Genomic DNA, 72089 nt, shown 5'->3' with positions numbered 1-72089 from the left:
ACTTACTGTCATTTCTCCCATCTGCTATGATGAAGTCTCAACTGCAAACCTTTCTGCTCTCCAAACTTTTGTTTACACACACACACCTTGTGGTGGCATTGTCTTGTGGGGGAAGGCAGCCTTTTACATTCTCCCAAAAATTCACAAAAATGATCAATCACCCCCGGGTAGACCAATTGTGGCGGCCATAAATTCCATCCTCGAACCAATGTCAATCTACTCTGATTGGTTCCTTAGACCCTTTGTACCCAAAATGGCATCAAATGTGAAAGACACCACTAGCATGTTAAAAAGATTGGAGACTATAAAATTGAATCCATCAGATATCTTGGTAACCCTGGATGTGGTCAGTCTCTATACCAGTATCCCTCAAGATGACTGTTTAAACGTGATGGCTAAATACTTGGACAAACGCACCACGACACTCAACCTAGTTCCAACGGCATTCATTTTAGAATACATTAGGTTAGCACTTACAGAAAATTTATTTTTGTATAATGATCACTTCTATAACCAGTTACAAGGTACTAGTATGGGAGCAACATTTGCTCCCGATCTAGCAAACATATATATAGATGACCTTGATCAACAATTCATTTTCAGTTTGACCAATCCATTTTCCACCTTCATCAAAAACTGGCTACGGTATATTGACGATATCTGTTTGATCTGGAGTGGCACCTCTGACCAACTTTCTTTGCTTCACAAGTGGCTTAATCTTCAAAACCCTCATATTCAATTCACAATACACACGTATTTGAACAAAATACCTTTCCTAGACCTCGAAATACATAAAACAGCTAGTGGTAACATTGAAACCATGTTATATAGAAAACCTATGGATAAAAACACTCTTCTCAACTACCATAGTGTTCACCCGTTAAGGTTTAAAGAAGGCCTACCATACGGCCAATTTCTTCGAATTCGCAGAATTTGTACGCAAGTGGAAATGTACAAACAACATGGTAAATACCTTAAATTCAGACTCAAGGATAGAGGGTACCTAGATAACTAGTGTACATAGAGAGTATAAAAGAGCATTACATATGAACAGAGCTACCAGCTTAGAACCTATCCACCGGTGCAATGAGGTGAAAATAACATGCGTTAGCACATACAGCCCCATCAACAATAATCTAAGAAAGATTATTCGCAAACACTGGAAAATGATACAAACAGAGGATCTTAATCCTCCAGTCCCTCTGTTTGCATTCAAGAGACAACAAAATATTAAAGATACCCTAGTACATACATACCCTAACATCAGGCCAAGGAAAACATCGCAAACATCGCTTTGGGGTTCACCCCCCGTAGAAAGTCACCACCGGTGTGGTAAATGTTCAGTTTGTGCACAAACTGCCATGATGAAGAATATCACCCTCTGCAATACGGTAGTCCAACTCAAAGATTTCACAAATTGTCTAACCCAATGGGTGGTATATGCTATCAAATGCCCGTGTAACCTGGTTTACATTGGAAAAACTAAAAGGCAAATACGCCAAAGAATCAGTGAGCACAAGTCCTGTATTCGTAATCAAGTTGAGAATAAACCACTAGTGGCCCATTTCACTATGAAACACATAAATGCACCGACTTGCTATGGTGCGTCATTCAGGTTATCAAACCTTCCCCAAGAAGGGGGAAGAGAGATTTAACCCTCACCAGATGCGATCAAAAATGGATTTATAATCTTAACACAGTGAATATAGCCGTAGAGTGGAGTGCATTTCTCTGATCCACTGAGTGGATTTCCACTGTCACATCCACCCACTGTAAAGATGCTTGGCTTTAATGTGGTATTCAAAATAAAAAATAAAAAATAAAAAACACATCTTCTGTTCCATATTGACTTATGAACACTCTCAGCTTCGCAATGTTAAATAATGGGAAACAGAAAGCACAATCAGCTGTTCAGTACAGTCTTAAACAAACATACGATCAGCATCTTACAGAACATATTGAGCTCCGATACTTTGGAGACAAGGTCACGTGTTTTCTCACGTCAGACACCTGTAATCAGGTGACCTTTAAAAGGGTAAAAGCACCATTAACACTTGGTAGCGCGTATTGAAAACACTACGTCCGCCGAGCCGAACGCAGCTTCAAACAAGCACAAGATTTAAAAAGAGGTAAGCTCTTTTTGCACACGCGAAACTGAAAGCAGATGACTCAAACCTTTTATGTTGTGTAAACACAAGAAGCCGGGGAGCTGCTAAACCTTGAATAGCTAATGTTTTAAACAGGAAACTGATTGTAATCAGGAACCTGGAATAAAGCCGATGGCTAATTCGATTTGGTACATTATAACACAGAGCCCCGTAAAGGGTGTCAATGTTCCTTACTTAGCTGGAACAGAAGTGTTACACAGTTTAAATGGTGTAAGAGATTCTTGCATGTCGATTAGCATTCACTTCATGCAAATATAATAGAATCATGATTGAGACGTGTAAGCCAAAACAAGGCAGCACGTTAATTACTTAATAACTGTTGTGACTTAGTAAAACATGGAAAGTAACAAATATCATAGTTAAAATGACTTTCTATGCCATTTGTCAACAGGCAGCACCACAGCTAGCAACAATGGATTAAGCCACAAATCTTGTCCACCAGGCATTGTAACTTAAATAAAAGTGGTTTTGAAGATACACCTACACAGAAGATACACCGGAGCGAACAAATTACTCATGTTCTTTTGGAAGAATTATTCTTTATTCCTGATTTTTTAGGATTTCCTTCTACTTTTTTAATTAAAAAAAGGAATAAACAAGTTATTGATTAGGTCCTTATCATTTTGTGTTCCCTTTGATGTAGGGTTCCGGACACTGGAGAGTAAATTACATATCCAGAAGTCCCAGCTCAATGGTCCTTACTAAATGGTGCTGATCACAGGTGGGTGCAGTGCACTAGTCTAGAATTAAACAAACTAGCTATCACCTTTCAACAACCAAATTGGGAAAGACTTGTTCATATTGTAATATATGAATAATTTATGTTTTAGATCTGGCATTTTATGTGAAGGGGGAACGGAATTAATTCTCTAAGAAAAAATGAATGTCCTGAAGATGGCCCAACATTTGTTTTACTGACCACCGCGGACAACGGTGGTACTCCATCAAGGGCCGAAACATATGTCGGCCTAAAAGGAAAACCCAATGTGTTTTTTTCCTATGTCATGCATATTGTAAACAATGAATATGCTAGAAGAACATTCAAATTGTAGAACCCCTTGTTTGTAAAACGTATGAGTGGAATGAAAGGTATGACTGGTTCACATAGAAGCCAATAATGTTTTTTAAGATGTTTTTATGAATGTATTTTGCTATATTGCATTCAGTTGTAATGATTTCTTTCCCATAAGGTGTACAGTCTGCATAATAAGTAAGCAGTTTCTTCGCACCCAATCCTGTGTCTCCACAGGACCACTAGAGAGGGGTAGTCAGTCTGTCATGTACTTTTTTTGTACTATTTTCTCGTGGCAAATAATCATACCAAAAGAAATATTTTACAAATAATGTTCTGCCACAGAGTCCTTCAGAAGCTTATAAAACAGGAGAGAATACATGCACAACCCTACCGTAGACAATTTATCCTAGAAGCTCTCATAGACAGTGCAATCGTTCTCAAAAGGAAGTTATTTATTTTAGTTTTAAACAGAATGAAACAACTAACAAACCTAACTACTAAACTATAAAAAAGACTTCTCAATAAACAGAATATCAACAGAAATAGCTTCTTAAACATCTGTGGAGGTGAATGGAGTCACACCGAGACCACAGAACCATATTTTAATGAAGAAGCATATAAACAAAAGCAAACAAACCCAATTGCCATACATAGCAGTGGACGAGGGTATGAAAAACGTAATAACACCATTATGGAACAAGAAACTCTGCTCAGAAAAATATCCCCAGAAAACTCAGTATCACCTCTCTATTCTACTGAACCAATAAGTCCAGTCTACAAATGGCTGTGCACTTCAATGTGTAACATTGCCAAAAAATATTTCAAATCTTTACACCAGTTCCTCAATCAGTATGTAAAAAGCAAAGACAAATTCAAAATTAAACTGCTACAAAATATGGATGTCTGTCCAGTGCGCAAATACACAGGACTACAAGGATATTCATTAGCCTGCATTTCAGGACCTATTTGCAAAAGCACCTTGCATAATATCAAAATTATATCAACACATCATTAAACTATAAGAAATCTGGTCCAAAAACTCTACTATGCTAAAAGTCCTGCTTTAGCATTAGCCAATTTAAATAATTATTTTTTACATGGTACAGCGAAACAACTACTCGAAGAAATAGAGCATATCCAGAGAAAATATTTTGGAAGTGAAAGCCACTTACAAAAGGCAATAGCTTTACAACAAACTAGCAACTACTGTACAAATACAACCTTCTGTTAAACACATACAAAAAAGAAATACTAAAGTTTAAAAGTACCTCTGCTGAAGATCCAAACCATGTGTGTGTGTGTGTGTTGCTGCAAGACATTTTTATAAAAGTAGCACAAAAACTGTAGACATAACGTACAAAATAGAAGACAATGAACATTCCAAAAGGTTCCAATTAGCTTTCTACCTTATAGCAGAAAACAAATACGACACTACTGGCCCCGAAAACACCTTCACGTGCTATCACAAATAACGTGGAATTATTCCCACCACCAAAACCCCTGCAACAAATAAATGTATATGAGAGCATCATAATTCAAACAGTGCACCCATTTCAAGCAATAATATGCCTTCAAACAAAAACAGCTAAATTACCTCCCTCTGAATTAGTGAAAAGCATTTGTGGCAAAGTAGTTTATTTACCATTAGATCTGAAAGAAAATGTGAACACTCTGGGAGTACAACGTCCAATAGAGCAATCTTTAATTGTCTTAGTAAATGGTGTACCTACAAAAGACAAAAACATTTCGCAACAACTCGTAGACTTACATAAAGTTAGACAAGCCTTGCAATATCTAAAAGACAATAATGAATATTACAAAGAAATGAATATTGAAGAAAACTTGAAGTAAACCAGTAAAATAATTCAAGAGTCACTAGAAACTGGTCAATTTGAACTTCTAGATTCTGCTACACTAACCTTTATAGAATTCATCCATTACACTCTAGTGAAACCATAGATGATACACTAGAAACATACCAAATGCAACAAACAAAATGATCATCAATCAGCACATGGGAAAAAGTATAGAAGTGTGCTTTTCCTCTACTCTTTCCTACTGGAAAAGGAGGAAGGTACGATGATAGACACATTCAGATAACAGCATCAGAATACCGCTCATTACGAATGTATTCTGAAGATCCCAGATTTAGACAAAATGTGGAATATATATTCCACCTACTCTTTGAAAGTGAACTAGCAACTCTATGCTACGGAGTTGCACACACATTAAAATCAGGTACCCAATTTCAAAATAGGTCAGCTACGCAATTACTACAAAAAGTGCAAGAAAAAGATGAGTGGCACTAAAGAGTACTGGTTCAGACGTCACGGAGATGTACGTTGTATGATAAGAAACCCTGGCCATCCCACTTGGTTTGTTACATTAAGTTGTGCAGAATATGCATGGGAGGATTTATATGATTTCCTATGCATAGCAAACAAAAACAAAACAAACATAGATATAGTAACACCTGGAGAACTTTGCTCTCTAGATCCTGTTAATGTTTCAAGATATTTCCATCATCGCTTCATTGCTATGCTACCTTTTATTTGTAATAAAACGGTTCCTCCCCTCAGAGAAGTGCAACACTTCTTTTGGAGAAAAGAATACCAAGCCAGAGGAGCACCACATATCCACATGCTTTTATGGATTAAAGATGCTCCTAAATTTGGTCAAAACAGTGATGCCTCTGTTTTACAGTTTATTGAAAAATATGTCACTTGTGAAATTCCATCAGAATCCACAAATAGTGATCTTCATGCACAAATTTTACAATTTCAAAGACATAAATGTGGCAAATATTGTCGTTGCAAATACAAAAACAAAGGGAAATACTACACCAAATGCCGATTTGGTTTCCCTAGACCAGTTACAAATACAGGTCAATTGAACAACCTCATGTCTTCAGTTAGACATAGTGTTAAAGGTAAGTCACATAAAATACATATTACATAAAAAGAAAAGAAGAAGAAAAATATATCAGTGATTATAATGCAATCATTGCCCACTTATGGAATGCAAACATAGATGTGCAGTACATTGCAGACAATTCTACTGCAGTTGCACGATATGTCACAGCATACTTAACCAAAGCAGAAAAGACAGAGCTCCAAGACCTCTGGAATGACCTGTCATCAGATAAAACAGTGTCTCAGAAATTATACAGCTTGGGCATAAAAATGCTCTCCCATAGAGAATATGGATCATATGAAGCAGCTGATTGTTTAACTGGTACTGCATTGTATGTTAAATCTGAAAATATGGTATGGCTAAGTCTTGGTCCTGCTATAATCTAGAAAAAAAGTTCTCAAATCATACAACGGCATAGAAACGATAGCCAAAAATGATCCCAACAGCCAAGACTTTTTTAAAAACAATTTACTAGACACATACTACCCAAACAGGAGTACCACTTTGGAAACCATGTGTCTCTGTCACGTAGACCAAAACTTCACATACAAAAATAATATTTAACCAGATGAAAAGAAAGGTAGATACAGAGTTGTAAATTGTGAAGGCAGCTTAGTGGAACTTACCAAACACAGCTTAATTAATCATATCAAATTGTCATTAAAAACTCCTCAACATAACGAACTGTATTACATGTCCCTGCTACAACTTTTTAATGCATGGAGAAAAGAAGAAGAGTTACCGGATACATATGACTCCTATGAAGATGCTTTCAAAGCAAATGAAAGCACTATAACAGACGTAAACTTTACACAGTACCAACAATGTTTCACAATGAACAGCAACATGAAGAAGAACTGCAGGCCCAACTACAAGTGGACACTCCCGATAGTAGTCAACCTTCTGTAATAGGAAGCCAAGAACCACTTGGACAGCCAATAATAGCAAATGAGGCAGAATTAGCCATGACCGAAGTAGAACGCACCATGTGTCAGTATGAACAAGCTGCAGAACTTCACTCTACTGAAATCACAACTGAACAATGAGCAGAGTCGCATTTTCCAAGAAATAACAAAACAAACTGACCATGGTGTGCAACATGAAAATAAAAACTGTACCTGCCAAGACTAAAAACCTATACTGCTATACATGAGTGGTGAAGCTGGTTCAGGCAAAACAGTCTTAATCAAAATCATCAGCAAGTTCCTTCAACAATTGACAAACAATAAACTGTCAGCTGTTGTAACTGCCCCCACAGGTTTAGCGGCCTACAACATGGGCGGTGTCACTTTACACCAATTACTACTCCTTCCAGTAGAACACCAAAACAAATGAGGCTATTACAAACCTTCCACAGAAGCTGCAATGGAACTATGCAGAGCTTTCAAACAAATGAAAATGCTGCTAATAGATGAGGTGAGCATGGTCTCCAACCTAATGTTGGCTTTGATTCACCTCAGATTACAAGAGGTCCTCAAAACAGACTACGAAGAGCTCTTTGGAGGAAAACACATTATTGTTTTCGGAGATCTTCTTCAGTGAAAGCTGAAACTATTTTTAAAACCTTAGGGCGCAAACTGTGCCATACAACTCTTGACAGCATAGGAAATATCAACCTTTGGTAACATTTCCAATACAGAGAATTAACAGAAAACATGCGCCAATCTGCAGACCTCACATATGCCAACATTTTAAAAAGTATTAGAGTTGGTGTGCTATCTCAAGAAGCACATGCAATATTAAAAACCAGGCACATCCATGCACTCTATGGCCATAACTCATGTGCTACTGATGCCATGGAACAATTTGCACAAAAAAATGTCAATTGTATGCCCGTGATGCCAACTCTTGAAAGCTGTTCAAAATTCAATGAAACAATTTTGAGAAAAGAAATGCAACCAATAATTGAAATTTGCTCCACAGATAAACTGGACGTACATGGTATGACACTACCCATGTGTCATACCATGTACAGCCACAACAAGACTAAATACCTTAGAAAACTCGATCTCCAACACAGCTGGTTTGGAGAAAATATTAAAGTTATATTTAAACTGAAGAGTAATGCTTAAACGTAACCTTGATGTGGAGCAAGGACTAGTTAATGGAGCACTTGGTACAGTGGTTGGCTTTCAAACATACCCACATGACAACAACATTCAATTTGTCAATATTCTCTTCGACAAACTATCAGAAGTTATAAGGATAGGAATCTCAACAGCACGCTTCCTTCTTTTCAAAGACATGTATGTACGCAGAGAACAATTTTCACTAACTCTAGCATACGCAGTTATCATTCACAAATCACAAGGTCTTACCCTAGATAAAGCATTAATAGATATTGGTAGTAAAGTCTTTAAAGAAGGCATGAGCTATGTTGCACTATCACACTTACGTACACTTGACGGGCTATTTCTAATCAACTTCGATGCAAGTAAAGTAAATGCAGATATTTCTTGCATTCTATAATACAATAGGCTGCGTTCACTCAACGCCCCCATCTAAAAATCTATCTTGTTCTACAAAAAGCAAAACGTTGTAAAATAAAACTACTTCAAACTGAAATGATATAGGATATCGCTGCAATTCCTCCAAAGAAAAAATACTTCATCAAGTACCACAACCAAAGTTGAATCTACTGGTCAAAGTAACTCAACTACTTCTTCAAAGAAGCAACACAAACTCTGTACAAATGACTTCGACACAGAACTTTGAGGTCCATTAAAATATTCAAATGCAACTGGTGTAAATTGCTAAGCAAATGTAGCACTAAATATTCTATTCCAATTGCCACCAATTATTGAGAAAATTTACTTACAGACCAATTGTGTTTGCAAATGTTAGTACTTCATAGAAATGCAACCAACAATCCTGACAACGGAATAAGACAAGAATTGGACTACTGTGCTGGAATGGTAAAATTCACTATAAACTCACAAGAAGATCCACAAGAATTTCTAATGTACCTACTACAAGTAATGGAAAACAAAAACATACCTATGAATGAAATCTTCTAGATTTCATACATGTGGAAACATACAGGCACTCTCTGCAGCTATGTGGCACAGGAACAAGTCCATAATGAATGCTTTGTGTATGTATCCATACCTAACTGTGAATCCATTCCATTTCAGCAACTTGTACAAAATGCAAACCATGGCAGATTATGTACTACCTGGATTTCAGATAATCACTCCACTTACAAATGCAGACACATAGTAAATATGTAATAGTAATGCTTTTACGTTACAATGCAGATGGTACCAAAAACAACTGTAAACTGACTGATTTCACACATGGTCAAGTATCACTTAGTAAGAAAACCTTCACAACAATAGGTATAATCTACCACGCAGGAGCCACAACAAATGCAAGTCACTACACTGCATATATAAAAAAAGAATTGTGGATGGTTTGAATGCAATGATAGTACCATTATTCTAAAGCAGAGATTACCAGCAAATCTTGTAAACGCTTACTTAATATTCTTAAAACCAAAATTTACTATGTAATCTGTGTATGAACACAAGCAAAATTTCAACTTCAAAAACGGTGCACAGTTAGAATACACCAATATGTATCTAACTGCCCCAAGATTCTGCAACAAGCAAACAGATAAATAAATACCACTAAAATGTAACAAGAAATACACAGCTAGAATATGCCAATAGGTATCTAACTGCCCCAATATTCTGTAATAAGCAAACAGATAAATAAATACCACTAAAATCAAACAAGAAATATACAGTTAGAATACACAAACAGGTATCTAATTGCTCCAAAAATCTGCAACAAGCCAACAGATAGAAGATTAGCAAGAAACAAGAAATAAACAGTAAAACAATGAAAGAAATATATTGTACCACAACATAGAAGTTTTTTTTTTTAATCCAGCATGGATTTATTTTTCCCACAAACCCAATGATTTAGAAAGCAAACACAGAAACTGAGCAAATTGCGCAGTACACTGGTTTGAACTATAGTACTTGTAAAGTATTAAATATGAGGGTCAGAAAAATACAGGAATGTCTATTATGCAATGCAATAACTCATTATGAACTACCTACTCTAACATATGATCTTTTCGTTTATCACAGAGATCGAAAAAGTATGTCTGGTCCAGTTACCCATGTCATGAAAAAACTGCATACAACCACAAAAAACTAAGCCAGTAAGTATAACAAAAATGGACTCCAAAACAACGCTGCATAACACACCCATTCAAGCAAACATCGAACCATACACCACAATCCAAAATGTTTACTTCCAAGGGTATCTTATGATGCAGACCTTGTTACAATCTCTACCATCTTAACTGCATAGCCTAGCCAAAACTTCACATACAAACTCTACAAACAAAGCAGTACATAAACTTTTGGGTTGTGGATATTTGATGGGTGTTTGATTCTATGGGTGTCTTATGCTACAGTGGTTGTGGCCAGGGCCTAGAATCTTGGGTGCATGGCCGAAGGCCTATTGTTGAATCAGAAAATACAATATTAAGGCTTTTACACCATGCAAAGAGAAATACACCAACACAGGCTTGTAAAGATTCCCAGAATCTTTATTGCAACACTGAACAGTTTACAAAACAAAGTACACAAATAGCTATTTGGCCATCAGTACACCACAGAGAACACCAGCAGGTTCAATGTGAGCAGTGAACAGGAATTGCTAGCTGGACATCAGCATATTTATACAGTTTCTTCGTAAAGATGTCCAGCCTCCTACAAGTTAATCATGTACTGGACTAGGGTTCGCGCCAGGTTCATTCCTAATTTACATATCTCGTGCAAGTGGTTTACTTCTTAATACATTTACTTAACAAATACTATTATTCTCTGGGTTTAACTTTACACTCTTTACACATTTGCTTCAATGAAGATCAAACAGATGTTTTGCACGTCATGTTTAAATAGCATTATTGTTCTTGTATACTTGTAGGTTAACATTGCCGATTCAAATAATCCCCTGATCCCGAGGTCAACAAAGGACAAGGTCTACATGACCCTAACATGTAGCCTGCAGGCAGATTGGACATTAACTCGCCTACAGAGGTTGAAGAGGTTAAAGTAAGAACAAGAGAACACAGGTCGGCCATTTTAGGCCACAGGGTGACTTTGCATGACAAGCCAAAGTGGCGGCTTTAACCTAAAATGGAGGCTTGATTAACTTAAGGTCACAAACTTGCGATGCAGATTTCCTAGCAAAGCGACTGGGCATAGGCCAACATATACAATGAGGACGAAACAATATTATATCAGTTTTGACAAACCCTCCTTTTGGCCTATGCCAAGCGCTAAACTACTTCTAATCACTTTACGACTAACTCCACATTTCAATGTCTATACACCCCGAATCATTATGAGACATATCTATTAGGTCAGACACTAGAGTTTCTTTCGACACGTACTCCTTGGAAACCTTTCTGGGGCGTATATTTTATGCCCTAATACACTTGTTGCTTGTGCGCAACATCCCCCTAATACCGAACATATACCAGGAAGACATGGTATACAACAACAAAGGAACACTAAACTATGCAAGATGATCAGCGAGGCCGAAAGCAACTTCCATCCCACGACCGTAGGAGATCCCAAAACCATGCACTAAGTTCCCAGTTTCCCTCAGGAACTTGCACTTCCGAACTAAGAACATATAGATTTTGGATTCCTTAAAGATCGTTGGAGAGGAGTCTGGTACGTAAAGGCAGCAAGCGGACCCCACTAATTTACATACACCTCCACGCTCAGCCAGAATGACATCTAATGCCATCCGGTTCTGAAGAGCTACTAATCGAATCGCTTTCTGTTCTAACGTCATATTATAGAGTATGTCAGTGGTCCGGTTGATGGTTCTCTCCAGTACTCTCGCTAGTCCCCTGATATCTTCTGAATTCATAATTTGCCCAAAAAATGGCACAAAGGATTTCCTTATGTCTCCTAGAGTTTGCGCTGAAGTATCCCCCTTCACATCTCGTCGTGGACGAGTCTTCGAAATTTCTGCAGTACTGGCAATAAATACCCCAGGTAATAGAATCTCTAAATAGCAAGTTCCTTGCCAATCCCTGGGCAACCATAGAAATGCCACATTACTGCAAACAAAATAGACAGGTTCACCTACATACAGAGGTCTGTTCTCACTAGTCAAATTCGCAACTTTGGCGCAACTTCTAAAATCACCCATTGACCGTGTTCCATTCCTCTGTACGCAGAAGGAAACTGAATCAGGGCTATAGTTAACAGAATAAGATGGAGCAGTGGCATCCTTATTGCCTACAGGAGCCATTTTGAAAGAGATCAAAGGCTGAAAAGGACGAGACAATCTATCAGAGGGCCTAACAGAAGGAACGTTTGGCTTACTCCTATTTGCAAAAAGCGAGCATCCCAGGGGCATCAAAACACGTTTTTCAAAACTATTCAAATTTGTACCAACAAAGTTCCCTGAGATGCTGTCATTCCAACGGCCAAAGGATAGTGCTCTAAGAGAAGCATAACAAGCATTTGTCAAAGGTAAAGGAGGAATGTATCAACCTAGCCCCTTATCCCCATGTTGCGGTAAATGCGAGCAGATCCAGCAGTTGGTCCTATTAAAAATTGCATGCGTGACATTCATTATTAACAAAAGAGTATCATTCTGATAGTTCCGTCTTTGCAAAAAATCTCTAGGAGACAAGGTATGCAATTGCACGGAAGGAGTGGGTATAACAGATACATTTTCAACAGGTAAAAAGTCCTTTAGCGGATATGCTTTGTCCAGGTACCATAACCCAAAACCAGTATTCACTAAAAACCCAGTTATTATTACAAAAAGGCAACAATACGAGCGGTAGCGGTTGCAGGCATCGTAGTCTTCAATTGAAAAAACACCAATTGTTCATTTGCTGGCGACTCCAGTCGCACGTGACCTTAATGTCTTTCCCACAACCCTTAGCCAACAGAATCCTTTCGTATAGCCAAAAGGCAAGCCCTCAAATGATTTCTCCAATCGCACAGTCAAACCGTGCCATACGTCTATCTTCTAGGATGTAAATTATATTTCACAATTTCCGGTGCTGAAGGATCAGAAAGCAGTGTGTCGTCACTTTCCACTGGAGGTGGCGAGTGAACAGAAATGGGATCAGAAAATAGATGATCCGGAAGTACCACTGTTGGAGAGTGCAGAGACAAGATGGGCGTTTTGTCTGGCCTTACGAATTCTGGAATGGTCTCCGATACTCAGTTGTCGGTTATTGCTGTTTCGGGCACGTTGGTTACAGCATTGGAAAGGGATTCTGTGTCTTCTGTATCGTATGGCACGGGCTGCGGTATCTGTTTGGTGTGCGTTGCGTTATCCAGTTCTTCCGCCCTGCTACCCGCACCACAGTCTGGGTGACTAGCAGGACCTGGTAGGGACCCCTCCAGCGAGGTGCAAGGCAAGACGACATTTCGAAAACTTTCGTGAGGATCCAGTCCCCCGGTCGTAGACTGTGACCAGGACCCTCGTACCGTACAGGTAATGCCTCTCGCACCTGGTGATAAATCGAAAATAGATTTTTAGTCAACTGGTTACAGTAATCTGAAAGAAGCACATTCTCTACATCCCGCAATGAGCGACTCTTTGGCATACCCCAAATGTTAGCAGGCCTCCCCATCACCACCTCGAAGGGAGAGAGACCAGTCCTAGTTTGAGGGGTTGTTCTCATCGACAGCAACACGATCGGTAAGGCGTCCGGCCATTTTAACTTGGCACACGTCTTAGCGAGCTTGTTCGTTATAATGCCGTTATGCCTTTCCACTAATCCGGCACTTTGGGCATGTGTGGCCGAACGGAACCTTTTATCAATCTGCAATCTTTCACATATGTGTAGGATTACAGCAGCGATAAAGTGTGGCCCATTATCCGACCAGATGACTCTCGGCAGCCCTAACCTAGGAAAGAACTCTTTCAACAGAGTCTTTGCCATGGTTATGGCCGTTGCATCTCTAACAGGGAAGGCCTCAACCCACTTGCTAAATGCACAAATGACAACCAACACATATTTAAGATTGTTGCAACGTTCCATCTCAATAAAAATCAAAGTGGATGACCTCAAATGGAACAGAAGATGGAGCGAAACGTCCTCTAGGAGTCAAGGTACCTTTTCCTACATTGTGCTGCAAACAGACCATGCAACCTTGGACAAAGCGCTCTGCAATTTTGAAGATCTTATCATTGGCCCATACACTGTGTAACATTTTAGTCAATTTACGCGCACAGAAATGGGTCGGACCATGAGCCATAATGACCATCATTGTAATATAGGCGTCAGGGAATAACCATTTTCCTTCAACATTGTCCACCCAATACCCTTCACCATCCAATCTCCCTGCACCCTCGACCCATTTCTTGGCCTCCTCTACAGTAGCATCTGCTTGAATGTCTTTTACAGAATCAATACTTTCACCAATGGTGCAGACATTTACAGTTTCCCTTACAGCATACATTTCTGAACTAAAATCAGTGGCAGTTTGTTTAGCTATCTGATCAGCGAAAGCATTCCCTTTTCCTATACCATCTGTAACCTTCTGATGTGCTGTACATTTTACAATGGCTAACTGAACAGCGCTGAAAGTAATCGCACTATTAAAGTGCCGTGCTGTATTTTTGTGCCATGTGAGGTCAAGAAACCTCGTTCTTTCCAAAGTCTACCGAAGTTGTGAACTGCCCCAAAGGCATACTGACTGTCAGTATATATATTTACTGTAAGCCCTTCAGAAAGTTCACAAGCTCGAGTTAATGCTATAATTTCTGCAGCTTGCGCGGAATTATGCTTAATTCTTTTGGTTTCCACAATCGTGCTTAAGGTAGTGACGGCATAAGCAGCCGTGGATGTACCATTCGGAAGTTTAAAACAGGAGCCATCACAAAATAGCTCTCCTTGTGGGCTATTCAAAGGCATATCTTTCAAATAGATTCTACCTTTAGTCTCTTGTTCTGTAGTGTAAAGGGAATCGTGTGACGTTTCGTCACCATCAACAGTATCTTGCGGGACAGGTAAAAGTTAAGCTGGATTTAATACACAACACCTCTGAATTTGAATGTGGGGAGCAAACAAGATCAATTTGTATCTTGGCAATTGTGCGAAAGTAAGGTGTTGCGTTTGAGTTCTATTTAATAGAACATCGTCAGAGTGAGGTACCATTAGGGTTAACGCATGACCCAGGACCATTCCCTCGCTCTGTTTTACAGATGCAGCAGCAGCAGCAGCGACAGATCTCAAACATCTCGGCAAAGTGCATGCAACAGGATCAAGGACGGATGAGAAATAGCCGCACGGCCTATTCTTCCCTCCATGTTACTGCGTTAACACAGCCAAAGCACATCCATCACGTTCATGCACATACAACACAAAGGCCTTTTCATAATTTTAAATTTGCCGAACACAGCGCGGTTTTGAGTAAATCAAATGCTGTCTGGTGTTCCAAAGTCCATGGCAATGGCAAAGAAATGCCCTTCTTTGTCAAAGCCAGCATTGGTTTAATCGTTAACGAAAAGTTAGGGATCCACAATCTACAGTAAGAAGCCATACCTATCAGGGCTCTAACATCCTTCTGCGTATTTGGGACAGACATGACAAAAATAGTTTTTATTTGTTCAGGTGTCAACCTTCTCTCCTGCTTTGACAGGAGATAGCCTAAATAGGTGACCTCCTGACAACAATATTGGAATTTTTTGAGTGATGCTTTATGGCCATGTTTTGCTAGATGACAAAGCAACAACATGGTGCCTTCTTTACAAGCACTTTCAGAATCAGCAGCCAAGAGCAGATCATCTACATACTGTAGTAACGTGCAAGTAGTAGGCAACTCGAGAGTATTGAGTTGCTCTTTCAATGCTCTACTATAAATACTTGGACTGTCAGTGTACCCTTGCGGTGCACGAGTGAATGTGAACGAGCGTCCACCTAGGGTAAACACGAACAAATACCTACTATCCTTGTGTATAGGAATACTGAAAAACGCATTTTTGAGGTCAACAACGCTAAAGTGAGTGGCAGAAGCCGGAATCATAGTTAGTATCGTAGTTACATTAGGTACAATGGGAAATTGAGGAGCCACAATTTTGTTAATAGCACGCAAATCAATTATAAACCGAAAAGGAATCGCATTATCACCTTTTTTGTATACTGGCAAAATCGGGCTGTTACACAAAATACCTGTAATTTCCTCAATTACTCCACGATGTACAAAGTCAGAAACTATACACTTCAAAGCTTGTTCGACTTCAACTGAGATTTTATATTGTGGAATGCGAGGCAGTTTCACTCCATGTTTCAGAATAATTTTAACAGGTTCAATTTAAAGAATGCCCACATCATTATCATACAATTGCCCATAAGCATTCCGGAATGTTACTGAATTCTGGCGGTAAAGGTCGAGTCAAGAACTGAGAGGCGAGTGATTGCTGAGGTGAAATTGTTAACCGAACTCCGTCCGGGGAGCAATGTATTACTGCATTCAATTCCTTCAACAAATTTAACCCCAGCAAATTCTCTCCACAGTTTGTAGTAAGTAGAAATGGACACAGCTCCGTGAAGGGACCCACTGTTATCGGTACCGGCAAAGAGACTGGACAAACTACAGGTGTGCCTGAAAACCCTAAGGAAACGTTGGATTGCCCTGACAGGGGAATGTTTGGAACCCGTGAATGGTCAATGGAACATTTTTGTGCTCCCGTATCTACTAAAAATAGATGCTTCCTATTTCCCACCGCCATCTCAACGTAGGGACCTTTCTGATGAACAGGAATAGGGGTTGGTTCCAAATCCTGCTTCGGGCAATCCTAACGAAACAGAATGTCATCAAAAGGAAGTTCTTCAGAGAGGTACGCGGCAGAAGGATGATCAAAAATGTTTCTATTATCCGCACTCAATACTTGTTTATCCTGTGAAGAAGGTTGCTGTGATTCTGGTGCAAACTGGCCTCTACCAGGGCCCCCTACACCAGGGCGACCTCTGGATCTTCTACCCATGTTCCCAAGTGACCTTTGCTGCAAGGTCGGACATTGTGCGCACCATTGACCTTCCTATCGACAATAGGCACACTGGTTAATGGTTACTGGAGCCACGGGCGTACTTCCCTGTGGAACGTATTGACCTCTAAATTGCGTATTGCCCCCTCTAGAGCTTCTAACAATCTGTTGTAATAGTACTTTTGTTTTCAGGTCACCCTTTCTTTTCTCAAGTTTTTCCTTTTCATTATTCACAAGATTTTCATAGTACTGAGCCATGTGCAGTACTTCTGATTGAGACTTCGCCTGCCAAGCGCTTTCGGAGGACATAATCTGTAACTGGATGTCAGGCAGCAACCCACGTACAAATTTGTCGACAGCCTTTTTCCTGACTCTGTGCCTAAGTCTTGTCCACTGAAATCTGAAAATACCTGTTTGAACCGATTGAAGAACTTGGTAGCAGCCTCAGACTTTCCTTGGACACAGGCCGTAAACTTGTCCCAAATAATTCTTTTTTCAGGAACTATGGTTTTCAATTTTACAATAATCCTATCAGGCAAAGTTAATAACACTTGAGGCGGTCTCTCGCCAGCTGGTCTCTTACTCTGTCGAGCCTAACCATATTATCCCATGTATCTCCTAACCCAGGTACATCATCTACAGTCCTAATCTGTTTCCACAAATCAACTGGCAGGAGTACGGGAAATAATAAATCAATATCGCTTCAGGTGAATACCGATGATTGTAAGACTGACTCTATTTCTTTATAGAACCCCGTTGGATTCTTTCTTATATCAGGAATAAATTGCTTTATGGTGTTCACTTCCTATCTGAAGAACGGGACGTGAACAAACTGCGATACATAATGTGCAGGAATGTCCACAGCGACTATACCTCGTGCAGCATCGGCCGCAATCTCAACTTTTGGGACAAATGTCAGAGGGACCTCTCTCATAGGCAACTGAGAAGTAGGTAGCTCCGAACGCTTACTAAGCAACAGAGCCAAATCAAGCGCTAAGGCAGTCGAAGAGGTATCAATCGAAAAGGCTCTCTTATAAACACCCAACAATTCTGCGGGACAACAAATCTTTCTTTTTACACACTCAACCTGCAGGTATTCTACCATAATCTGTATCACTTTCTTTTGCATTTCTAACGTATACGACTATACGTGTCATATACTTCATCTGGAGTTATCGACATATCCGAAATCCGTCTTATCACATCCTTTGTACAAATTCGCGCTTCCTCACCTATCAATTCACGGCGAGGAGAAAACCGTTTCTGTAAGAATATAGCGCCTAAACTATCACCATCTGCTACTTCATTCTTTAACTCTTCCAACTCCTTCCTATACACAGAAATCCTCTTGACATGCTCATATACTTTCTCTGCAGTATCCCTAGACAACGCTAAGGTATTAAAATCCCATAACCCTTGTGGGAGATCTACATCGTTTAATCTATTCCACATTAGGCTTAAATGAATTCCTAACCCTTCAATAAAAAACATTTTTCTCAGGAATACTTTTTAGATTTTCGAGTGTGGAAAAAACATCAGCTTTTTCACCCTTCTCCATACAAAGTTTAGTCCAAGCAATCAATTCATTCTTTTTATCTGGGGACCCAGTATTACGAGTCACAACCCTTGATCCCGCTCCCTGATCTACTACAAGCGATGTGGAATCACTTGGAAGAGGAAGAGTAGGCACATTCTGAATGTCAATAGGTGGAGGCAAGGGGGCAGGCAAAGGAGCGGTGACTGGAGGAACAACAGAAAGAACAATAGGAAGGACCGGGGGAACAATAGGAGGAGGAATAGCGACAGGAAGGGGCAAAGCACCAGGAGGAGGGACGTACGGGGGTGGCACAGAGGCATCGGGCCTTTGTTCATGCAAAAGTTTGTTAATCGATTCATCGGACGTATGAAAATCTTTCGAAGGGTACATTTTCTGAATGCCTAATTGAAACGCTCTGTCCGTGTTCCTAACTGATTCCAATTGTTTATTTTGATCATATAACAGTGCCTTTTCGGCATTCGTCATATGTCAACGCATATGTTTTTCTCTACTCTTTTGTAGCTGCAAAGCTTCTGTTTTCCAACTGTGCAATGTGTCAAATGCTGCAGGTCTAGCCTGTTTCTTTATCAATACAGACTCTAAATATTCTAACCGAGGGATTTTAAAGCTACCATTGGTTGGCCACCGAAGAGTAGGGTTATGCCTGGTCTGTCTGTGCCAAATATCATTAAATGCTATACTACCAAAGCCTTTCTTACAGTACATAGTACATGCCGGCGTCCCCTCCTGTGGTGCAGGACGGCTAACTTCCAAAGATTGTCTGTCGCTGTGGAATAATGCCCTAAAGCAGGCAGACAATTTCCCAGGCATATCAGAATTCTGGTGTTACCTGGTCAAATAATTGTGCTCGCGAGTACAATGCGCCAAATTCAAATTGTCAGGGTTAAATTAAGAATCGGGTCACGATTCACCTGACCAAAGGACTGGGAGGCCCGATCGGGTTACTCAGACAATCTAAGGACCCACATGTCTGGTGATTTTGGCAAATTTACACACCTCGATATATGGGCCCTCGTCAAGACGTCGTCTCGGGCTACAGCTCACCGTTCAGGGATCGGATGGTGCTGTTCTGTCAAGGAATTCACTTCTCGTCCATAGGGGCCTTTTTGTTGACACCGTCCGATCCCTGTCCGATAGCCGAGCCAACCTTCAATGAGAAGAAGTCAATCTTGAGGGTCCCTATTCGGGCGCCATCTGTGGAATCAGAAAATACAATATTAAGGCTTTCACACCATGCAAAGAGAAATACACCAACACAGGCTTGTAAAGATTCCCAGAATCTTTATTGCAACACTGAACAGTTTACAAAACAAAGTACACAAATAGCTATTTGGCCGTCAGTACACCACAGAGAACACCAGCAGGTTCAATGTGAGCAGTGAACAGGAATTGCTAACTGGACATCAGCATATTTATACAGTTTCTTCGTAAAGATGTCCAGCCTCCTAGAAGTTAATAATGCACTGGGCTAGGGTTTGCGCCAGGTTCATTCCTAATTTAAATATCTCGTACATGTGGTTTACTTCTTAATACATTTACTTAACAAATACTATTATTCTCTGGGTTTAACTTTACACTCTTTACACATTCGCTTCAATGGAGATCAAACCGATGTTTCGCACGTCATGTTTAAATAGCATTATTGTTCTTGTATACTTGTAGGTTAACATTGCCGATTCAAATAATCCCCTGATCCCGAGGTCAACAAAGGACAAGGTCCACATGACCCTAACATGTAGCCTACAGGCAGGTTGGACATTAACTCGCCGACAGAGGTTGAAGAGGTTTAAGTAAGAACAAGAGAACACAGGTCGGCCAGTGTAGGCCACAGGGTGACTTTGCACGACAAGCCAAAATGGCGGCTTTAACCTAAAATGGAGGCTTGATTAACTTAAGGTCACGACCATGCAATGCAGATTTCCTCACAAAGCGACTGGGCATAGGCCAACATATACAATGAACACGAAACAATACTATATCAGTTTTGACACTATGGCCATGCACCCAAGACTCTAGGCCCTGGCCACAACCACTGCAGCATAACTCACCTATGCTACCAAACATTTTGACTGTGGTATGTGGGCTGCTTATCGGGGATATTAATTAAAATCAATGCTCTACTAACAACCCAAAACTAACATCATACTAAAGAAAATAGCTAGTAGTGCATTTATTATGTCAGCAGACAGCTGCGAAGACCACAGACATGGCAAACACATCAGGGGCACCTGCCACCTAAACAAATACAGTATTTGACCCATCTCTTACTCCCCAACCCTCCCCAAGCACTCCTGCACACCAACACACTCCCCAAAATATCATTTTGCCTCTGTTCGCCGCTGCGCTGTGTTCCAAGATGGCGGGCACATTGAAACAATGTGACGCACCTCACACCTCACTCCAGCCAATCGGCGGACACGTTGCGTGTCCGCAGACATGACGCAAGCCGATTAGCCAATTGATGTCCTGTCCGCGTAGCGAACAGGGAAGTGTGTCTGCGGAGCGGACATAGATATCACTAATTTTTTTGCCTTACGTTTTGGTCATTTTAAAAAAAAACTACTGGACGGATTTACACCAAATTAACAAAAGCATGCTTTTGGGACTAAGTCGCTGCTCCTGCCATAAATTTGGTGGAAATCCATCCGGCGGTTTGAGCTGCAGGCATGCGCAAAGTTTTTCCCATTATGTCTATGGGAAAAAAGACATTTTGGGACCCCCCTCTATAACTTTGCCCCCCCTCGACCACACCGCACCAGAATTCAGAGTGGGCCATACACTTATTTCGCAAAATTTGGTGAGGATACGTCCAGGAGGAGCGAAGTTATAAGCCACCCAAAAAGTGCTCTTACTATGGGATTAGCAACTTAACCATAACTACACAGCCTACATAGTATGGATTTTAACCAAAAGCTGACATATGGGTCATGCATTTAAAGAGTGATGTGCTCACAAGACATTGCAAGCTTGTCTTTGCAGGTTTCACATCACAATCTGGAAACAGAGATCGGGTCAGCTCACTATATGTGAAATACTGAATGTATGTAGGTGTTTTTCAAAGAAATTCAATATTATGAATAAATGAATTAATTTTACATAGTGTGCTTAATACCGGAGACCAGTATCTAAGTGTGAGTGTGGTTGGTGTGGGATGGGTTGGGGCAGGTTGTGGTGAGTCTTTGGGGAAAGAGGCAGAATGGTGGGTTATGGTGGCAATGTGGAGCAGGTAAAGTAGTGGGGACTGTGGGTGAGGTTTTGGTGCAAGGTTGGACGGGTCAGGTGGGTGGGGTGGGTGAGGTGTTGATGTAGTGATTTTCATTGTACCCCACTTTCCAAATGATATCTTCAATTCCAGATGTGCTGGAATACCCACCTGGGTTGTGGCTGGTTTGGGAGTGAAGAATATTGATTTTTGACTCAAACCTTATGAGAGATGTTCAATGGAAAGGAAACCACTCCCTCTGTAGAAGCTGACCGGTTTACTACTGGAAAGCAATATGGTTGTGGGCCTAACTAAAGATTATCTAGGAAGCAATTATTAACACTGTGGAGTAAATGGTTAACATTATATGTTATCAATAAAATACCTACACAGTATTATCACCAAAACTGCAAGCAAGTTCACTTGCAATACAGCTCCTCTTTATAAAAAATAATTCTCTTGTTCTTATATTTAGGATTTGTGCACATTTATTCTTTTGTAGAGATAACATCTGAGCATTAAACTTGAAACAGTGAAACAATATAGTCCCTAAAATTAAGTACAGCGCTTGTGAATATGGTCTGCCACCCAACTCTTATCCTATTTACTTCTAGGAATCTAAAGGCTACAACTAATTGTATCTACATTAGAATACTGCATCCATCACTGCAAATGTGAACATATTGCATTTTTATACTACAGAATTATGTGAAAGTAGATACTGGGGACACCTCATGACCCCCATGCATCCCGCCACTTTTATGAATAGCCTAACCCAAACCCATCTATATTTTTGCATAATTCTGTAGTAAAAAATTGGATATTTTCACATTCATAGTGATGGTCTGCGCAGTAATGGGGTGACACCAACCAATCAACAATATGTACTGCCACCTAAAGTAGGACACAGTAAAACGTACAGATATCCTCTCAATAGTGCTGTCAGGATTGGTATGCAAGTAGTCAGGTGATGTTTTCCCAAGCACAGTAAACTTGTTAAATGGAAAAGGCAACACATTCTATGAAAAAGCCCAGGGCTTCTAAGGGTATTTACCTAAAATCAATCTAAAGCCAGGTGTAGCAAATACAGATAAACAATTGAAATCCAACTTCTGGTTTCCCTCGCCCATCCACCAGTAAATATGTGGGTCCACTTATCCTCGACAGGGACCTTAATCAGTAACAAATGTTTTTAAATGTGTTTTGTCAGATTTTCCACTTACCAAAGCCCAGTGTTCCTCCATGCCCCAGAGAATAGTTAGCAGCTAACCTTATACTGAATACTCTGAATACTCACAAGGTATAGTAGGTTCAGCCGCACCATCCCTCACTGCATTTTTTTGTATATTTTAATTGTTTTGCAATCCCATGCTCCCTCCCTGTGGCCCTGTGGGCACTTTAAAACAGAATTAATTTGCTGTATAAGTGCCTAACAAGCAAACAATAAATAAATAAAATAAACAAATAAAGATTAGAAAATGGCTTGTACTGGCTGACCAGTGTCATGGCAAATGAAAATATGGTATTTAGAAAGTCGTAAAAGGCCTCAAAAAGGGTTGAAAAAGGCTTAATTACCCCCCACCCCACTAAAGAAGGAGGTAAAAGATTAAAATGTAGATACATTGGGAAAGTGACAATCTTCAGACCCACGCAACAGATTTACTCTTCTATGGTAAACATAGTAGAATTACTGCTGCATCTGCTTACAAATGCCAGTTAGGAGTCCCATCCGGTGATGTCATTCTGCCCTATTCCCCAGCTCTGCCCAACATGGAATCCTCTACTCATCAGGGAACCCAGGAAGCTCTGTGTGTGTCCATTTCTCTTGAAGATTTATTTACAGGGTGAAGTCAGACTTATCTAAACACCTCCTATTATTCTAACTGTAACTCCTGAGCTAGGCGCATCAATGTATAGCCTTAATATTGATCTTTTTAGCAGATGGATATATTTCCATAGCTTAACAAGGTTTTCTCTGAAGGAAACGTGAAAATGTCAATCATGGTATCTTATCTGCCTCTCCTCCCCAAAACGGTAATCTGGACCTACACTCAGAACTGAGCCAGCTCGCAGCAGAGCTCAGGCCATCCACAACCAAAAACGGAATCAGTCTATGATCCTTTTCCAATAGCCTTTCATTGATTTTAAAAATTAGAGATGAACAGGATTATAGGTCTATAATTCAGCTCTCCTCTCATAACAACTACCACAACAATCAAAGTCAACTAGCTACCTGCTTCATAGGATTGCCTCTGTGAACATTCCTTTTTTCTCTATTGTGTTGTATTATAATTGTCGTTTGTATAACACTTTTAACCCTTAGTATGGTCCCAACACAATGTTGGTTGAATGCCTTTGGGGGACTAAAGCCCGGTATGGGGAAATCATCAGAGGAGTAATTAGAATGCATGTGTGCATTTTTAGCCATTACAAGGTAGGAAGGGGAGGCCCGACTAGCTACCCATATTGATCTGTTATATGGTTGGCGCTGAGAGGAATTCAGGAGAGTATGCAAGAGCAGGAGACTCAAATATGTGTGCAGCTAGACCTAATCTTTGTTGTGGGGGATAGCTGCATTCTCATGGCAGGGATGTTGTGCGATGTGTCTTAGAGTTATGTATGATAGATGTATGCTGGTGGGTGACCATTTCTTCAGCTATTTTTCATAATCATGGAGTGTGATACATACCCATGTGTCTTGGCTGGTTTCTTGGTTTCGTGGATGCAGCTGAAGTTAGGTACACATAGCCTACACTCTGATATTCACCTGCACACTACACATTGGCTGGATTCTAACAGTGCCAAAATATTCACCCAGATTCAATACATTGGCTACACTCTAATATTCACCTAAATTCAGTACATTGGCTACACTCTGATATTCACATAGATGCAATACATTAGGTTCATGCTAATATTCATCTAGATTGAATCCATTGGCTGCACTCTAAATGCACCTAATTTTAATACATTTGCTGCACTCTGAAATTCTCCAGAATGTAGTACATTGACAACACTGTAATATGCACCTAGATTTGAAACATGGTAATACTGTAAAAATGTGCCTCGATGCAAAAATATTGGCTACACTCAAATAAACATCCAGATTCAATACATTGTCTACACTCTGATATTCACCTAAATTCAGTACGTTGGCTACACTCTGATATTCACCTAGATGCAATACATTACATCCATGGTAATATTCATCTAGATTGAATCCATCGGCTGCACTCTAAATGCACCTAATTTTAATACATTTGCTGCACTCTGAAATTCTCCAGAATGTAGTACATTGACAACACTGTAATATGCACCTAGATTTGAAACATAGCAATACTCCAATAATGTGCCTTGATTCAAAAATATTGGCTGCACTCAAATATGCATCTAGATTCAAAACATTGGCTGCACTCTAAAATGCATCTAGATTCAAAACATTTGCTTCACTCTAAAAACATCTAGATTCATAACATTGGCTACACTCTAAAATGTATCAAGATTCAAAACACTGGCTTTACTCTACCATGCATCAATACTCAACACATTGGCTACACTAACGCAATCTATATGCAATTGACATGTCCTAAATGGCTGAAATTGCAAATGTCCCTTCTATCCTTATAACAGGGAATCGAAATCACTTATAAAATATTTTGTGCTAATTGTTCATTGGCATTTACTCCATGAATTATAAACAATGATTTCACAGTGTAGGTGAAGGTCATCAGAATGCAGCGAAGTTGTTTCTATTCATGAATACTTCATGTTATATTAAAACAAAACCTTGCATTATTTGATTAGCTTTGTGGGCACGGCAGCCACCTAAGTGTGTGCAAATGTATCTCTGACAAAGTGAATCACATTTTCAAATGAATAAACAATCTAACAAGATGTATAAATACGTAATGTCTTGCATATGAAAACTAGGACATGTAAACACATTCCCGCACATTTGTAAAGTTTACTTTTGCTGCCTTGATTAATCTGTTTTTATGAAAGGGAACACATATACAGCCACTTGCAACTTTGATTTATTTTAAATACTGTGGAGCAATGTAACTGTAACATTTCAAATAAACATATGCTCATCAGTGGGATTTTTCAAATAAAGGTAATCTAACTAAATAGAGCTTTTAAATAGCACAAACATGTGCATGTTTTTAGAGTTGCTTCAGGTTGAATCCAATAGTAAGAGGGTTACATAAGTTTGGACAAATAGTTTTAGTTTGTCAGTTGTTCTGACCCTGCTTACATAGAATGTGCAGTAATGGGTTGCGTTTGGTTGTTTGGGGTGAGGTGGTGGGATGGTTGAAGTGTGTGAAGGGCCAGCAGGAGCAAGCACACAGCGTTGAGGCCATTGGGTGACCCAGGCCAGCAAGTCAGGTACAGTCGCTCAAAGACCAGGCATGTCAGAGCCACTTTCTGGCCCTAGAGTGTTGAGAACATTTCAGAAGAGCATGCAGGGAGAAGCTAGGCCCTGTGGAAAGAACAGGAGCCAGAGAGTTTGAAGCTATGGTTAGATACGAATCACAGATCCCTGTGATCCCTGCATGCATCTTCTTGCATCACCGCGGATTAGAGCAGACATTGTAAACGAACCACACCCAACACACCCAAAATAGCTAATTGCATTATGCCTGATGCATGCCAAAAAGAGTTGCCAGCTGCCATTCCAGACAAATACCATGATTCTCAACATGCCTTTTTTCTCCTTTTATTTAGCTATATTTTGTCCATAAGGATTTCAAGTGCCACCATACGTGTCAAACCAATGAGAAAAAGCACATCTACCTCTTCAAACAAAAGCTTCCTTTCTTACTCTTGATACTTCCGACTATTGCTCATCTGCGTCCCTGGGGGCCATAATGCAAATAGATCAATGTACATCACATGAAAGAAATTCTATCTTCAACTTGCATTTTAGGGGAAGATTGCGTCACAGGCTCTCTCATGCTTTTTTCATTAAAATAATGGTCCTTACAACTGCAGATATTACGCAGTGTGCCAATGGTGATATAGCCTTTGGATCAGGCCTTGCCAGAAGTGAACTGCTCTCAGCCCTCAGTAATGGCCATCGCTTAGCGTGGACTTTATCACTAAAGTATTGAGTCCAAGAGTTAAACATATGGATACCCCTATGATGATAAAGTGAACTGCACATATCTTTATCTATATCCAATTCATGATATTGAAGGATAAGCTCTAGAATCAAGCTATGTGTCTACTACCTCTGCTGTCTGTATTGTAGCCGGTCAAGTGGCACAGCGAGTAGAGCAACACAGGTTCGAATCCCGGCGGGGCCAAACTCAGCCTTTCATCCTTCCGTGGTTGATAAATGAGCACCACACACCATGGGTAATAATAAGCAGCGCTCAGATACCTGAGGGTTCGTAGCACTATATAAATGCGAAATTATTATTATTATTATTAATTGAACACTGATGTAAACACTACTATCAAAAGGAGAGGCCTTGAGCACTGAGCACTTCAATCCCATGATGTGTTCAAAATAAAAGTGTGCAACTACATTTACATTTGATTACTTAATTTGTCTTCCTAAAATCCTAACACATGAGTAGACTTGAATGTCATACATGATTACATGTCGACTCTTCCTATTCCTAATTAAAACCACTGATAGTATTAAAGAAAATCGACACTTTTCCAAGAAAACACATTATATCAATTTGCAAAGCTCTATTGTTGAATTATTACTAAGCACTCGACATACCTCCGTGAAGAAATCTAGGGTGAACTTTGGTTAAACATAAATGAAAAAGTTTCTCTCATAAAATGAATACCCACATTAGAAAAGCGAAACATACTGCTTTAACAGTGGTGTGTTAAGGTTTCAAAGTATCCCTGGGTTTGTGCTAATGGTCTTTTCAAAATATCCCTGAGGCATTTCCCACTAAGATAATCATGTATGCTCTTGCGCTCACTCAGTTCAATGTATGTTCTTCTCCTGGTTGGTATTGAAAAGCAGGTAACCTAGTTGTTTGTTGTCAATTATCCTGTGTACAATGAACTTCAAATTGGAATCTCCTATTATATTTTGTCCTACAGAGGGAGTCCAAATGAATGTCAATGCCGAAAAAAAAGAATATCTTCCAACAATGTCAGAGATACAGCATAACTGCATGTAAGACAGTGAAACCGAATTTTCATGAAGAGAAGCCAGTCTGATAACCTACGGTCTAATCAAGTTCAATGATTGTGGTATCATGGTGGTGTACCAGGTTCTCTTTAGCAAGTTTCCCTCAGAAAGAAAACTTTTATAAGGTGTGCATCAATCTTCTCTTGCGCACCTTGCTGTGCAAGGGACATATGAGTAGGAAACAGGATAACATTTCCTCCCATGACCATTACATGCAGTGGCCATTCCACTTAGAAAGCACAGCACCCAATAGTAAAGATCTTGCAAAGAATATGAGGTATATATTCTACACAGGGAGGTGTAGATGATGGAATGATATCCCTCCCTGCCAGGTGAAGTTTTGATGCTCATATAACACTGTGTGGGATCGGACCACATAGTGGGAAGACCAATTGAGTAATGGTTTTGCTTTGGTGGAACAGCCACTTAAATGTCACTGTTTTATGTTAAGTTACATGCTGTGTTGTAACGTACCTTTTGTAAGTTTAAAGGCCTCTTGACTCATCAGTTCCTATGGGAAATGAGTATTGACAAAGGCAATAATGTTGGCTGATACAGCATTCACTCCGTTTGCTAGCTACTAGACTCATATGCCCAGGAAATGCCATCATTTGTCAGGCAGTGACATAACATCAACTGCCAGCTATTGTTATAATAGATATTTAAAGGCCCAGGCATTAACACCTACAATGTCAAGGTTTTGGTATGAAAATGCCAAGAACACATACAAAAATGTGGGTCCTTGTGTTGTGGAATCAGAAAAATACAATATTAAGGCTGTTACACCAAGCAAAGGAAAATACACTGACACAGGCTTGTAAAGATCCCCAGAATCTTTATTACAAAACTGAACAGTATTGGACAAAGTACACAAATAGCTATTTGGCTGTCAATACATCACAGAGACCACCAGCAGGGTTCAATGTGAGCAGTGAGCAGAATTTCCTAGCTGGACATCAGCCTATTTATACAGTTTGTTATAATGATGTCTAGCCTCTTACAAGTTAATTATACACTGGGCTAGGGTCGCGCCAGGTTCATTTCCTAATTTACATATCTCGTGCATGCGGTTTACTTTTAAATACATTTACTAACAGACATTATTATTCTCTAATTTAACGTTACACTCTTTACACCTTGCTTTAATACAAATCAAACAAATGTTTTGCATGTCGTATTTGGATAGCATTATTGTTCTTGTATACTTGTAGGTTAACATTTGCTAATTCAAGTAATCCCCTGATCCCGAGGTCAACAAAGGACAAGGTCTACATGACCGTAACATGTAGCCTGAAGGCAGGTTGGACATTAACCCTCCTACAGAGGTTGAAGAGGTTAAGGCAAGAACAAGAGCACACGAGACGGCCATTTTAGACTACAGGGTGACTTTGTACAATAAACTAAAATGGCGGTTCTAACCTAAAATGGAGGCTCGATTCACTTGAGGTCACAAACTTGTATTACGGATTTCCTCGCAAAGCGACTGGGCATAGGCCAACATATACAATGAAAACGAAACAATATTATATCAGTTCTAACAAACCCTCCTTTTGGCCTATGCCAAGTGCTAAACTACCTTCAATCACTTTGTGACTAACTCCATATTTCAACATCTATACATCCCCAATCATTGTCTGACATATCTATTGCCATTAGATCTGACACCAGAGTTTCTTTTAACACATACTCTTTGGAAACCTTCTCTGGGGCGTATATTTTATGCCCTAATACACTTGTTGCTTGCGCGCAACATTCCCCTAATACTGAGCATATACCAGGGAGACACTGTATACAACAGCAAAGGAACAGAAAACTTCCCAATATAATTAGCAGGGCCGAAAACAACTTCCATCCCCATGACTGTAGGAGGTCCCAAAACCATGCACTAAGTTCCCAGTTTCCCTCAGGAACATGTACTTCTGAACTAAGAACATGTAGATTTTGGATAGCCCTAAAGATCATCGGAGAGGAGTTTGGTATGTAAATGCAGCAAGCGGACCCCACTAATTTACATACTCCTCCACGCTCGGACAGAATGACATCTAATGACATCCGGTTCTGAAGAGCCACTAATCTTATCGCTTTCTGTTCTAACGTCATATTATAGAGTATGTCAGTGGTCCGATTGATGGTTCTCTCCAATACTCTCGCTAGTCCCCTGATATCTTCTGAATTCGTAATTTGCCCAAAAAATGGCACAAAGGATTTCATGATATCTCCTAGAGTTTGCGCTGGAGTATCCCCTTTCACACCTCGTTGTGGACGAGTTTTCGAAACATCTGCAGTACTGGCAATAAATACCCCAGGTAGTAGAATCCCTAAATAACAGGTTCCTTGCCAATCCCTGGGCAACCATGGAAATGCCACATTACCGCAAACAAAATAGACAGGTTCGCCTATGTACAGAGGTCTGTTCTCACTAGTCAAATTGACAACGTTGGCGCACTTTCTAAAATTCCCCATTGACCGTGTTCCATTCCTCTGTATGCAGAAGGATACTGAATCGGGCCTATGGTTAACAGAATCAGATGGAGGCGTGGCATCCTTATTGCCTATAGGTGCCATTTTGAAAGAGATTACAGACTGAAAAGGATGAGACAATCTATCAGAGGGCCTAACAGAAGCAACGTTTGGCTTACTTCTATTTGCAAAAAGCGAGCAACCCAGGGGCATCAAAACATGCTTTTCAAAGCTATTTAAATTTGTACCATCAAAGTTCCCTGAGATGCTGCCATTCCATCGGCCAAAAAATAGTGCTCTAAGAGAAGCGTAACAGGCAGTTGTCAAAGGTAAAGGATGAATATACCAACCTAGCCCCTTATCCCCATGTTGCGGTAGATGTGAACAGATCCAACAATTGGTCTTATTTAAAATTGCATGAGTGGCATTCATAATTAACAAAAGGGTATTATTCTGATAGTTCCGTCTATGCAAAGAATCTCTAGGCGATAAAGTATGCAATTGCACGGAAGAAGTGGGGATAACAGATACATTTTCAATAGGTAAAAAGTCCTCTAGCGGATATGCTTCCTCCAGATACCATAACCCAAACCCAACAGTTACTAAAAATCCAGTAATTATCACAAAAAGGCAACAATACACTTTGGGGGTCCCCTTACATGCCTGATCATTGTCTCTGCTAGTCACATGTTTATCTAAAAGTTCGGTACGAGCGGTAGCGGGTGCAGGCATTGTAGTCTTCAACCGAAAAAACATCAATTGTTCATTTGCTGGCGACTCCAGTCGCACGTCTTCTTAATGTCTTTCCCACAATCCTTAGCCAACAGAATCTTCCCGTACAGTCGAGCCAAAAGACAAGCCCTCAAATGATTATTTTTATTTTTTTTCAATCGTACAGTCAGACCATGCTGTACGTTTACTTCCTTGGACGCAAATTATATTTCGCAGTTTCTGGTGAGGACAAAGTGTCGTCACTTCCTCCTGGAAGTGGCGAATGAATGGAAATGGGATCAGAAAAGGATTGATCCGGAAGTTCCACTGTTGGGGAGTACGGAGACAAGATAGCCGTTCCGTCTGGCCTTGCGGATTCTGGAGCGGTCTCCGATTCTCCCTTGTTGGTTGTTGCTGTTTCAGGCACGTTAGTTACAGCAGTGGGAAGGGATTCTGTATCTTCTGTACCGTATGGCACGGGCTGTGGGATCCGTTTGTTGTGCGTTGCATGGATCTAGTTCTTACGACCCGCTACCCGCACAGCAGTCTGAGTGACTAGCAAGACTTGGTAGGGACCCCTCCACCGAGGTGCAAGGCAAGACGACCTCTCAAAAACCTTTGTGAGGATCCAGTCCCCCAGTCGCAGACTGTGACCGGGACCCTCGTAGCGTACAGGTAATGCCTCTCGCACCTGGTGATAAATTGAAAACAGATTTTTAGTCAACTGGTTACAGTAATCTGAAAGAAGCACATTTTCTATGTCCCGTAGTGAACTGCTTTTTGGCAAACCCCAAATATTAGCAGGTCGCCCCATTACCACCTCAAATGGAGAGAGCCCAGTCTTAGTTTGAGGGGTTGTTCTCATCGACAGCAACACGATCGGTAAGGCGTCCGGCCATTTTAACTTGGTGCTAGCACACGTCTTAGCGAGCTTATTCTTTATAATGCCGTTATGCCTTTCCACCAATCCGGCACTTTGGGCATGTCTGGCCAAATGGAACCGTTTGTCAATCTGTAATCCTTTGCAAATTTGTAGGATTACAGTAGCGATAAAGTGTGGCCCATTATCCGACCAGATGACTCTCGGCAGCCCGAACCTAGGAAAAAATTCTTTCAACAGAGTTTTTGCCGTGGTTATGGCCGTTGCATCTCTAACAGGGAAGGCCTCAACCCACTTACTAAAGGCACAAATCACAACCAACACATATTTAAGATTGTTACAATGTTCCATTTCAATAAAATCAAAGTGAATAACCTCAAACGGAACAGAAGGTGGAGCGAAACTTCCTGTAGGAGTCGAGGTACCTTTTCCTACATTGTGCTACAATCAGACCATGCAGCCTTGGACAAAACGCTCAGCAGTTTTGAAAATCTTATCATTGGCCCATACACTGTGTAGCATTTTAGTCAATTTACGCGCACAAACATGTGTCAGACCATGAGCCATAATAACCATCATTGTAATGTAGGCGTCAGGGAGTAACCATTTTCCTTCAATATTGTCCACCCAACACCCATCATCATCCAGTCCCCCTGCACCCTCTATGGTAGCATCTGCTTGAATGTCTTTTACAGCATCGATACTTTCACCCAAAGTGCAAACATTTACAATTTCTCTTACAGCATACATTTCTGAACTGAAATCAGTGGCAGTTTGTTTAGCTATCTGATCGTCGAAAGCATTCCCTTTTCCTACATCATCTGTAACCTTTTGCTGTGCTAAACATTTTATAATAGCTAACTGAACAGGGAGTGCGAGTGCTGAAAGTAATCGCACTATTAAAGTGCCATGCTGAATTTTCGTTCCGTGCGAGGTCAAGAAACCTTGTTCTTACCAAAGTCTACCGAAATTGTGGACCACCCCAAAAGAATACTGACTATCGTTATATATATTTACTGTAAGCCCTTCAGAAAGTTCACAAGCTCGAGGTAACGCTATAATTTCTGCGGCCTGCGCGGAATTATGCATAATTATTTTGGTTTCCACAATCGTGTTTAAAGTAGTGACGGCATAAGCAGCCGTGGATGTACCGTCTGGAAGTTTAAAACAAGAGCCATCACAAAATAGCTCTCCTTGTGGGCTATTCAAAGGCGTGTCTTTCAGATCAATTCTGCCTTTGGTCTCCTGTTCTGTCACATAAAGGCAATCGTGTGACGTTTCGTCACCATCAACAGTATCTTGCGAGACAGGTAAAAGTTCAGCAGGATTTAATACACAACACCTCTGAATTTGAATGTGGGGGGCAATCAAGATTAGTTCATATCTTGTCAATCGTGCAGAAGTGAGGTGTTGCATTTGAGTTGTATTCAATAAAATATCTACAGAGTGAGATACCATTAGGGTTAACGCATGACCCAGGACCATTCCCTCACTCTGTTTTACAGACGCAGCAGCAGCAACAGCGCGCAAACATCTTGTCAAAGCGCATGCTACAGTATCAAGGGCAGAGGAATAGTAACCGCACAGCCTATTCCTCCCTCCATACTCCTGCGTTAATACAGCCAAAGCACATCCATCACGCTCATGCACAAACAATACAAAGGCCTTGTCATAATTCAGAGTTCCTAAAACCGGCGCTGAACACAGGGTGGATTTGAGCAAATCAAATGCTGTCTGGTGTTCCAAAGTCCATGGCAATGGCAAAGAAATGCCCTTCTTTGTCAAAGCCAGCATTGGTTTAATCGTTAACGAAAAGTTAGGGATCCACAATCTACAATAAGAAGCCATACCTATCAGGGCTCTAACTTCCTTCTGCGTATTTGGGACAGACATGCCAGAAATAGTCTTTATTCGTTCAGGTGTCAACCGTCTTCCCTCCTTTGACAGGAGGTAGCCTAAATAGGCGACCTCCTGACAACAATATTGGAATTTCTTAAGTGAAGCTTTGTGGCCATGTTTTGCTAGATGACAAAGCAACAACACGGTGCCTTCTTTACAGGCGCTCTCAGAATCCGCAGCCAAGAGGAGGTCATCTACATACTGTAGTAATGTGCAAGTAGTAGGCAACTCGAGAGTATCGAGCTGCTCTTTCAATGACCTACTATAAATACTTGGACTCTCAGTGTACCCTTGTGGTGCACGAGTGAATGTAAACGAGCGTCCACCTTGGGTAAATGCGAACAAATACCTGCTATCCTTGTGTATGGGAATACTGAAAAACGTGTTTTTAAGATCAACAACGCTAAAATGAGTGGCAGAAGCCGGAATCATGGTTCGTATTGTTGTAACATCAAGTACAATAGGAAATTGAGGAGCCACAATTTTGTTAATAGCACGTAAATCAATTATAAAACGAAAGGGAATCGCATTATCTCCTTTTTTGTATACTGGCAAAATGGGGCTGTTACATAGGCTACCCGTAATCTCCTCAATTACTCCACGATGTACAAAATCAGAAACTATACATTTCAAAGCCTGTTCGCCTTCAACTGAGATCTTATATTGCGGGATGCGAGGCAATTTTATTCCATGTTTCAAAATAATTTTAACAGGTTCAATTTGAAGAATGCCCACATCATTATCATCAATTGCCCATAAGCATTCTGGAACATTACTGAATTCTGGCGGTAAAGGTCGAGTCAAAAACTGAGAGGCGAGTGCTTGCTGAGGTGAAATTGTTAACCGAACTCCGTCTGGAGAACAATGTATTACTGCATGCAATGCCTTCAACAAATTTAGCCCCAGCAAGTTCTCCCCACAGTTTGTGGTAAGTAGAAATGGACACTGTTCCGTGAAGGGACCCACTGTTATCGGTACCGGCAAAGAGACTGGACAAACTACAGGTGTGCCTGAAAACCCTACAGAAACGTTGGACTGCCCTGACAGGGGAATATTTGGAACCCGTGAATGATCAATGGAACATTTCTGTGCTCCTGTATCTACTAAAAATAGATGCTTCCTTTTTCCCACCGCCATCTCAACGTAGGGGCCTTTCTGATGAACAGGAATAGGCATAGGTTCCAAATCCTGCTTCGGGCAATCCTAGCGAAACAGAATATTATCAAAAGGAAGCTCTTCAGAGAGGTACGGGGCAGAAGGGTGATCAAAAATGTTTCTACTATCCACATTAGAAACTTGCTTATCTTGTGAAGGAGGTTGCTGTGATTCTGGTGCAAACTGACCTCTGCCAGGGCCCCCTGCACCTGGGCAACCTCTGGATCGTCTACCCATGTTCCCAAATGACCTTTGCTGCAAGGTCGGACATTGTGCGCGCCAGTGGCCTTCCTGCCGGCAATAGGCACACTGGTTAATGGTTACCGGAGCCAAGGGTGCACTTCCCTGTGGAATGTACTGACCTCTAAATTGATTACCCCCTCTAGGGCTTCTAACAATCTTTTGTAATAAAACTTTTGTTTTCAGGTCACCCTTTTTTTTCTCAAGTTTTTCCTTTTCAGTATTTACACGATGTTCATAGTACTGAGCCATATGCAGTACTTCTGATTGAGACTTCGCCTGCCAAGCGCTTTCAGAAGACATATGGCCTCATTACACGGTAGGCGGAGGACCAAGGTGCTATTAGCACCTTGGTCCATGGCGGTAAAATACCGGCACCGCCTTGGAGGAAAGGGGAATTACCGCCCTATTCCAAGGTTGGCGGGGCGGTAATTCTCCCTTCCCCCATTGCCCGTCCCCATTCCCATTTTTGCCCCATAGGGCTCTATGGGAATGGGGAAGGCGCTAATTACGGTGCCGCAAATTGCGGTACCGTAATTAGCACCCTGGTCCCTTTGCGGGTTAGTTTTTAACGCCTGCTAAACAGCAGGCGTTAAAGTACCAACCCGCAAAGGGACCTCGTAGTAAGGCGGTAAGGATTTACTGGTACCGGTGCCCTTACCGGTACCGGTAAACCCTTACTGCACTACGTGTAATGAGGCCCATAATCTGTAACTGGATGTCAAGCAGCAATCCACGTACAAATTTGTCGACAAACAGCCTTTTCCCTGACTCTGTGCCTAAGTCTTGTCCACTGAAATCTCAGAATACCTGCTCGAACCGATTGAAGAAATTGGTAGCACCCTCAGACTTTCCTTGGACACAGGCTGTAAGCTTGTCCCAAATGATTCTCTTTTCAGGAACTATAGTTTTCAATTTTACAATAATTCTATCAGGCAAGGTTAATATCAATTGAGGCGGGAAATAATAGGTCAATATCACTTAAGGTGAATACCGACGACTGTAAGACCGACTCTAATTCTTTATAGAATCAGGTCGGAATCTTTCTTATATAGGGAATAGATTGCTTTATGGTGTTCACTTCCTGTCTTGACAACGGGACGTGAACCAACTGTGATAGGTAATGTGCAGGAATTTCTCCGGCGACTATACCTCGTCAAGCATCGGCCGCAATCTCAACTTTCGGGACAAATGTCGGAGGGACCTCTCTCATAGGCAACTGAAAAGTAGGCAGCTCCGAACGCTTACTAAGCAACAGAGCCAAATCAAGCGCTAGGGCAGTCGAAGAAGTATCAATCAAAAAAGCTCTCTTATAAACACTCAACAATTATGCAGGACAACAAATCTTTCTTTTTACACACTCATTCTGCAGGTACTCTACCATCACCTGTATCACTTTCTTTTGCATTTCTAACGTATACTGACTATATGTATCATATACTTCATCTGGAGTTATCGACATATCCGGAATCCATCTTATTGCATCCTTTATACAAATTTGCGCTTCCTCACCTTTTAATTCACGGCGGGGAGAAAACCGTTTCTGTAAGTACATAATACCTAAACTACCACCATCTGCTTCATCATTCTGTAACCCTTCCAACTCCTTCCTATACTCAAATATCCTCTCAACATGCTCATATACCTTCTCCGCAGTATCTCTGGACAACGCTAAGGTGTTCAAATCCCGTAACCCCTGTGGGAAATCCTCATCGTTTAATCTATTCCACATGATACTCAAATGAGTCCCTAATCCTTAAATAAAAGCATTTTTCTCAGGAATACCTTTTAAATTTTCGAGTGTGGAAAAAACATTGGCTTGTTCACCCTTCTCCATACAATGTTTAGCCCAAGCAATCAATTGACTCCTTTTGTCTGGGGACACAGTATTACGAGTCACAACCCTTGGTCTCGCTCCCTGGTCTACTACAAGCGATGCAGAATCACTTGGAAGAAGAAGAGTAGGCACATTCTGAATATCAACAGGTGGAGGCAAGGGGGCAGGCAAAGGAGCGACGGCTGGAAGAACAACAGGAAGAACTGCAGGGAGGACTGGAGGAACTATAGGAGGGGGAACAACAACGGGAAGGGGCAAAGCGCCAGGAGGAGGGACGTACAGGGATGGCGCGGAGGCATCGGGCCTTCGTTCATGCAAAAGTTTTATTAATCAATTCATCTGATGTATGAAAATCTTTTGAAGGGTAGATTTTCAGAATGCCTAATTGAAACGCCCTGTCCGTGTTCCTAACTGACTCCAATTGTTTATTTTGATCATATAACCGTGCCTTTTCGACACTTGTCATATGTCTACGCATATGTTTCTCTCTACTCTTTTGTTGCTGCAAAGCTTCTGTTTTCCAACTGTGCAATGCGTCAAATGCTGCAGGTCTAGCCTTTTTCTTTACTAATACAGACTCTAAATATTCTATACGAGGGATTTCAAAACTACCATTGGTTGGCCACCAAAGATTAGAATTATGTCTGGTCTGTCTGTGCCAAATGTCATTAAATGCTATACTACCAAAGCCTTTCTTACAGTACATAGTACATGCCGGCGACCCCTCCTGTGGTGCGGGACGGCTATCTTCCAAAGATTGTCTGTCGCTGCGGAATAATACCCTAAAGCAGGCAGACAATTTCCCAGGCATATCAAAGTTCTGGTGTTACCTGGTTAAATAATTGTGCTCGCGAGTACAATGCTCCAAATTCAAATTGTCAGGGTTAGATTAAGAATTGGGACACGATTCACCTGACCAAAGGACTAGGAGGCCCAATCGGGTTACTAAGGACAATGCTAAGGACCCACGTGTCTGGTGATTTTCGGCAAATTTACCCACCTCGATACATGGACCCTCGTCAAGACGTCATCTCGGGCTACAGCTCACCGTTCAGGGATCAGATTGTGCAGTTTCGTCGAGGAATTCGCTTCTCGTCTAGAGTGGCCATTTCTGTTGGCACCGTCCGATCCCGGTCCGATAGCCGAGCCAACCTTGAACGAGACGAAGTCAATCTTGAGGGTCCCTATTCGGGTGCCATCTGTTCAATCAGAAAAATACAATATTAAGGCTGTTACACCAAGCAAAGGAAAATACACCGACACAGGCTTGTATTCCCAGAATCCTTATTACAAAACTGAACAGTATTGGACAAAGTACACAAATAGCTATTTGGCTGTCAATACATCACAGAGACCACCAGCAGGGTTCAATGTGAGCAATGAGCAGAATTTCCTAGCTGGACATCAGCGTATTTATACAATTTGTTATAATGATGTCCAGCCTCTTACAAGTTAATTATACACTGGGCTAGGGTCGCGCCAAGTTCATTTCCTAATTTACATATCTCGTGCATGCGATTTACTTTTAAATCCATTTACTAACAGACATTATTATTCTGTTAATTTATAATTTATAATTCTCATAAATTATAAACTAATTTAACGTTACACTCTTTAAACATTGCTTTAATACAAATCAAACAAATGTTTCACATGTCGTGTTTGGATAGCATTATTGTTCTTGTATACTAGTAGGTTAACATTTGCTAATTCAAGTAATCCCCTGATCCCGAGGTCAACAAAGGACAAGGTCTACATGACCCTAACATGTAGCCTGAAGGCAGGTTGGACATTAACCCTCCTACAGAGGTTGAAGAGGTTAAGGCAAGAACAAGAGCACACGAGACGGCCATTTTAGACTACAGGGTGACTTTGTACAATAAATTAAAATGGCGGTTCTAACCTAAAATGGAGGCTCGATTCACTTGAGGTCACGACCTTGTAATACGGATTTCCTCGCAAAGCGACTGGGCATAGGCCAACATATACAATGAAGACGAAACAATATTATATCAGTTCTTACAGTGTGTTTGATCCACTCCTTTGGAGTCAGATGCTACTCATATGCCGACAACACCCAGATCCTAATATGTTTGGATCGCGATCTAGAGGAGGTGTTGACGTGCCTGCAGGAGTGTCTGGCGGCCGTGGAGAGTGGATGAACTGCAATTGGCTCAAACTAAATGGAGACAAAACTGAGGTGATGGTGGTGAGCTGTCTCCCTAACCCCACACTCTGGGTGTCCTCCTTCTGGCCCTAGTCTCTGGGCACCCTACCAGTTTCTGTCAGTCAAGTACAAAACATGGGAGTTATTCTTTCCGCTACACTGACTATGGAGAAACAGGTCACAGCAGTCTGCCAAGCTGGTTATTTCCAGCTTAGAGTTCTCAAAAACGTTCTTCCTTTGATTCCAGCCTCATTATGTCCTCCTGTGGTGGCTGCTATGGTTTGATCTTGATTAGATTATTGCAATTCGCTATATCTGGCTCAACCCAAGGCCCAGATCCAGCGACTGCAATGCCTGCAGATGCAACGCCTGCAGAATCTGGCAGCACGGTTATGCTGCTGGCTCCCCTTATGGGGCTCATATCACTTCAGTGCTTCACACTCTCCACTGGCTGCCAGTAGCCAAATGGATTGAATTTAAGGCACTATGTATAGTCCACCGGGCTCTTCATGGTCAGGGGGCTGAATATCTGCAGGTAAAAGGGCTAGGATGGGCGGTCGCGCTTTTTCCATGGCCGCTGTGGTTCTATGGAACAATCTTCCACAGCTGATAAAGAACAACTCAAACTACCTTGCCTTCAAAACCTTTCTATTCTAGTCATACTCAGTTCTGCTCAGTTCTGCTCTGGTGGCCCCACCTCCTCCAGCGAGAAGATACCTCTGGTGAGCGCGCGCTTTATAAATTACATTAAAACAAAAAAAACAAAAAAATACCATTTCCTAGAATTGCCATTAAAGCTTGTGTATGTGCACCATTGCCATCCAACTCCCAGGCAATCGATCTAATGCCAAACATAGGGCCTCATTACACGGTAGGCGGTAACCATGGCGCTAATAGCGCCATGGTTCCCGCCGGTATTTTACCGTGTCCGCCTTGGTGGATGGCGGAATTACCTCCCTACTCCAAGGTGAGCGGGGGCGGTAATTCCCCATTCACCAAGGCTCTTCCCCATTCCCATTTTTGCCCCCATAGGGCATAATGGGAATGGGGAAGGTGCTAATTACGGTACCGCAAATTGCGGTGCTGTAATTAGCTCCGAGGTCTATTTGCGCCACCCTACTTTAACGGCTGGTAAAACCAGCAGGTAAAGTCGGGTCCCGCAAAGGGAACTCGTAGTAAGGCGGTAGGGGTTTACCGGTACCGGTGCCCTTATTGGTATCGGTAAACCCCTACCACCTACCGTGTAATGAGGCCCATAGTCTTGGGAGGATAGCTCAGGGGCAACTTGCTTGGAAACAAGACAACACAGAGCACCACAGGTTCGATCCCCAAGCGTGCCCTTAGAAACCTCTGGGTATTAAGCGCGTTATAAATAACCTATCATATCACATATGTAGTTAGCATAGCAGTGCTTGTTTCCACTGTGCATAGCAGTTCAGGATTATTTTATGGCTAGTAATCTCAGAACAACTAGGATCTTCAATGCCCATTTAGCATAGCACAGGAAGATTCCATTATGCTCAAGGTCATGTTCAGTTTTGCAGAGTCAGTTTACAAGGCGGTATTACTATACCCAGTTACATCAACAGTGCCTGATTCCAGTTAGTACAATAAGGCCACATTCCACGATTAATAGGGATCACTGCAAAGCAATGAATGCCCAGTAAGCACATCAAGGGACGACTCCATGGCGGCTGTCCATGTGCGTGTGCACGTAGGTTTGTGTGTCTGTCTTGTGCATAGCAATCCCAGATAAAAGAATGTCCAGTAAGCACTTAAAGTGCAGCCTCTTTCACACGTGTGTGTGTGTGTGTGTTGCTTTAGATGGCAATGTACGTATTACAACCAGGGGTGAACTGGGAACTAAAAGAGGCCCTGAAAATAATGTTCAAAGTGGCCCCAAATTACACATGTTAAGCAAGCCCAACCCTTTTTCTATGAGAAAATGTGAAAATACCACAAAAAAGAGGGCCAGGGTGCAGGGGCCTACTGGGAAATCCAGAGTTCCCTATATGCCAGCCCACCCCTGATTACACCACAGTGGGTCTCTTTGTGAGATCCAAACAACACCTGCAGCTTGTGCTCTCCTCCTCATAGCCATCTCCCCTCTCAGTGGTCTTCACGCGTTGGGGCTGATTGCTCCCACGCCCCAAGTAGGCCCAGAAGATGCCCAAGGTCGGCACGAGGCTCTTTAAAAAGGGAGAATCATGATTGATTTCAAAAGAAAATATTTTCTGCTCTTGCTTTTGGGAGGCCAGTGAACAACATATTTACTCAAGGGGAAATCCCTGCAGAATGATGTTGGATACCACTCATCTCCACTTACCTGCCAGCAGTTTTGCCACACTATGTGAACCAAAACGAAAACAGGATTAGATTAACAGTATTTCACAGCTCGTATGGAGCTACATCTTGTGATGATAGTGAAGAAAATGCGCCTACCTATACTGAAACCCTATCCCTGCATCCAAAGTAAAAAAAATGCCTTGCATACTTGTGTCCACAATGGAGTTGTTTAGGAAATGGCTGTCTCTTTCCTATAAAGAAACAAAGCAATTAGAGCTCTGGAGTCCTCTTTTTTAGGGGGCTGTGTGGCAGAGGACTTATGCGAACATGTATATAGAAAGAATGCCACAAGAACAGCTACCCGCCTGCACACGTGTTAGGTGTGTCTAGTTGCAACAAGTGCTACCTGTCATGTCTGTTAGTTGATAATGACAGAACCAATAGAGATAAGCATCTTTTAATTTATGAATACAAAACACTCAATAAGATTTATGTTAAAAAAAGACAAAAAATGCATTTTGTTTATACATAACATCACATAAAAAACATATAGCGAAAGTCAATGTTTCCAACCAAAAACAATTTCTTTGAGCTTGACACATTCATCATATAATGGTGGTGTTTGCGAGGTTAGTAAGGATGTGAAATGATCATCTAGTTATTTCATGAAACATCAAATTACAATTAACTAATCCTCATCATTAGTTAATTGTAATTTGAGGTTTCATGTTTATCTCTATTGGTTCTATCGTTATCAACTAACAGACATGACAGGTAGCACTTTTTAACGATGGGCCCCAGTTCCGTTATGAAGCCAATCTAACCTGCCACCATGGGTATTATTGCTATTTCTACCACAGGTTTAAAAACCAGGGTGCTAGTAGCAAGGTCTTTGTGTCAACAAATGGGTCGTGGAGACTGTCCAACCCGTCCATTGACACAAGTACTCACTCAATGTGGCAGCTATGTAAATGGAAGTTGAGGCTCTGTGTGGAATGAGGGAGGAGTGGTACGGCAGCCCAGAAAAAAAGGTAAGTGGGCGGGCAGGGTGGAGCGGATGGGTGGTGCACGGGGACACGCTGGGGGTTTTGGGGAGTGTGTAGGGAGATGACGGGGCAAGTGCAAGCATTTATTTTAACCTGTCCACCAAGAGAGATCTGTCAAACTAACTCAAGAAAGAATGCTTGCTGGTAATACATTTGCATCTGTACGGAAGGGTTACCATTCAATGTGGTCTGAGTTGAAGGACCCTAATCTTTGTGTTATAATACGTATACATAATATGGCAAAACCAGCTACTTACCATCTGCATACCATTGTTTGCACTACCAGATTTTTAGGATGATGTATTTAGAAGTGTTGTGTTGGATGAAGTGATTGCTATGTCTCTCTGTTGCCCCTGAGAGCAGTTCTTCATACCAAAGTACTGCTGTCAAGAACATTTTTTTTTTTACATTCCCCTATTTTAACGATAACCTTTTATCCAGGAGTGTCCGATAATGCAATATTGTTGTTATTATTATTATTATTATTATTATTACATCATTTTCAAACATAGCCCAAGAGCAACAGAGTGATGTATAAGTTATAGAGCGAAACCTTGGTAGTTAGAATTTAACAAGTCACCAAGTAAATATTAGTAATAATTATCACAGTACAATATATATATATATATATATATATATATATATATATAGGGAGGGGTGTGCAAAAGATAGATGGAAACTAGGTTACATATAATTGTTTTGTTTGAATAGTGCTAAAACATTGTTCCTTATTCTGAATGACAATGAATTCAAGAAGTATGCCTATCATGTGACTGACAATCTAGGAAACACCCCCTGTCATATTCCAAAATGAAAAGAATATGAGAATCTATTTTGACACATACATGTTGATCTTCCCTCCTCTCTGATTAATGGAACACACGTCCAGCTATCTACGCTCAGAAAGAACTGCCCATTGCTACCAACCAACCATCATGTATAACTGTCAAGAGCCTTGGTTTATTAATGAGTACCAATTTCGGTTGGGTGATATTGTATGTAAATAAGTGCTATGTAAAGCGCTTTGGGTTAAAGGCATGGTCTAGTAAAAAATTTTATTTAAAAAATAGATAGGCAACATAAAAAAAAAATACTAGCATTCTCTTTTTTAAGACTTCCTATGTAAAATGTTGAGCTATTCAAGCTCAAAATTCGCAAAAGCAAGCACATGGGTGCATCCATTTTGTGAAATGGATGCCCTCCTGTGCTGGGTTTTGCTTTTGCGGCACTAATGAAGGAAAAGCCAGCCAGCTGTAGTAAACAAAAGCTACCGCTGGGTGGCTTTCCCTTCATTAGTGCTGTACGCGGAGGACGGGGACCGGAGTCCAGAGCAGGAAAGCTGCAGCTGAATCTCGGTAAGTGCTATTTATTTTAAAAAAAAAATAAGCACTAGCTGGGGTTTTTTTCCTACGTTTTTCGGGCTGGAGGAGCCCGGAAAACTTAGAAATAAAACCGCAGCTTTAAAAACATTGTATTTATGTTTGCGGTCGCTTTTGAAGCGACCGCAAACATAAATACAACGTTATTGTGTTGGAAAACGCTGCGGTTTTTCTTTCCAGGTTTTTCAGGCTCCTCCGGCTCGGAGGAGCCTGAGAAACTCGGAAAGAAAAACCGCAGCGTTTTCCAACACAACCGCGTTGTGTTTCTGCCTGAATCTGCTTTCCCATTTGGGGCTCTCGGGCGGAGGGGGGGAGCCCGAGAGCCCCAAATGGGAAAGCAGATTTAGGCAGAAACAACGCAGCATTTAGCATTTCCCATTTGGGGCTCTCCGAGAGCCCCAAATGGGAAATCAGCTGTAGGCAGAAACACTACGCAGCATGTAAACACAACAGCGTTGTGTTTCTTCCTGCTGTGGCTTTCACTTTGGGTCTCCGGTGCTCCCTGAGCACCGGAGACCCAAAGTGATAGCCACAGCAGGCAGAAACACAATGTGGTTGTGTTGGAAAATGCTGCGGTTTTTCTTTCCGAGTTTCTCAAGCTCCTCCGAGCCGGAGGAGCCTGAGAAACTTGGAAAGAAAAACCGCAGCGTTTTCTAACACAATAACGTTGTATTTATGTTTGCGGTCGCTTCAAAAGCGACCGCAAACATAAATACAACATTTTTAAAGCTGCGGTTTTATTTCTAAGTTTTCCAGGCTCCTCCAGCCCGGAAAAAAATAAATAGCACTGCCCATAGACTGCATTTGTGATTACCTGCACGAATTCCTACAATGTTCCTTTGATGTACTGCCTAGAATACCTTTGCTTATATAAGTGAATTTATTTTAGACTATGTGAAATTGTTTTTGTAATATACATGATCGACCAACAGACTGCCTGTGCTGACCCACTCCCGCCCACACTTGCATAGCTGCACCCAGACCGCTCTTGCTTCTGTGCCAGCAACCAGCCACTAGCTATTTATCTATGCCTCAAGTGGTAAAACGGAACCTAATTGTGTGCCCTTCGTATTAGCCATTATCTACTCATTCCCGACCATAGCAGTAAAATCGCAGTTAGATTGTGCAAACAGCCAATACCTTCTTACTCTTGACCACAATAGTAAAATTATACTTAGATCGCTTTTTTGGCATCTGTTTCAGTAATAGCCATTACTAACCATACCTGCCTACAGTAGCACAGTCACATCTAGATGATATGGAAGCAGTTACCACTTTTCTATGCCATACTTCAATACCAAAGCTGCATTTAGATTGTCGCTGCATCAGATTCAGCAGAATCTGTAGCAAATAAATTGCCCTAAACTACATGCACGTAGCTACTACCCATCTATTCCTGACCACAATATCAAAGTTGCACCTAGACAGCTTTTACAGCTGTTTCAGTAACCTGCCAACCTCCTTTGACTGTAGTAACTAAGTCGCATCTAGACTGTTTGTAAGCAACTATTACCATCCTACTCTTGACTACATTAGCTATGCTGCATTTAGACTGATTTTGATTCTGTTTTAGGAACCTGCCACTGCCTAAACCTGCCGATCTATCTCTATAGCTTATAGTGTGTCCTGGACTCAGCCAACTAGTAACCCAGGATGTACCTTCACAGCCCTGGCAAACATCCATCAGATACCCTTTCCAAGTTAGCCTGGTTAACGCTGTACATTGCCTCTTCCCTCATACTAGCATTTCAGACCAACAGCCTGTTCAATAAAACTAACGCCATGATGCTCTCCTGCACTAGCACCCTTCCCAACACTCCTTTCTGCCCTATATCACCAGACACACAAAAGTATAAAACATCATGCCAAGAATACTCGCCCACATATCTACCATGCAGTACTACTGACAGAAATCTAAGATTGTGTGTTCGCCCATCCAAACAATATGCGTTACCTGCCAAATACATTGAACAATTAAACCAACTAAAAAAGTGCCTACTCCAGAAAGTAACCACATAGCCTAATTCTACCAATTACAATAGACCCACACTGACCCGTACTAAATGGATGACCAAAGATCGTCCCAGCACCACCTACACATCAGAAAGCCACCAACCCAACCTTAAAGGTGCCCTCATAAATGCTAGGTCTCTAGTTGCCCATGCAACTGAAATATCTGACATTATACTAACAGACAACCTGGACTTCTTGGCCATCTCAGAATCCTGGTTACATGACGCGCCAGGCCCTGCTCTATCGCTGTCAGTCCCCGATAACTATACTATCCTGCGAGCAGATAGACACATTTCTCGAGGTGAAGGAATAGCAATCATAGCCAAGATGAACCTAGACATGAGAATTGTGACAACACCAACTATGAATTCCTGTGAATGCCTTACGGTCAAAATCGCTACTGCCAATTCACAAACACTAAATATCGCCCTCATCTATAGGCCACTAGGTCCCATTGGAACCTTCTCGGAAGATATTTCTACGGCCCTGTCCAACAATCTAAACAACACCACCCAAACTCTAGTGTTAGCGGATTTTAATTTAGGTTACAACGATACCAAGGATATCCATTCTACTGCCTTTGCCATGACGCTGCAAGAGCTTGGCTTCCCCCAGAAAGTCAACTCACCCACGCACAACAAATCCTCGACTGGATTGCAGAATATAACTGTGAGGCAAATATCACGTCTATTGTTCCTCAGATCTGGACAGACCACCATCTCCTAGTATTCACATTGGCCACTAACCTAGCTACGGCCCAGTCCTCGCCCACCCCTCACTCACTTACAAGGAACAAAAAACTAATGACAGTTGAAAAACTGCTGCCCCACATAATACCTAAACTTAATTCTGTACCGGACAATTTGGACCAAAATTCTCTAGTCGAACGGTACAACGAAATTATGAACTCAGCCCTTGACAATATTCCACCGCTTAAATTAAGGAATAGCAAACCTAAAAAATACCTTAGCTCGTGGTTTACCCCACACTTAAAAAACCTCAGACTACTCAAAAGAAAGTTTGAAACTGCCTGGAGACTCTCCCATCAGCAGAAAACAAACTAAACCTCACCAATATAAGAAAGATATCATCTTAGCCAAACAGGAGACTTATAATAACAGAATATACCAATCCAAATCTAGTGTCAAAGAATTGTTCATTATTCTGAAAGAACTAGAAACACCCATTGTACCACAAGAAAACTGCATCAAAGACAAAAAGTGGTACTCCAGTATCCAATAGTCCCTAACCAACAAAGTCGGCAACTTACAAACCAAAATTGCCCACAAGAAAGCCCCCCATCAAATTATAAACAAGAAACACATTTTAGCTTCTCTAAAGTATCGACCATTGAGGTAGAGAAGGTCATACTGGGACTTAAATCTTCCAATTGCAAAGGAGACCAATGTCCAGCGCAACTCAAGGATGCCGTGAGAGAACTCTCGCCCCTCATAACTAAACTTATCAACTCCTCATTCACCACAGGTACGGTCCATAACAACCTGAAGGAATCATGGGTTCTGCCATTACTGAAAAAGCAAACCCTTGACCCTGCCATTCCAACGAACTTCAGGCCTATCATGACTGTGCCATTTCTTCTAAAAATTTTAGATAAAGTGGCCTATATTCAAATACAGAACTTCTTGGAATCTAACCTCCTACTAGGATCCTGCCAATCCGGATTCCGCCCTCAACATGGCACGGAGACGGCCTTAATTGATCTCAAGGCCCAAATAGATGAGTTTAGAGACAAAGGTCAAGCAGCCTTACTCCTACTTCTAGATCTCTCAGCGGCATTCGACTTGGTAGACCATAAAGTCTTATGTAGCTACCTAGACTCTGCAGCTCACTTCTCCAAGGAGGCCATAATTTGGATTGAGTCTTTTCAGAGCAACCGGACCATGAGCGTCTTCGCTCCCTCCGTCTCAGCAGACCCTATCCCTATAACCTGCGGTGTACCACAGAGTTCCTGTGTGTCACCCACACTTTACAATGTATTCACCAAGCCCCTCTTTGACGAAATGGACCATTTGGGTATCGCCTATACTAACTATGCAGACGATACACAAATCCTTCTTCCGCTTTCAGGAGATTACGCCGAGGATCTGGCTTTGGTGAATAGAATCTACAGTATCGTTCAGGCATGGATGGCCACCCACGGACTATGCCTGAACGACGACAAAACTGAGCTTATTATTTTAGGCACCCCGACTCATATATCCAAACTTCACCATTGATGGCAATAACATAAAAGTAGCAAAGGAAGTGAAGACCCTAGGTTTTTACCTAGACGCCACCGTGAACTTCGCTAAACAAGTCAATTCCCTAGCCTCTGCGACCGCATACACATGCAAACTTATCAGAGCTAGTAAACAATTCCTTTCCACCGACAGTTGCCTCACACACGCCAGAGCCCTCATATTTTCCAAATTGGATTATTTTAACGCGCTCTACGTTGGAGCGAATAAACAGACTATCCATAAAATACAGGTTCTCCAGAACAATGCCTTGACAGCAGCACTTAAGATCAATAGAAGTGAGCATATCTCCTCTACTAGAAGAGAACACAAATGGCTATCTACCTTTGATAAAATCAAACTTAAGATTGCCTCCCTTACCCAAAAGTGCCTCAATAATAATGCACCGCCTTACCTTATGGACAGAATCTGTAAAAAAACATTGTCCAGACCCACGAGAACAGCCAACTCTGACTGCCTTCAAGTACCAAGATTCAGACTCTCTACTATTGGAGGACACAGTCTCCCAGTCAAGGCTGCGCAACTATGGAACTCCCTGCCTCCTGGCATTAGAGTTCCCCAGCCCTTCTCTAAATTTAGACAGAATCTGACCAACTGGCTAAAAGAAAATGACAAATAATCACCCTGACTAAACACCCTCTTGATGTTCCGCAACTACGCTTACCTCCTGTCTACGGATTTGTTAACTATGTGTGCGCCAGTCCACCGGGCCACCTTCCTATGCGTTGTGTTCATACTAACTCTATGCTACCTAACCATGTAATTTACACTGTATATACTGTTGTGCTATTGTCCACTTCGTCCTACATCTCATGCATCCATGTAATTTCACTGCATTCTCTCATGATCATGTAATCTACACTTTATATATGGTTGTGCGATTGTATGTCTCGTCTTGTATTGCATGTACCCATGTACATTGTACCTTGTAACCAAGCTGAACATATCCTTATGTGTTGCGCCCTGATGCCCCTGGGTCTGGTGCGCATTATAAATAAATAAACTAAACTAAACTTTACATATTTTCAAATGTGCATATATCATTTTTGATGTGTGGTTATTTCTTTTTTTTTACATATATATCTATTCTAAAGTGAAAATCTCTCTGATTCCTATGGCGGAGGCTCCTTGCACTACACACATTTTGTTAAGAGAATAGGTTAGTCTAAAAATACATATTATCTGCTCACACGAAGTGTCTGACATGTGGATATATCTGCAGCTGTGATAGAATATAAATTAATAAAATACATTAATAAAACATTTGGTCGAGTGTTTAGGCATTGTTAACTGTAGGGATATGTAGCGCACAAATTTCAACCGTGCACTAATTTTAGAAGCGCCGCTGACTTCAAGGGGTGATTTGGGATTATAGTTTAGCACAGTTTAGTGTAGGCTGCTAACAAGTAATATGACTAAACACTAACCCACTAATGACAAACCTTAACAAACCTAATACTTGTGGTTATTAGTAATTGGGCTGGGGTTTGCTTAGGCCATAGCCCAGCTGTAAGTTGGGGGTGAAGGTACTTTCACACTGCAATGTGACATAGAAATGAAACGTGAACATTGAAAGCTGATTTGCTGTGTGCTTGGGAGAAGTGGAGCTCAGAGCATGATGAAACAGCAGAACATGCACTAGCAAAACAGCTCCTGTGAAGAAAACACAGAGAATGTCAGGATGCTATGTAGCATATTCATCTGGGCCCAGGAGAAGGAGTGCTGTATAAAGGTCATTGTGGGGAAGCAGAAAGGATTTTGGAAAATTACTGCAGTGTTTGCTAAAAGGGGAGGTGTTTGATTGATTAATGACCTCACGGCAGGATGTACAAAGATGGATGGTGAAGCAATATGGATCTTTATGAAGTCATAGGAAAAGGGAGGAGGCAGAGAGAAAAGCTTATAAGTGAAAGAAAGAGAGAAGAAAGGGGTTGGCCAGCAAATTTTTGAATGGAAGATGAAGGAAGAACAGAGAAAAGGAAAATTTAACAAGATAGGGTGCTGGCTGGCCGTGAGCTGCAAAACTGCAGGCTGTATCATGAGCCAGGCCCATTGCAAAGATGGGAGATGGGTTTGAGAGGAATGGTGGATGTAATCTCGGAGGCAGCAGAATGAGAGAGGGAGAGTGGCCACAAAATGAAAAAAGGTCCGACTATGCAGATAAAGTGGCAAGTGACAAAATAAAAAAGAAATATCTAATTAGAGATAACATTATCCTAATTAGTGAATTGTTGAATAGGCAGAAAGGGGGGAAACAAATGTCTTCTTCATGCACTGAGAACAAATGTGTTTAACTGTGCGCAAGTAGTCACTTGTTGCAAAGGGGGACTTTGTAGCTCTGCTAAAGTGTTAGTTATATTTTATGGTTGCATATAACAATTTGTATGCTCTGCCAGGTTTGCTGAAAGGGAAGCCAGTTTCGCTGGGTACAAAAGAGAAATCATTGTCTTGGTGGGGATATTAAGAAAGTCTATGTCAATTTACTACAGGTATAAACGTCCTCACAGATCATGAAAACTGCATTATTGCTAAGCTGTGTTTAGATTTTTCTTCCTATTTCTGACAAGTGTTTTGAGGTGCAATGCTGATATTTTTCTCTACATTTGCTTTATTCTGTTTTGTTGAATGAAGATACAATTCCAAGGAGAATTATTATGAAAGCCATGTGTGGTCTGTCGTTGTGTGATTTGTTTATTTGGCAATGCAATGTAACTGATGCAAAATCTGAGCTTGCCCGGCATTATACTAGGCCTGATGTTGCCCTAGCTAAGTTCCCTGTACAAAAGATACAACAGTGAGCTAGTTCCCCACATTTTAGAAAATGTAAATCAGAGAGGCACATGCTCTTGCACATGGTGAAAGGGGCCAAGATACAATTCCCTACACATTTTGGTGGAGATGCAAGGAACGATCTTTGGCTAGGTGCAATTGCTAGGTGTGGCTTTCTGTAGTGTGGTCACACTGTGTTGTGCTGGGTGCATTTAAAATTCCATTACATTGTGTGAAAGTGATATTGACTGTGCTGGGGGAAATTTGAATGTTTCTGAATTGCTTTAGTGCCATTGTGTGAACATTAGTCCACTGCAAACATAACAGAAATTGAGTTTGCTGAACTCTGAACATATGCAGAAATTAAGCTTTATGCACTGGCACCTTGGACCTCTGACACGATCTCGGGTTGGAGAGAGAGGATAGTTTCCGAGCTAGATAAGGAATCTCCTGAAGAGATGTTTGCATAGAGAAGTGTGTTACAACCCTGCTTACTAAGACTTTTGCATTCCAAGAACAGCCAGGGGATAACAGATTGTGCAATACATCTGGATGCAAAGGCTTGGTTTGCTTAACACAAGTTTATTGACAATATAAGAACAGAATCTGAGCTCATGACAAGATTGTGACATGAGTTAGCTGATATATATGTGTGAGAAAGTTCTTCAACCAGAGAGTTTGACACACTGTGAGATGTGTGTGCAGTTACAGGCCAAGTATGATGCTGCAAATGTGCAGATGGCGCAGAGTGAGAGACAGCTGGCTGAGAGTAAAGGAGAAGTTGTATATTTGAAAAAATAATTGGAAGACATTTGAAAGGAGAGATACCTTGCCTTATCTGAGGTTCAGGTTCTCTGCAGTCAGTCCTCTATAGGGAATTACAGGCACTGGAGGATGAGGTGTTTAGATTGATATCTGAAAATGATAGAAATCTGGAAACGGTTGATCATTTGAGATAATAGCCAAGCTAAGGAAAGAAAACTCTGCATCTATAATGAAACAAAAGAGCGCCAGGCCCAGTGTAGGGAAATAAGGCGATAGATTTCAAATTTTTTTTTTATTTTTTTTTATTTTTTTTTTTATTATACTTGTCTACAATCAAAAGAAAAATTTTTGATTTTTACAAGAAGTCACGTCCCATATCTCAGATGTGAATGTTAATGTCAAAATCTCAGATATGAATGTCAAAACTGTTAAATTGCAGAACAGATAAAGACCATTGGAAAATAAAGGAGAAGAAGAAGAAAAAGAAAACAGTGCAACATAAGGAGAGAAAAGATGAAATGTTGAACTACATCGTGGAGGTTTTGTTAAATGGGACCAAGTGCGGACCCACGCGCTGATGCTCGCTTAAGAGCTGCCTCCAAAATGTTTACAGCCGCGGTTGCCCATTTGGTTTTTTCGCCTGCAACCAGTCTGCACCACCATGTATCTTCTTCTCGGAGAGACGCATCATGCATTAATGGTGACAAAAAAGCTTCACGCAAATATGCTGTTTCTGCACAGTCTAAAAGTAAATGCTTTACAGTTTCCTCCTCTTGAGACTCTGGGCATAGTCTGCATGTTTTTATGCTAGATTTTGATCGGATGGCTTTAATTTCCTGGGTTAGCATGAGATTTAGCCTCAGTTTCATAAAATTCTTTCGTAGGCTTTTGTCAGGGAATTTTATACAGTAATTCAGAGGTCTATTCAGCTTGTTAGTAGTTGGCGGCAAGTGGGCAAGTAATTTATTTGCTGTTGCTGCTTCGCATGTTTGTATCCAGTCCTCCTGGGCTATTTTTCTCTTTAGCTTTACAGGATTGTGGATTAGATCTTCTGATGTACAAGCCAAATTAGCCAGAATTTCCTGTAGTTCTTGCTCCCATTTCTTCAGGGCGATGCAGTGGCCTTGGATAAGTTCCTTCTGAATAGCTTTGAATAGAGGTAAAGCATCAGGAGAAGTTATTTTACACAGGAGTCTCATTTGGCTTTGCTTGACTGACGCTTTCATCGATAGGAGGCCCAGTTCACGCCTGATAGCTGAGATAGATGTTGATTTTGGAAGGCCCAGTACTGCCTTCCACAAAAAGCCCTCCAATTTCGGCCATAACGAGTCTTGGATGTTCAGTGCTGAGTCCATTGCGTAGATCATTGATGGGACCACCTTTTGTTTATAGAATTGTATCGCCGGTAGGAGAGAAAATTTTCCGTATTTCCGGTCAACAAGTTTGGTCTGAGCGGTTAATGATTTTATTTTCAGCCACAAGGCTAAACGTGTGGCTTTTTCTGACCGCGTTGCGTCGAACATTATTCCTAAGTATTTTATACTAGGAACTGTTTCAATCTTCTTGTTGTTCAGGAACCAGCGGTCATTGCTACGTGTAGATGAACCAGTTTTCCCCATGATCAGAATCTTAGATTTGGCGATGTTTATTTCCAAATCATTCTCCTCAACGTATTTGGCCAGGTTGTTAATTTGACGCTGGAGCCCAATTTGTGTCTGATCCATAAGGATTAGGTCATCCGCGTAGAGTAGTCTAGGTATTGCAATGTTTTCTACTTTTGGTGGAAAGACTCTTAACGACGTTTGGGTGTGTTGGAAGTCACCCAGAAATGCTATAAAGAGGGCTGGAGCAAGCGGGCATCCCTGCTTCACGCCTCGTTCCGATGGAAATTGCGCTGATAGCAGGCCTTGTTTATTGAGACGGACTCTCAGCTTTGTGTTCGTATGAAGAGCGATCATCGGTCCTAAGATTTCTTCCGGGCAATTCCAGTTCGATAATTTTGACCAGAGCTTCCGTCGTCCAATTCTGTCAAAAGCCTGCGTCAGATCAACGAACGCTATGAATACTTTCGGTGCACCGTTCTTCACATTTTCTTTTATGATGTTTAATATCATAATGTTTATACTTGTACTCGTGTTTTTCACAAAGCCTGTTTGAAGTTCGTCGAGGCATGGTGCGGTTCTTGCCCACCCGTGAAAGCGCGAGAGAAGAAGAGTTGCGAAAATCTTGCCCATGATGTCTAGCAGGGATATTGGTCTATAATTCGCTGGATTGTCTCTACTTCCCTTTTTAAAGATGGGCACTATAAGTGCTTCTGTCCATGTTCTGGGGATCTGTTTCTTTACCTGGCATTCGTTGAAGATTTTAGATATTAAAAGGGACCATTCTTTGGAATGTTGCTTTAAGTCCATATTTGTTAAGCCATCGGGGCCCGGTGCCCTAGATGTTTTCAGCTTGAGAATTGTGTTCAAAATTTCGTCTCGATCTGCAAGATCTGCCCATGTGGTCATTATCGGAAGAGCAGAAGGTTCTGATGATTCAGGCAGAGATGCAAATTGAGCAGAAAAGAAGGACGTCCAGGTCAATTCTGGAATAACATTAGATAGTTGGGTAGGTTTCTCATTACTTTTGTTTTTAATCAGTGCCCAGAAGTCTTTCGATTTTTTGGTCATCAAGGTTTTAAGCATTATTTCGGCATCATTCTGATACATTACTCCTTTATGATGTTTCAGCCATGCTTTGTATGATTTTGCGGCGGCTATGGCAGTTTCTTTTTGCTTGTTATTGTCTGAGACTCTGGCCATACGCTTCAATTTACGGAGTTCTCTTCTTCTTAGTACTAATTGAAAATCATATTCATGGGATCTGTTATCATTGGATGAGTTTTGGAATCTTTGCTTTTTCCTGTACTTCACTAGTAACGGCAGGTAGTTTGGTCTGGTTTGCGAGGAAGTACTGTTGTCATCTACCTCGTCAAATTTCCGAGCAATATCTATGATATTTGCTGCTGAGAGTTGTATTCGCGAAAAGTTGCTTGAAACCTCCAAATCGAATGGATAGAAATCTTTTGGAGTCCATACTGACTTCAGTGTCATAGATAACAGATTGTGATCGCTAGCTTTTGTACGGTAGACTTCGTAGGAGTCAATAAATGATAGAAGAGAATGGGACGCAAAAATGTAGTCCAGAGTTGCGAAGGTGTCGAGTCGTTCCCAAGTTGGAATCAATGGGAGGCGGCCACGCAACGTTGCCACATTGTGAAAATTTCTTGAGTCCATGAGGTCCGACCACAGTACACCTCGTTTGGAGGATGATAATGAATGGAGGCTTGTCTCAGATTGTTCACACCTAGCGTTTAGGTCTCCGCAGATAAGAATATAGTCAGTGGCCAATTCGATGGTGAATTTATCTAAGATGTCTATGACCACGTTGCAGAACTCCGAATTTGTTGTTCTTTGTGGATTCCAATAAACGTTTATGATGGCTAAACTGGATTTGATTTTCTTTCGAGATGGATTTTCGTGGTAGATCCATTCTGTTTGTAAAGCCAAAATACCGTAGGATTCTGCCACTTTCTTTTTGATGGAGATACCTGATCCGAGTTTAACTGCCGTCAGAAGGCCTGACGATGGTCTGCCAAACAGGCCCTTACATGCTGGAGAAATACAGGTTTCGTAGCCGTCGATCGTTGGAAGGTCCCTCAACCAAGTCTCTTGGAGGCAAATGATGTCGAACTGTGCTAGATCAAAAGCATCTAGCTTGGTTAAATGTTCATGGCCTCTCGTATTCCACGAACACAACGATGCTTCTTTTGAAAACCCAGAGCTGTTCTCTAAACCCTGAGAGCAGCAGGGCATTACTCTCACTGAAGATGGGTCCAGCCACAGTCTGAGAACTCTGCCAGCTGATGTTCACTCGGCAAGGGTTGGTTACACACCAATGCTTGAGGCAGAGGTCGCTTGATCAGAGCAGAGATAGGAGGGTCAAAATGAGGTACTGGGGAATGCACTATGGATCATGAAAAATATAAAGTGCCCAATTCATGGAATATTTTACACAGTCCAAAGTGACTTTGCACTGCTGAAAAGTGACTTTGTACTGCCGACACAAACCCTGATTTATGGAATTTTGCAAAGTGCATTTTTGCAGTACAAAGAGACTTTGCACAGAATTTGCACTGGAAGAATACACTTTGCACAGTTCCATGAATCAGGGATTGTGTCGGCAGTGCAAAGTCACTTTTCAGCAGTGCAAAGTCACTTTGAACTGTGCAAACAATTCTATGAATCCAGCCCAAAGAGTTTGATCAAACTGTTCAAAAAAGATTCAGGTATAAGTATCGATTAACAGTTGGAAGCTGTTATTGAGTTATTTGAGACGTTGGGCATGCCCAGGACTCAGTATGCCAGATTCCTTCACCTCACCATGGACACCTCCTCTGCTAGCTTCATACAGAGTTTAAATAAATAGGGGAATTTACCATGGGATGAATTTGAAAGAGAAATAAGGAAACAATTCTCACCATATTGCTCCATTGAAGATGCCAAAAAGGTGGCATACACCATAAACACACGTTAGATGAATCACCACTCCAGTACTTTATTTTTTATTTAGTTGGGCAAACCAACTTTAAAAAAGAACACAACCAAATGATTACAATTCCGAATTTCCCTTCCTCATGTCACAAGATCTAAAATAGAGACAATGTTCCTCCAAAGAATGATCAAATAATAAATACATGCCTCCTGATTGACACTCAAAAACATGGACCATAAAACTTCAGTGTCATCACCGGTATGCCAGCTCCTCTAAGTGTGGCCAACCATAGAGACTGGAGGCCAGCACAACTAGTTAAAAGGTGTCTGGCAGACTCCAAGCACGCATCCCCACACAAGCTGCATTGCCTATAATTCAATCAGCAGTCCTGCCAGGTTGATCCATTCGGCATAGGTTACTAGTTTGTTCACGAACGCCTCCACACCCCTTGGGGTAGAATCCAGGACGAGGCCATCTGCGTAACCCAGCCAAATCAATGATCTATCGCCCAATTTTGGTGGAATCGAGAGCAGATTCGCAAGTACCTCTCTCAGGCCAGATAAATATGGATTGAAAAACATGGGCATTAATATACAAACTTGTTTTAGCCCTTTCCAAAGCTGTTATTCAATCAGCAGTCCTGCCAGGTTGATCCATTCGAACCTTCAGCTTGGTGCAATTGTGCAAGTAAATACACATTTTAAATAAACCGTAAGGTATACCCTATGCTTTCAATTTGCTCCATAGCCTGGATATATCAAAAGTAGTGAATGCAGTGCTAATATAAATGAACACTGCGTATACTTTTGTTTTATGTATCGTCCATGCCTGCTGGATGATAGTAATGGTATTACCCAAATTGGTCGTTTACAATTGTTCGAATGAACAATTGACCGAATTTAAAGGGTCACAATTGACCTTTTCACAATTGACCGAATATATATATATATATCTATATATATATATATCGGTTTGGTAATATATATATATATATATATATATATATATATATATATATATATATATATATATATATATATATATATATATATATGGGTTTTGGGGGGTTTGGTGTTGGGTGGGGGGTTGTGGGGGGTTTCCCCCCACATATATGGTACAATTGACCTTCACAATTCGGTCAATTGTGAAAAGGTCAATTGTCATTCGAGCAGTTGTAAAACGATCAATTCGTATACAACCATAGTAATCAGGGTGAGGCTATCAATGGTATTGTTTGAACCCTTGTGAAACCCCATTTGATTTAGTGGAATAATGTTTTGCGCCTCCCCCCAGTCTTCCATCTCTGTCAGTTGAACTCAAGCAAAAATCTTTGCTGGGGCATCTAACATTGCTAGGAGGCGCTAATTTTGTGAGTCATTATGGCTGCTCTTTTTTTAAAACTGGGACGATTGTACCATCCCCTCAGGTTGAGGGAATGGTTTGTGTCACGCTAAACCAGCCAAAAAGGCAATTTAGAGCTTTGGCCCAGACTACTTGATCTTTCTTAATAATTAATAAACTGCAGATCCCATTCGGCCCTGGAGCCATAGAAGTTTTATTGGCTATTACGATGCTATGTACATCAGAAATACTTTTGCAGTATGTCCAGCTGGAGTTAATTACATAGTATATGATGTTACTCGGGTCTCCCCCTCCAAAGTGCTGCGCCACATGCATTTCCCAAGCCTTTTCTGAGAGACCATTAATGTCTCTGGTCTTTGTTGAGTTACTATTAAATATCTTCCAAAATAAGACAGGATTATTAATTTGTGACAAATTAACTGGAAGGTGCCAATTGGACAATTCCTTAAGAAGTTTTTACTTTTTTAGCCACTTGGCATAGGCTTTTTTTGTAGTTTTTGCCTTAGTGGCATATTGGGTTGGGTCAAGCTGCCTGTTTGATAAGGCCCACAGGGCGCAGTGTAAAGCCATTTTTTTAATCCTTGATTTCCATATCAAACCTGTGCTGATGTTGCTTATATGAGCCAACATTAAGCCTGTTAAAGGTTTTGGGCACGGCTACAGAACAGCCCTTAATTCTCTCCATGCACAATTCAAAGTGGCTTATGGCTGTTGCAGTGACTTCCTCGACAGACCTTAATGCCAGTAAAACAGAGATCCTTCTCATTGGCACGCCTGTACCTTGTCCCCCCCACTCTCTGGCCACCCTCCTTGGGCCCCCATCCCTCACCCTCTTGTCTGGCAAACAACCGCGGGTCATCTTTGACTCCCCTCGCTCTCTTTCTCTCCACACATCGCAGACCTTGCCAAGAAGTCACATTTTCATCTCCACCTCCTTAAAGGCATTCTCCCTTTCCTCACTTTCCACCAGAAGCTCAAGATCTCCAGAGCTCTGGTTCTCTCTAGGCTGGACTACTGCCACTGCCTCTTACTCTTCCTCAGCCTGCCTCTTTCCTCTCTTCGCCCCCTTCAACTAATTCAAAATAGTGTCACAAGACCTATCCTTGGCCTCAAGCCCAGGGAGTGCATCTCTTCATCCCTAAAATCTATCCACTGTGTCCCAGTGACTGCAAGGATCAAATTCACAAGGCCGCCTGGGGCCTGGAACCCCTCTACATCCATCGTTGTCTCTCTAAATACCTGCCTGCTAGAAGTCTTCTGTCCTCCAGCTCAAACTCTCCAAGGGTCAGACATTTCTCAAAGCAGAGAGTGGGTGGTAGCACCCTTTCCTTGGCTGGTTCCTCCCTCTGAAATGTCTCCCTTCCCCCCTCAGACTTTAGCCGGACCTTCTTACGTTCCGATAACTCTTCAGTACTTCCTTTTCTCTGTTTCCTTGCCTCTCCCCCTCCCGTGCTAATATCCCTCTGCAGCTAGAACTGAGGCCAGGTCCCTCAGGAGTTATACAGGGGCAAGACCACCACAAACTAGTCTCCCCCAGCCTCCCTATACATCACTTGCCCTTGGGCACCCTCCCTCAGACCAGCCCTAACCTGGTGAACCCTGCCCTTTGCACTTATCAGCCCTTCTGCCTCTTTATCCTAGCACTTACCCTCATTGGGCCCCTCACCACTTGCTCACCCCCATTTGTCCCCCCTCCTGCACTTCTACAAGTCCCATCCCTGACCCGTACCCCCCACTCCACCTGCACTTATCACCTTTGTCTTGCACTTGTGCTGTAGGATTGCTACAAGGCCACTATAACCGTCATTGTTGTTCACTTTTTCCTATGTCTCGTGCCCGCCACCCCCTCCCATTCCTTGTCTTGTGGCGCCCAGAAACACTTGTGTATAGGCGCCATACAAATGTCCAATAAAAAAAAATATAGTATGATCAGAGATTTTATTTCTCTGGAATCACAGATACTATTTACTGCAATTATTAATCCACCATATGGGCGACCATGTTGACCCTTTGTTGCTATACGACTATAACATCGATAAACATAAAATTCATTCTTTTTCATAAATTGGCTCTCCTGTATGCAGAATATGTTACAGTTGTTAAACCAATCTAAGGGTTTCTTGTTGCTGATGAAATGCTTGAAACCCCTAGCATTTCAAGACTTTATTTTCATTTTCTTTTTTGTTATTGGTAGGGCAGTATTAAAGTGGTACAGTGCAATGTCCCAATTAGAGACACTCAGTCCAATTAAAGTGCTGACTGTATGTTTCTCTTTGCAGAATACCTTTCTACCACTGTTGCTACAAATACCTTTCACATCTTGTCGATGTTCCCTATTTCTGATTGATAAAAGGCTATCCACAATAAGGGATCTAGAATTTCAGGTGAAATCATAACCCATTCACAAATATTATGTTGCTAATTGCACAATTTTATTGTAAACTATAACATAATTATTGTGTATCCAAGATTGTATTTTCTTGTCCTCTGACCCACCCAATCAATGTCTTTTGAGTTTATTACTCCTAATGCATGGATGGTTCTTAACAAATGTTTGGAACAATGTTACAGTATGCTATTAACAGGAAATATAAACACCATAGCAGAGTGTGTTGCAATTTATTTTCCAACTTTTACATGTGATGTCCCTTGTAGCCGAATAACATCCGCCTGACAGTTCATTAATTGTGAGCTTTTGTATGTGTCTCCAAAGGCTTACTTGTTGCTAATGCCATTGTGTGATTCATATTAGACTGAGAATCACCCTCTATTCTATTCTCATTCATTAAAGGCTTCTTCTTTCAATTTCAATGGAGAGATCTTCATCAGTATTCCCTGTACAATCTTCGTTGACAATAATGTTTACAACCCAATTGTCTAAATTATTGTTCTTTGTCTTTTTCTATAGGTTTTTTCTGAGACTTCTTGCTTACTGCGTTTTGCATTTTCCATAGCTTCAATCAAAGAATAGTTGATGGTCATTCCCTTCATTAGATATTTAATAGCCTGCCGATTAGCCTGGTGTTTTCTTATTTTTTGCTGCTTAAGTGTAATTATATTCTTAGATTTCTTTCTCCATTTAGCTTTGGCAATATTCTGACCATCCTCACATCTGGAATCAGAGATATAATTTTGCGGAGGAACAGGACTAATGTTAACACAGACAATATCTTGGCTGTTAATAAGAACCTCACTATGTGGTTGCTCAGCAAGGTTATTAGCATTCGCCTAAAACTCAGCTACATTTATCAACTCGTGTAGTCCTTCACTTTAATTTTCCTTATTTGAAATATGAACTTGATTCGCCATGCCAGTAGCAGAACTAATAATGGATTCCTTTGGGCCAAAGTAAACTTATTTTGTATTAATTATATCACTTTCTTTGAACTGTAACAATGTCTCCTTGAATCTGTGTAAGTGTTATGTATGATATTTCTGTATGTTGCAGATATCTCTATGTATCTCTAAGAGAGCATGAGATATTAAGCGAGTATCTATGTTAGAAATGGTGTATAGGGAGTCTATTGATTTAGGGGTATTAGCACCAGTCAAACTCTTGTCACTTCTATTCAAATTAGATGAAGCGCTTAGGTCACCCAAATCAGTACTACCGCGTCTCTCTTTATTATTCAAACTAGGGTGTATGTTTGTACTTCTATCCCTCTGTAAACTGTAGCAGAGATCAAGTAAGGAGTTGTTCTCCATGGCTTCGATTGCCACATCTTATCCATTTACCACAGCAGTTTTTTCAGGTTCATTGTTGGTCACATGTGTGCTAAAGTAATCCATGATTTTTTCTTTCAAAACTGAATCAAATTTTGATTATTAATATAGACACTCCTCCTGATAGCACATTTACAGGGGGGATTCAGCATTGTTTTGTGGATATACTCGACAACTGGGCCTTGCATCACTCTAGTTCTGGCATCATTGTCGCCGATGATTTAATGCAACTTGTGATCTATTGGATCAGCTGGAGAACGTCAATAATGATGAATCACAGCAGTCAGCATTAATAATCACAGCAATGAAGTAAATCAAGTCTGCAAAATAGAGGCTGTACTTGGTCAGAACTCGTATAAGCAAGAGGCCTGATGGTAATTAATTCGGACAGGGGAGAGAGTCAACACATACTTTTACTTGGACAAATGGGAAGACTGCCTCCAGACTTGATTGCTGTTTTGCAAATCACAGGTGAGTATGAATCTGACTTCAGAAACCTAAACACCATTTACACTACCATCCAAGCCTGGATGGTCGTGAACGTACTATGTCTCAACAGTGACAAGACTGAGCTTCTCCTGATTGGCTCCACTGAAACCCTAAAGAAACTCAACACTTAATTCAGCCACTATTGACAACATCAAAATCCCAGTTTCCGAATCAGTGAAAACTCTGGGAGTATACTTAGACTCAAACCTCACCATGACCAGGCAAGTCAATGCCATCCACCTCTGCCGTGGCTTACCACGCCAAACTCTTAAACACAGCTAGACCTTTCCTATCCAAAAACAATTGCCTTACCATCGCCAGAGCTATAACAAGGTCAAGACTCGACTACTGTAATGCCCATTTTCTGGGCACGTTAGTAAAAAACATGTATTAGCTGTATATTATCCAAAACAGTGCTCTCTGCGCAGTACTAGGCATCCCCAAAAGGGAACATATAACTGCCGCCAGGAAACAGGCGCACTGGCTACCTATCAAAGAATGCGTCCTCTTCAAAACCCTCGCTCTAATCCACAAATGTGTCTACCAAACTGCCCCCCCACCTGTCCCAAAGAATACACATATCTGCATCCACAAGACCAATCAGAACTCCTTACTCTAACCTGCTCACAGTTCCCAAAATCAAGAGAGTCAGAGGAGGAGGAGCCAGCTCCCCTTACTTAGCAGCCATGCAATGGAATGCCCTTCCACCATCCCTCAGAGCCGAAAACTCACACATTGCCTTCTGCAGAGCTGTCAAAACCCTAGTCTTCACCTAATCATCACCATATGCTAACTGTATACAACACTCTTATTATTACCTGCTTGCAATGTATATTGTATTCATCTAATCTGTATTCACTCCAAAGGCCACTCAGATGTCTCATGTAACTAAGCTCATCACATGTAACAGTGCCTCGATCCCCAAGGGCTGTTTGCCCGCTATTTACATTTAAATAAAAAAAATAACTGTATAAGATCACAAACCCAGGATCTCTCTATTTGTTTTAATTCATTGAGTGATCATGCAGTACTGACTCTAAGGATTGATATCAACAAACTTCAATTTGCCTCTCGAACTGTTTCAGCACTTGTACCTAACTCCCAGGGTAATAGAATGTTTTGGTCAGAGGGACGTATATGCAAGATGAATGCATTACTCAATAATTGTAACTATAAAGTTGAAGATATTGTTCCTGTACAAAGGAGGTAGTAAATTAATGATTATATATATCTAATCATAAGAAAACAGTATAATACAATAATCTGCACACATCTGTACTCATTGATATAGTTATTGAAGGGGAAAAGAAACATCTGCACAGAGGTATATGACATTAAGCACTTTCCCTTTTATTGACACAAGTTAAGAAAAGTAGCCAGATAATGGCACTCTGCCGAGCTGTTACAGCGTGCGATTGCTCTGAGGAGTTCAGTTGGGCTGATTGAACGATTCTGTCTATAGGAAATGGACATAATCTTTCGATCCATGGCAGTGCATACGCCCAACTGAACTCCTCAGAGCAATCACACGCTGTAATAACTCAGCAGAGACTGGATGCCATTCGTGCACAGTGATGTATATGGATTGTTGCCAAGCTAGAAGTCTGGCAAAAAACAAAGGGAATGAACCCGGGTAGCAGCTCTTCATAGTGGAATAATATCGTTTGCATACCTACAAATGGACACAGATACAGAGATAAAGCTTTAACTTTGACCTATATGGAACTGAATGAAGAAATAAGGGTCACGAAAGACAAGCAATAAGAAGCTGGATGCTGTGCCGTTATGCATCACCTATTTATACGGTCATCAATGTCAATCTTTATTTAACAATCGGCTGACTAGTTAAATAAGCAATACAGACGTTCACATTAGGAGGACCCTTAGTATGTATAGGACAAACTATAAAATCCAGCCTCTTAGAGAAGGAAGACTGCAAGGTTGCACGGCTCCTGGCACCATAGAACTTCCAGCCTGTAAGAATAGGGCAGGAAAGTTGCAGATCACCGTAGGTATTAGAAAACATTGGTTAGAAGTGTGTAGAAGGTTTAAAGCCCCTGAAGAATTTCCTAAGATTAAGCCTGAATAAAGAGGAATGAAAATGATCAGGCAATATAATGGTTATGAGATATTTAACAGGATCTTAAGAGTAGTTGCAAATGTGGCACAAGTAGAGGTTTACAGAGATGGTAGGACTCAGCACAGTGAAACTTTCAGCACATGGCACTTTACATTGTTTTTGTATGTGTTTTATATGTACAGTTGCATGTATTATTGTCTTGCTTATATATTCTAGTTTTATTGAAGGGGGAGGAAGAATTTATTTATGAATATTCAAAATCTGTTTCAAAAGAGTCAACAAATCTTCGATTTTGATGTGGACCTGTTAGGTAGTTAAACTCTACCTATAGAAGCAGTCCAGGAGGGTTTGTTTACTTTAAATATGGTCTCATCATTGTTTGCACTATGTATTATAAAGCAATGTCTACTTTATGCTAAAATCCATTGGGCTAGAGGTCGATTGGACTAATTATTGGGTCTTTTGACGAAGGATACACAATCCCAGACAAACACAGCATATCGCGAACTGGAAAATCTAGCAATGAGCCATTTTAAAGTTGTAGATGCACAGCTTCCGGAAGAACATCTCCCTGTAGAATTGTATAGGAAATTTAAAAAGAATTCATTGGTCTGGAACCCCTCGTCTAACCTGGAGAACTTGATTTTAAAATCGTGTTAAGTGACTTTTTCCTCACAGAGCTTTACTCCAGGTTTTCCTTGCAGCTATAATGATGTGCTCCTGGTCTGAGACATTTTATATTGTACGTACAACTAAATATTTCACCAGTTCTTGAATATGTATGTTTCTGGCAGGGAATATCTCGTGAAGCAACACTGTGACGACTTTGCACTGCTAATCTTGAAACAGCACGGCATATTTTAACACAATTCCCCCAATTAAGTGAATGTTAGTGTAAAGCTTATGCTAATCTGACATCATCTATCTAGCTCATAGTTACTGATGAATTCTGGGCCAATATGTGTTCAGCAGATTTCCTGGTAATTACAGCAGCCTCTTACCACATATGGCAAACAGCACAAAAGTTCATTGTCGATAATTGTAAAACTAGTGATTTTTTATTACTAATGTATCAATTGTTTTCTAGGTTTTTATGATGAAATGTTGTTTTATCAATTGTATGTTTTGTAATAACCAAAAGCACATGATAAATGCTTTACCTGCATTTGCTGTTATTTGTTTGTTTGGTCCCTGACCATAGGGAATCTCCACAGTTATCACAGTAGTAATGTGATCTTGGTTTTGTATTAACATTATTTGTACTGTCTTATCCTTGTTATCGGCCATAGCCATATCCATTGGTTGACCATCCATCATCATAAGTTGTAGTGCATTTAGTAATTGAAAATGCCGTTACTCTGTGTGGTTTTAAGTCTGTTAGAATCAAGATGCAACCATGGTCATTGAGGGTAATGCTCATTGAAGTGGGTAGTGGTGCACTAGCCAGGGACCAAATGAAGGGAGAGGTACAAGTAGTACATAGAGGCGAGTATTCAAAGTCCAAGAAACCCCTCAACTTCCAAATTACCATTGCCCATGTATACCATAGACTGAAGACTGTAGACTGCACCAAAACTTAGCGCCACATTTGACTTTGTGCACTCTTTGCGCACTCCCTCTGATTATATAGGGTAAGGTGCAGAGAAGAGGCATGTCCAAAACTCCAAAACGAAAACCAATGAGCTCCTCCAAACAGAAGTGTGCACTGTAGACAGCATCAAGACTTTGCACTGCACATGGCTTTGCACGCACTTCGTGCACTCCCGCTGATTATATAGGGTCAGGTGCAGGGAAGAGGAGTGTCCATTTCTCTGAAACGAAAAGCAATGAGCTCCTCCAAACAACAGCATGTGCTGCAGACTGCACCAGAACTTAGCGCTGCACTTGACTTCGCTGAAGATGATAAACAGTAGAAGACGGACAGTACTGCTCTTGCTTATAGCTTTGTGAGGCGTGTGGGTAAAATCTACAGAGATCAGGCTCTGTGGGACATTTCCAATACAGATGAACAGGAAGCGACAGTGGTCTATCTGCCACATGGATGCTTGATGCCGATCTACTAGGTACCTCATCCGTGGAAATGAATTATGACTCATTGCAGTATTGCATTATTGTTACAACAAGTGGCCCATTGAGCCAGCAGCCCTTGTGCGAGTTGGTGTATAATCACTACGCTGCCCCTCTACCACTGTGCAGTCCAATAGATCTTTAGGTGAAGCAGGGGCTGTTGTCTCTAACCACAGGAGAATCTTTTCAATGCTGAATGTTGAACAACTAACATTTAAGAACATGAATGACTATCTTGCAAAAGGCCTATGGAATGACATCTTCCCATAGCCAACACTGCAGCTCATGATGGTGACTATGATTCGTTACCCTGTACATAGCAGATTCTAAAACATTAAGTGGAGTTATTCTGTAGTGCATGTGGTTGGGAAACGTGTAGCTGTATTAGGTACTGTGGCTGAGAGATCCGGATCAGTTGTTATCTTGCATTGACTACAGTGCAAGTAATTGGCTTGAATACTCATCACCCACTTGGCAAACGGTATCATGTTCTCTCATAGGTGCAGCCACCCACTACAGTTCTTGTGCTCTTTCCTTTCTCAGGGCACAGATACCACTAAGGGACTGAGTCTTTGCCATAGGTTGCAGCCACCCACTCCGGTCTTTGTGCTATTTCACAGGGAGTAGCCACCCATCAAGGATGTTGGGTTCTTTCAGAGGGTGCAGCCACCCACTAATGTTCTCAAGCTCTCCCGCAAATTGTTACCACTCTCACAGTTTCCCTGTCAGGCCATCACTTCCCCATGAACATATCTACCTCATCCCCCCCCCCTGCACAACACCCTACAGAAGGGAAGGGTGGTGGACCACTGTATGTCTCCTCGAGGTGTCCACCACTAGTACACAGTCCAGCTCTCCCTGCCTAACAAAGACCCCACAGTAATGGCCGTTGGACCTCCATGCTTCACAATGTAGTTGAGGCTATCCTGTATTAATGATAAGCACCGTAGGCAGTGCACTGCTTGTCAGGACAACTAAGGGCTGCATTGGCTGCAGTTGCTGGTGCCACTGGCACTGATTGGGTAGGCTAGACTTGACACTGCCATGCTGCACCCCTTGGGATGCGCTAGGATCCACTACCCTCCTCCAGAGTATTTTTTGCAGCCATTCCCTACTACCACATGAGGAAAATGCCCACTTGCACCTCCAGTGCCTAACGGGGGCATTCACAAGTACGTCTGCAACCTCACCCTCTGTGGCATATCCGCATGAGTCCATTCTCTGTGCTATTTGTCACCGCCATGGCGTCCTTTGATGGCCCTGCCTCCTCTCCCACTCATAAGGCCTCCTCCAAAGCCCCAGCCTCCCCTGCCAACTCTGAGGATTAATGATGATGTGTGTCTCGGACCTGTGAAATGGAGCCCACAAATATAGGTTTTTCACTACCATTCTCAAATTCTACTCTGCAACCTTAGGGAAGGTCCCTTGCCACATTTCCAAAAGAATTCAAAAGAATGAGGGGTACGTAGCTGAGTCCTGACAGGAGATTGATCTAGTTACAAACCTCCTGTTGGAGGTCAACCACAGTCGATCTAACAAGTGTTCTCTCTCTGCTGTGTCCCTATGTACACTGCATTGTATTCCTTTTTTTTAATGGATTCCTGCACCCCACATATTTTTCGGCATTTGTATTGTGCCCTCCTTAACTATTAGGCCGACTGTGAGTTAGGGCTAGCACTGTGCATTGGAGCCCCCCCCTTTCTTTCTCTTCCCTTCTCTCATCTATCTTCTGCCACAGAGATAGCACTCACCATCTCTCCAATCTTTTCCAACTGCCGCACTATCACCTATCCTCCCTCCCACAAAATCCAGATGAAAAAAGCACAAAAAAGACATCCAGCCTTCCCAGCACAGACCCCCTATACCATTGCATCCTCCAGAGAAATCTTCACTGATATCCTCTTCTATGTCCCCTCTTCAGACCTTTGGACTTCTCATACCATCTCTAATCTCTCCCCTTTCTAGTTGTCTCCCATTTATGGTGTCAGCAAGTGGGAAGTCCTCTTTGCGGGCTTCTTCTCATCACACTTCATCATTAATGTCTACCACACTGGCACTATCTTGGTTCAGGGTCCTCAGGCCATCCTCCTTCTCTTTGACCAGATCCTGCCATCCCTCATTAACTTTCTTCCTTCTCCTCCCTCTTACCCTACTTTCCCCACTGTCCCCACACTTGTGACTGAAGCACAACACCCCTTTACTCCACATCAGAAAACCTTCAAGGACAGAGATCGTCTCCACCTGGTGACTCAACGCCCGCTCAGCCAACAAATACTCTGATGACATCTGCCTCCTTCCTGAAGACACTGACCTTGACATTCTCGCTCTTACTGAGACATGTTTTAATGCCAGCTCAGTCACAACTTTTGGCCCCATACTACCTGATGGCTTTAAGATAATTTCTAAGCCTTGACCTCACCGTGCTGGCAGTGGGATTGCCTTAATCTTCCCTGAGTGGGTTCCTTCTTCCATCTTACCCACTCAACTCTACTCTTCCGTTGAGTGCCCATTATGGAAATTGGTTATCTCTCCCTCCTCCACCCTGAACATTGCTACCATTTACCAGCCCCCAGGCACCGCCTCCCTGTTCCTCTCTGATTGGGCTGATTTCTGTTCCTCCTTACTCTCAACCTCCTCAAACCTGCTGCTCCTGGGTGACTTTAACATCCAATTGGACTCCCCTGGCACAGCATCCACTCTTTTCATTGACCTCTGCACCTCTCTATCCTGCTCCATTCTCCCTTCTGGTCCAACCCACTCTGCTGGACACACTCTGGATGCCCTCATTCACTCTGACCTCCCTCTCTCATCTCCCCTGGTCACCAGAGGCGTTGCTAGGGGGGGATGAGGGGGCTATAGCCCTGGGTCTTTTGGTTGTAGCCTCGGATAGAAGCTCATGGACTACAACCAAAAGGCTATAGCTAGCCCCAAATCCTGCCAATCCTGACATTAGCTTAGCCCCTGATCTTTTCCAGACCTAGCAACATCCCTGCTGGTCACCCCTTTCTCTTGGTCTGATCACTCTCTTCGCTCCTCCAACCTGGATCCATATGGCCTTGTGACCATTCCTCCAAAAGCCCTGCCTACGTTCTTCACAAACATCCGTCTGATGAAACAAGTGTCAGCTGCTGCCTTCACTTCCACCTTTATCCCCCTTGCACTCCAAAGTCAGACTCTACCACTGGCACTGCTCTCAGCAACTTCCATGTTTCCATCACCAATACCCTTGACATTCTTGCCCCAGTCATGAGGATCCGCTTGAAACCCCCTCTGAGCGCAAAACTTGGTACAACTCCAAAATGGCAGGCCTGAAAGGAAAGTGTAGAGCTGCAGAACCGAAGAGGCAAACCACAGACTCATTCTCTGACAAACTAGCCTGCTGCATGCTCCAAATGATCTGATATGATATGATTGGTTATTTAAAATTTGCTTAATACCCAGAGGTTTCTAAGCGCGGACACAGGGATTGAACCTGTGTTGATCCGTGTCATCTTGCTTCCTAGGCGAGCACGTTGCCACTGAGCTATCCTCCCGAGACAAAGGCAATACAGACTCTATATCTGTTCCAATAAAAGGGCCCACATTCAGGCACGGGTATCTGATTCTTCCAACAACATGGCTGAACTGTTAAAAATCTTCAGGGAACTAGTCAACCCTTCCTCACTATCCTCCGCCCAATCCTTCTCAAGCCCTCTGCAATGCACTCGCCACTCCAACCACCAAAACACAGGACATTGTTAACAGCCTTGTCACTTAATCTCCCAAGCCATCCCTCACCCCCTTGCCTCCCTTTGCCCCTCTCCTGACACCTTTCTCTTTCTCCTCCTTTGCCCTTGTCTCAACGGAAGAAGTCACCAGAGTTGTCCGCTTCATGAAGGTCTCTTCCAAACAGGTTTCCCCTTGCTCGTACAGAACCATCAAGGACAACCTTGTCTCTCTTGCCCCTGCACTCGCTGATCTCTGTAGCCACTTCTTTGCTACTGGTTCTTCCCCTTAAAAGACCGTCAGCAGACCCTACATGTCCAGCCAACTACCGCCCTATCTTCATCACCCTGTTCCTGGGAAGACTGACTGGAGAAATTGGCCCTGTCCCAACTCAACTCTCACACTGAACCTGCAGGGTTGACGACTGCAAACATGCAATCCCAGACATGACAGCTCATTGTCAATTGATAATGAGGGTGGGAGCTGGCTTCAGGTTGGCACAGTTTGTTTATTTTGTATTTAATTTATTGCATTTATTGATAGTGTCCAAGACCTGGAGGTATCACGACACTAGACATTGTTACATTACATTCAGTGGATTCAGTGCATTAGAGACACACGATACCAACATGGTAGCGTAAGGTAGTTATCATACAGACATGTATTAATACAGGTGAGAGCGCTTTTAGTCATATTTGTTAAACAAAAATGTTATGATGTTTTTGTGGGAGGACTGATAGGAGGGGTCTTCTTTGACCCCAGTGGGCTTACTGTCTCACACTGGAGATGTGGCAGAATGTTTCATCCCACACACACCTCTAAGGGCGTTATTTCTGGATCAGCTGCAGTTTAAGGTTTTTTGAGGAGGTTCCTGCAAGGATGGAGTAGCAGTAGTCAGCCTTGCTCCCTATAATGGCTCTGGCCAATGTGAGGCAGTTGTCTCTAGTGAGAACATTCCTGGATAGGTTGATCAGTTTTGTTGAATAGGCAGCGGACCATGCAACAGCCTTGGCATGTTTATTCAAGTTTAGCTCAGCATTGAGGTAGACCGCTAGTCTTTTGACATGCTAGGAAACAGGGGTGATATTACCGTTGATGCGAAAGAAGGTGAAAGCAGGGTCAAGGTGTTTGAGGCGATAGGGAGAGCTGACAATGAGCAGCTCTGTCTTGTCATCATTCAGGCAGAAATAGCGGTTAGCCATCCATGTCTGGATGATGCGGAAGGCCCGGTTGACACTGTTGGAGTCAAGTTCATAGTTGCAGGGGAGTTTAAGGAGGACCTGCGTGTCATGTGTAGGTAATGTTTAAGCTGTCCAATTGGACCAACAGTGGTGTAGGCGAGAGGCAGGATCCTTGGGGGATACCATGGGACATGGGGATGGGATCTGCAGATTCGATCACCGCAAAGACCCTGGTGATCTGTTCACTTAGGAATGACTTTATCCAGTCAGCTGCTTCGAGAGATAAGTTAAAAGAGCCTGTGGGTTGGTGGCAGAGGATGTTGTGATCAACCAGTTTAAAGGCAGCCGAGAGGTCATTTAGGAGGAGGACGGCCTGGTCTTCAGTGTCACAGATGTGATCAAGTGGGATCTTTAGGTCGAGGAGGGCAGATTCTGTGCTGTGTCTGGGCCTGAAGCTGGATTGTCTTGGGTCAAGTAGGTTGTTAGTTTCTAGAAGGTGTTTGGAGTTGGGAGTAAGTGCTGCGATCAAGGATTTTCAGGAGATAAGGCACAGTAGTGATGGGGCGGTAGTTGGTTGGAAGCGTGGGGTGACCCATACTTCTTTGATGTAGTTAGGGACTGTCCGATAGTTGAAGGAGGCACTGATACATTTTGTGATGGTGGGAGCAAGGGGGTCTGCGTAGATCCTGATGAGGTTCCCGGGCAGATGTCACCTGTGCAATTGGAGGGTTTGAGGCGTTGGCTGGTGATAAGTACATCAGAAGGGCAGACAGGGATAATTTGAAGGGGGGGTCATAGGGGTGTGTGGGGCGCTACATGGAGGGGTGTCCTTGATAGGGAGGACCAGGAATTTTTTGACAATGGTTTTGTTGCGAAGATTGAGGGTTTTGTTCATAAGGGCTGATTGGACAAGGGAGCACCAAGCTTTATATTTGGGGAAGCTGGTGGAGGGGGGGTTGTGGTTTAGAGCACCTTGAGGATCTTGAAGAGCTTTCTGGTGGAGGAACTAGCTTCATTGATTCGAGTATTTGGTGGTGATGATGGCTTTTTTGTATGAGCTGGCCAAGTTGGAC

Source organism: Ambystoma mexicanum, chromosome 6q (genome assembly GCF_040938575.1).
Source record: "Ambystoma mexicanum isolate Mex_15411 chromosome 6q, UKY_AmexF1_1, whole genome shotgun sequence".
In the NCBI taxonomy this organism is placed as follows: domain Eukaryota; kingdom Metazoa; phylum Chordata; class Amphibia; order Caudata; family Ambystomatidae; genus Ambystoma; species Ambystoma mexicanum.
This window is presented reverse-complemented; position numbering follows the sequence as displayed.